Source organism: Anomalospiza imberbis, chromosome 6, assembly GCF_031753505.1.
Source record: "Anomalospiza imberbis isolate Cuckoo-Finch-1a 21T00152 chromosome 6, ASM3175350v1, whole genome shotgun sequence".
NCBI lineage: Eukaryota > Metazoa > Chordata > Aves > Passeriformes > Viduidae > Anomalospiza > Anomalospiza imberbis.
In genome coordinates, this window is record NC_089686.1 from 60245998 (window position 1) to 60316776 (window position 70779).

The window sequence follows — 70779 nt, forward strand, 5'->3', positions numbered from 1 at the left end:
ACTTGTTCTGAAGATGGTGATTTAGTTTTCCTCTATGGTACCTCACAATCCCAAGAGTTTATTAGAATATTGATATGTCTTTGGGGTTTCACTCTTATCTGTTACATTTTGAATTACTGAAATATAGGTTGAAAATAAGTTGTGTAAATAATTATTATTTCTGGTGTTTTCTGTGCCAATGCCTTGGAGCTGTGCTGCTGGCTCCCTCTCCATTGGTAGGGGCCGTGTACATGTAGGAGGAGGTGCTTCAGACAGAATGAAAATATATTTGTGTGTCATGCAGTGGAGGACAAATACCAGGAAGGCTGTCCTTTTGCTGAGTGCAGCTCTTTCAGAGTAACTTGCTTGGATGGACATTTTTGCTGAGAAGTTCCTCTAGCTCAGAACTGTGTGTGCAATGCTCCTGAGCTGAAATTCCATGCTGGAGACATCAGCATGTGCATGCAATGTTCCTGAACTAAAAATCCGTGCTGGGAATACCAGCATGTGCATGCAATGGTCCTGAACTAAAAATCCGTGCTGGAAATACCAGCATGTGCATGCAATGCTCCTGAACTAAAAATCCATGCTGGAGACATCAGCATGTGCATGCAATGTTCCTGAACTAAAAATCCGTGCTGGGAATACCAGCATGTGCATTCCATGCTCCTGAGATGAAATCCATGCTGGGAATACCAGCATGTGCATGCAATGCTCCTGAACTAAAAATCCATGCTGGAGACATCAGCATGTGCATGCAATGTTCCCGAACTAAAAATCCGTGCTGGGAATACCAGCATGTGCATTCCATGCTCCTGAGATGAAATCCATGCTGGGAATACCAGCATGTGCATGCAATGCTCCTGAACTAAAAATCCATGCTGGAGACATCAGCATGTGCATGCAATGGTCCTGAGCTGAAAATCCATGCTGGAAACACCAGTATGTACCTTGAGCACTTTTGGGCTCCAACTCAGCTGTTTCCTAGAGCTGAGAGTCCTCCTCTCAGAGCGCCTCAGGTCTGGATGTTCATGTTGAAAAGTGCATGTCCTCCTTCCTGCAGATGCAGGAGAGAACGAAGCACACTTTGACTGTGGCCATAGGAGCTGCTGCAGCAAGATCTGGGACCAAGACCTGCTGCCTGGTAACCTACTCACCTCTGCCTTATTCACAGAAGGGTGGGGATGAAATGAGTTTTCTTCAGATCGCCAAAAATGTCATCAGACTCCAGAGATCTCCAAGCCTAAACTGTCTCCAACGCCTTCTCATGAGTCCAGGGCCTCACCTCTTCCCCTCTGTGCAGCTGCCAAAACCTCTTGCTTCCTCTCACTGACAGCTTCACCAGTGCAGCTGTGTATTTTCAATGAGTAGCACTAGGAAAATTTGGGGATGGAATATAATTAAATTTTTAAAACCCACAGGAAAGTTTCTGGTTTGAACGTATTAGTCACTCAAGTTCAATTAAAGCTTTGTTTCCGAGGAAGTTACCTGACGCTACCACAGAAGATCCAGAGAGCTGCAGGATGATCTCTGCTTTGCTGAGATCACTGTCGTTCACATCCTGATTCTAATCCAAAGGAGAACCCTGGTGCTGACGGCCGGTGACAGATTCATGGAAGGATTTGTGTCAAAACCAATTTGGATCTTGGGAACCTTTGGTTACAGTTGCTGTGCAGGGAGCCACGGCGGCATTCCCTTTGTGAAGCACAGCAAAATTCCACCTCTCCTTGTCATCTGATGAAGGGAAGGTAAATCCTAAATGCACTTCAGTTGTGAGCTATTCGGAGCTAGGATTCATGCAAATCTTGTTCAGCAGAAAAAAAGTAATGTGTCAAATGCCTTGTAATCCCCTTTTTTTTTCTTTCAGGCAGCCCTGCGTGCTGCTGCATTGAGGTAGGTCTGCTGCTGAAGCACACTCCTGTGGAATCCTGCTTGCTTCCTAAACAAGGAATTCTTTAGTTCATATGGGGCATTTTCATAGCTGGGTTTCCTCCTGTATCTGTTTTGAACATATGGGAAGTCAGTGCTGCATTATGAGATATACTGATGTACTCTGAATTTATTTGCTGGCTGTGGAGTTGTTCAGTCCTGTCAGAGTCCTTGTCTGGACTAAAGGAAATCTGAGGACACAAGTGCCAGATGAACGGAGACAACAGAAAATGATCTGGGCCTACAGCTCTCCCACGTTCAGCTGTGGCTCTGTGAAAGTGTCAGCTCACAGGGAAGGCCAGCCATGGGAATGAATTGCATCCAGCTCTTTCCACCAGCAAAGCAGCTGTGCATGCTCTGGTGTGAAAGGTCATTCCTCCCCACCATGACCACCTCATGGTTTTATCTTTTTTCCTTCCACCACCCATTAGGTGGCACCTAGAGAATAGAGAAAAGGCTGGCATACTCTGGGCAGGAGAGTGAGTACAGCCATCTCCCACAGCTCTCTTTAACTTCCCCCCAGACCTCTTTGCACCCCTCCACACTCCTGGAACAACTCTGCTTCTCTTCAGCAAAGACTTTTGTCCTCACTGTTAGAGGTCCAGGCTGGCTCCATGAGAGAGTTTGCATGGTCCTTTCTGGCTCCTGCATCTTAGCTTTCCCTTAGCTCTGCAGAACACAGAACCCAAGTGATAATGCTGCTTGAGGGCAAATTCTGCTGCTTTTCTCTCTAGGAAGGTGCTGCATGTTACATCTGAACTCAATGATCAAGAGTTTGATCATTTTCCCCTCTGCAATGCAATGTGTTTTGGCCACTTATTCTGGGAGAGAACTGGGCACGTACCAGTGTTTTTCATTCTCTTCTATTCCCACATCTCAGTTGCAGTTAAGAAGGAACTCCCAGAGGTCCTCTGGAAGTCACATGGTAACTCAGGGCCGGGTTTTCAGGACAAGTTGTAGGAGATACCTTCAGATGCTTTGGGTAGACACAGCACTGGGATGGGAACATTTATCAGCAAGATTTAGGCCCTGGTGCTTCTAGTCCCACCCTGTGGCTGGCAAGGCATTGAGGAATGGTCCAAACTTCTCCCTCCCATGGGTATTGAACCTGTTTTTTGGGAACCTCAGCCACTACTGGTATTGGGAGCAAACCACGGGGGAGTTAAATTTCTGCACTTAAAAAAAAAAAAAAATTGTAAGCAGAAAAGGCTTTCCAAGAGTTTGTACCATTCCTTCAGGGATTCTTTTTTTAAAGAAATAACAACTGGAGTTTTAAGTGCCAGCTACTGATCTGATAGACACTGGAACTCATAATCTTGATAATTCTGTTTCTGTCCTTGTCAAGCACCCTGTTAGTGGCTGGGTCTCTGCCCTACCTGGAGCAAAACTGAAGCTGATTTTGGATATCACTCATGCTTAACGACATCCAGGAATGAAGGGTACCATAACAATGGAGCTGGTGTCACAGATCTTGTCACGTGGGAAAAACTGGGAAATTGTCCTTGTAAGACTTTGTGTTCTAGAGTGACCTGCCTACTTTTATATCATCTAGTCAGCTTTTGACAGAGCAAGGAATTGATGTATAGCTCACAAATACATTTGTCTGGAGTGGTTTCTGTCAACTGGGCTATTTCTTTTCTGGTGCCCTTTTGTGTATGTCACAGGACAACTTTTTATGGGATCCTTTATAGGAAAAGGAGGAGAATCGGTTTACATCCCACTTGGATAAAATGGCATCAAACAACTTCTTCAAAGTCTAGCACACTTCCCTAAGCACAAGTAAAAGCCTAAATGGTTAAATCAATCCCAGCTAATTCAGTATTTGGTAAACTCTGGCCTTACTCACACATTCTACTATTCCCAAGCAGAGTAAAACATAGGAGACAATGGTGCAGATGAAAAGAAACAGAAAATATCCCTCTTTGGAAGGAGACAAGTTCTCCTCTGGCATTTTTAAAGCAACCTGATATTTGCAACTCTAGATTGGTGTTATTATGCATCTTTTCCTTTCCCCATCCATGTAAATGTTTGGTTCTGCTTGCTGAGGATTGATCAAATCTTCTCCTTGCACAAGCCTCCATGGGTGGAGACAGGATCCAAAATGCCAGCACATAAAGGTTTAGAAAGTGCAGTATCAACAGAGCTGTGCAAGTAACTCCTTTTAGTGGTTTCTTGGCTGAACTGTAATACTGAGAAACAAGTTGTTCTGTGACAGTGGAACTAATGAATCCTGGCTGCCTGGATTTGAATCCTTGCCTCCCAGCTCTTTGCCCACCCCTCAACCCCTGCTCCCTCTGTGTCCCCTGTGGTTCCCTCCCCTCCAGCTACCTTTGCTTGCCTTCCTTCTCCCCAGATAACAGCTGGGCAATGGTAGCAGGGATTGCAGCTGGCTCTGATGAGGAACTGGCCAGGGGGAGCAAACTGCAAAGAACTGCTGAGCTCACTCGGCTGAGCTTCTTAGTGGGGGCACTGGTGTAGGTCCCTCTTCTCTTGAGCTGCCAGCTCCTTGAACTTTGTGCTTGCTCAGCTTTGCTGGGAATGTCATGTCTGTGCAGAATTTGGCTGAAACAGGTCCGAGGTTGAGAAGTTATTGGAGAGACAGATGGATTGGCAGTGCAATCACGCAAGCCTCATTTCCTAGGGGAACCTGCCTTCAAATGCTTTGCTTGAACCAAGATAAAGTGGTTTTGCTTTGTTTTCCAAGACTTGTTAACTGCTTGGATTAAACTAAATATGTGTATTAAATGATACTGGAAGCATGTGAGTACTCTTCTGCTAGTTTATGCTTTTTTTTTTTTTTTAATAGTAGTGGATTTATTTCTTTACATATTTTACAAGCAAAGCATGGCAGACCTAGCCCTGCCTAGTTTGTGTTGGTTTCATATAACTTTTTTGATGTCATGATGCTAGTTATTTTATATCCTTCTTCTCTTCCTCTGCCCTTGATTCATCACCCAAACATTGCTGTCTTTATGGGAGAAATACACCACGACTTTGGGCACTTTCTGCCCTCTTGAAAGGTTGTGCTATTAGTCCAAAGGTATTTTTCTCCCCCTCTTAGCATGGTTTCAAGTGTTTCAGCTTTACCTAATACAGAAGATCAAAAATTATAAGGAAATGGCTAAATACACCTTAAGTATTAATAAACTTTAGAAATGGCAAGGTCTAGTTTGCCACTTCCTTGAACAGGCATCGTGTCCAGTCACTCTGTTTGGACAGACACAAATGGGATAGAGTCTTTTTGCACATATTACCATATGTTATTTAATGATAAAGGTATTTAGTTTTCCTCCTTATGAGCATAGCAGATATCAGTATTAACAGATGGCTCATCTTCATTAAAAAAAAAAAAGGCTCTTAAATTCATATCTCGCTCACAAGTCCCATTTTGCATCAAATGTTTATCTTCTTTTTCTGAACTCATCCTACAGTAATGGCCAGCACTTTGTACTGCTATGCAGGGCAATAAGTACAGAGACACAACACAATTAGGGTTTATTTTCTGACCAAGGAGCTCTGTACTGTAATACAGAAAGAACAATAATAAAAAGATAACTTCAGAGGGCCATCAATGCTATCATAATCTATCTAACTTTAGTGTATAAATAGTTGTGCAAACTATAAAAAGGATGCAACTGGCAAAATTGATCAGTAATTCAGAATTGTGTTGAAATCCAGGCCTTAATTTCATAGTGTCAGAAGTTAAGCTAAGCTGTTAATGTTTTCTAATAATCACTTTTCATTTGCTGCTGTTTTTTATTTGTACCACTGAAGCATCTTGGAACCCTGGTGACAGACCAGTGCCATTCTATTCTAAACACTATATAAACACAGAACAGAGTGAAGGTTCTTATATTTAAGGATTGTGAATTCCCATAAAATAAGTCACTGCTTTGAAAAACCATCAGTCATGATTCTGTGAACTATTAATCTATTCAGTATACTGTATTCTGTCTTTTCATCTATTTTTATTTTTTAAATCTATTCACCTATTTTTTTTTCATCTATTCATTTCTAAACTTCATTCAGAAAAATTTTTCTACTGGTTATATATTTAATCTTTGGCCTGCCTTTAATTTAATGCAATGTGTAAATCTACTAAAAGAAGTTATACTTTAAGAGAGTGGTGTGATTGCTCCATTCAGCAGGCGAGTTTTAGTGCATTAGCTTTGCCATGCAAGAGCAAAGAAATGATTATTGAGGCAGTTAAAAAGGAAATCCAAATGTAGATTAGTAGGTTACAGTGTCTTTTATTGTTACTGTATTCAAATCCAGTCTTGACTGTGTTAAATGCATCATTGTGACACTGCTGGCTGCTTGGTGCCTGCTAAATGAAGTTCACAGGGTAAGGAATAGCCAAACTTGATGCTAATTGCCAACTTTGTTGCCATGGTTATGCAGAACTAACATGTCCCTAACCCCCTGGGCAGGAATCAGGCATAGCACAAAGGTAGCTAATTTAGTGCTCTGAATAGAAATGGGCTGAACAGAAAGCTGTGGTCAGCAAGGGTTTCTAATCCAGTTCCAGTCATTAAGCATCCCCGTGCAGAGAAGTGATCTTAGGGCTTGCAAGCTGTTAAAGCAGGCATGCAGTTCTGTTTGGAATGTCCCTGTTACAAATATCAAGCCCATTTCCATTTTCTGTTCTGAAATTTGACAAAGAAGAGACAAAGTTTGACCATGCATCGTTTCCACACATCCATCAGGTGCCCTTGTTAACGTACAGAGAGTGTTGGTTTAGGGAAAATGTGTTGCATTTTTATCCACCTGCTCAGCTCTATGCTTTCTCCCAGTGGTGCTGAATTTCCACAGTGAAAACATCAGAGTTTTGGTATGTCCTGGTGTCCCCAGCCAAGTCATGGCTAAACACTCGTGTCTGCTGGAGGCCCCTGTGTTGATAATAGCAAATGGAGCTCCCAAAAAAAGTGGCTGAGCCACAGAGGTAGGAGAGAGCTTGGCTGCTACTTCTGAAGGAAAGAGCGAGAGCAGAATGAAGGTCTGTATTGAGATGATCGAGACCAGGGCACACATGGAAGGCCAGAGAGGTTGGTGGGGGGCTGGGAAGCTCCTGGTGGGCTGCACCGAGGACCACTGTCCTTCAGGGAGATTGTCCCCTTCTCCCAGCTATAGCTACAATCCCTGCTTCTCCAGTTCTGCTGGCTGCAAGGGCAAGTTTGGTTGATGCAAAGGAGATGAAATTGAGATGATTTTGACATTTTGCCCCACGTGTTTGACAAGAACCTGTTTGGCCTGTGCTTGGAGGGAGTGCTGTGCACAGCCATTGGTGCTCACAGAAAGAAGGGGATACATAAACCTTGTGCCAACAGCTGATGAGGGCAAAACTGACTCCATCAACTGGCAGCTGTGCGTGTTCTTCCAGCAAATGGCACAAAAATATATTTTTAATTAACTTCTTCAGTTAAAAAGGCCATTTAAATGACGTATGACTTTCAAAACAAGATATTCTATGGGGCCCGTATATCTCTCCCCACTCCTATGTTTGCTTTTCCTGCTTTAGCATTTGACATTAATGTCTGTCATTGAACATCTCAACCTTTGTATCTTTCTCATGGGAGACACAGATCAGAGTGCTCAAGCTTTGGTAATTTGGTGTTGCTGGCATTTTTGTTTACCACAATGTTTCTGATGATTCTAATGGCATTTCAGCAAGTTTTGGAGGGAAAAAAAAATCATTAAGAGTAGTATTAAAAAAAAAAAAAAAAATCCCTTGTTGATCTGAAGTGCTGTCCGAGTTCTGGGAAGTTTAAATTCAGACATGGAATCCAACCTTTCCATTTGCACTAGAAGTGGGACAATTTGCAGTTACTGTTTAGGAGAAACCCAGTGTTGAAATCTTTAAACAAAAGGTTTCGGGTTTGTTCAGCGGAGGGATGACTATTGATCAAAAATACATTCTATGTGTTTCCAGTTTAGTGAGGCACACTCATTTCCAAGACCAAAACTGCTGTCTTTTTATTTTTCCAGTCTTTGTTTGAACTGAGATCTGCATTCATTGTTACTGAGCTTTAATAATCTAAGGGTCACTTGAAGGGCTTTTGTTTGAGAGACCTTTCAAGCCAAGCCAAGGCAGCAGTTTAGAGAACGTTTCTTGTTTGTAGACAAAAATATATTAAAACAACCAAGGGAGCTATTACTCTTCCACATAATTATTTTTAATGTCTCATTGGACATGTATGAAATGCCTTTCAGTTCCTGTGGGAGAATTACTTTTTTGCCTTTTGCTGCGTAGCTTTTGTTAAATTTCTGCGCTGCTTTTCCATTGAGCAATGTTCACCCCAGAAGACTTTATAAACACGAACAGTATCTCCAGGAATATGCTTCCAACATAATCCACTGAAGTACTTAGAGATTTGTCAGCAGTCATGGGCCTGATACCTTGCATACCTTGTGCCATCTATTTTTTTTTTTCTGGCTGCGGTCAGGAGAGAACGTGACCCCAGTTCACAGGGGGAGAAGTCAGAGAACAGATGAGAGTCCTGCAGGAAGTGAGGCAGAGCCATGTGCTGCAGGAGGGCTAAGACTCTCTTCACCCCCTTTTTCCTGGTAAATAAATGCCAGGGAATCAGACCACCTTGTGGCTTCGGAATAAAAATGATTGGTAAATGTTCCGTGCTATGTAGCTCCTTTCAGTTCCCTGGCAAAGACTGGAATGGTGTGCAGCCCTCTTTTTTGACTGGAATGCATTTGTGGGGAGGAGAACAAGCTTAGAAGCTGAGGAAAGAGTAGCTTTAGGGAAAGACAGAAACCATCCTGCAAAAATATAACTCTAGTAAAAATATTTGGGCTTGGCTTGGGAGGTGCATGTTTTGTGCCATTTGTGCTCCACAGAGGTCCAGGCTTAGCAGGCAGATGCAGGTGTTTCACTGGGATGCCTCCTCCTGTTGGCTATTCATGGTCCTTTAAATCTGCCTGTTGCTTTTTTCATTTTGAAAGATGCCCAGATGTTTCTTGCTCAGAGGTTGGGAGCTCCCACAGATAGCATAGTAGCTGTCTTATTTCTGCAGCCATCGCCCTTCTCCTGGGCATGGTGAAATTTTCAGTAATCGCAAATGGACCAAAAGACATCCCATTATCCATGTCTCATCATACAGCTCATAAATGGGTATCTAGATAATTGTGCTTGCGAACTGGATGTAAAACCAAGTCCAAGTGTATAGTGCTCCCAGGTTTCAAGGAGAGAAATTATTATATTCATTGTCTTCAGATGAATAAACGTGGAGTCTTTCAAACTAAGCTTATAAAATTATAAGTTATGTAGATGAAGTATGATTTGCAAAATGCTCTTGTTCATAGAATGATCTTGCCTTGTTTATGGATAAAACCCACATTTAGCAGTTTCTAGCAGGGAAAGGCTGTTGAAGCTGCATCTTTGAGCAGGATATGATGATAGGAGCAGATTGTTGTAACTCTGTAACACAGTGATGTTCTAAGGTCTGAAGCAGGAGTTGCTCATCAGTAAGTGATTTAATTGTGTAAAAAGTTGCCTTTACATGAACTGCAGTACACATCTTGGAACAATAATTTTGTTGTAGCTCAAGAATATATTCTAAGACTGTAAGGGTATAATGCACTTACCAGTATCTGCCTGATGTCACTGTAGCAGAACACTTCTAAAATATTTTGTGCGTAAAAATCACTGCAGATATGTACCTAACAACATATTCCTTGAGACAAGGACTGTAAAGCAAACTTGGAGTTATTTTCAATATATCATTATTCGAGGGCTTCCTGTGAAGTTGCTCTTTTAGTGTCATCCAAAGTTCCCTGTCCCGATTTGACAATTTTATGGCTTTGAACTCTCACTCAGTTGTTCAAGGTGATTTAATCATTGTTTTCCGTGTCTCTACATTTAGGGACTGCCAAATATAATTGTTTGTAGAATATCTGTTCAATTTGGAGGGCTTCTATTCAGCAGAGGTGCTGGAAAAATGGGAGGGATTAAGTATGTGTAGCCTGAACAAGGAGTAGGAAAAGCTTGGATGAAAGAATATAGTGGTCTATATGTAACTGAAGCATGAGGGAGAGACAGAAGAATTATGTGGAGTTTGGCAGGAGGATGTAATGAGTAATAGATGGAATGATGGAGGGGAAATAAAATGGGCTGGATGAAGAAAAGCTTCCTGACCACGAGATCTTGTTTGATTACTGAGGTTTCCCAGGGGACTTCTGTGATTTGGGAAAAGTTGTACAAGACTGTTCAGAGCCTCACAATGCACAGCTCTTAGCCACCGAATAACGTGGCATCCAGGAGTGGAGAGTGCTTCCCTCTTTTAACTGTGTTTGAGGTTCCTTGGATTCCTGGGATTTGCTGGGCAGCCCAGAGCATCTCTTGAGTTCTGTCTGGCCTCTGGCTTCTCTTTTAGTTAGGCTTGATAAATAATATTACAGATCTTGAAGAAAATCTACCTCCTCTGAGGTTGTGGGCTTGATCCTGGTTCTTTGATGCTAAAGGCAGGAGACTGCAGGGTTGGATTGAGCTGTCCAAAGTGACAGGATCTCTGAAGATGCATTAGGTGACAATTGCAAATTCCTTTGTGTATGTCCTCAGAACTCTGAGCCCAACCCTTTGCAATATCTGCATTGATATTACTGTTACACAGCGCTGGAGTGGAGCATGTTGCAAGTGTTAAATACTCTGAAATCCATATTTGGCCAGAGAACTTATCCAACTGATTCAAGAACTTTCATTGCATGATAAAGCAGATGTAGCTGTTATGGGGTGCTCATGTTACCCAATCATAGAATTATTTCATTATAGATCTTGTGTCTGGCTAAAGCTGACTCCAGGAGTTCCTCTGAGAGAAGTTTATCAGATGAAAAATTAAGTGTGTTTTTAGCTGATATCCAACCAATTTGCTGAACTTATTTTGACTTCTGCCCAGAGGTTCTGAGAGTGGGTTTATAACTGAGAGTCCATTTGGGTTTGAGCATTTAGGAAAGAAGCATTTAAAAAACCCAGAGGCAGTGAAGACCACACGGCTTCTATAAACTGGGGAGCTCAGATCATGAAGTCAGAAAAACTGGTTTACAGGCTGCTTTCCTGGTGGGTCTCTTCTGCTTGGCCTTTCAGTACATTCCTTGTTTTCAGGCAGCTTCTCAGAGCAATAGGACCCATTTCCTCAGAAGCACATAGAAACTGCACAGGCTGCTGCTGCTGCTCAGGGTGAAACGGAGATAAACTGGGATCAGTGACATGGGCAGTGGGATAGAAGGCACCCTCAGCAGGTTTGCCAGCACCACGCTCTGTGTGCAGCCTCTGGAGGGCAGGGATGCCATCCAGAGGGACACTGACAGCCTGGAGAGGCTCAGGAGAACCTCACAGAGCTCAGCAGGGCCAAGAGCAAGGTCCTGCACCTGGGCAGGGGCAATCCCCAGCACAAACACAGGCTGGGCTGAGAATGGATGGAGAGCAGCCCTGAGGAGAAGGGACGGGGGTGTTGGCTGCCAGGAAGCTCAACAGGAGCTGGCAGTGTGCAGTGACAGCCCAGAAAGCCAAATGTGCCCTGGGCTGCAGGCAGAGCACCAGGGGCAGCCGGGCAGGGGAGGGGATCCTGCCCCTCAGCTCTGCTCTGCTCTGCTCTGGGGAGATCCCACCTGGAGCTCTGCATCCAGCCCTGGGCTCCCCAGCAGTAGAAGGGCTCAGAGCTGCTGGACTGAGTCCAGAGGAGGCCAGGAGCTGCTCAGGACTGGAGCACCTCTCCTGTGAGGGCAGGCTGAGAACTGGGGCTATCCAGCCTGGAGAGGAGAAGGCTCTGGGGGGACCTTCCAACAGCTTTCCAGTGCCTAAAGGGGTTAGAAGAGAGCTGGAGAGGGACTTGTCACAAGGACATGGAGGAGCAGGACACGGGAGACAGCTTCACACTGACAGAGGGCAGGGTTAGATTGGTTATTAGAAGGAAATTCTTTACTGTGAGGGTGGTGAGCTGGCACATGTTGCCCAGAAAAGCTGTGGCTGCCCCATTCCAGGAAGTGTTCAAGGCCAGGGGCTTGGAGCAACCTCGTGGACTGGAAGGTGTCCCTGCCCAGGCCAGGAGGTTTGGAATGAGATGATCTTTGTGGCCATTTCCAACCCAAAGCATTCTATGATTCTAAATACTGCTAAGAACTCAGTTTTGAAACTGCACACAATCCGATGTCTACTTTGCTCCCAAGAACTTTGCTCCCGATGTCTACTTTGCTCCCAAGAGTTTTGAATAGTGGAAGGCCCTGAGTTTTGAAACAAATCACACAGAAATGTGAGATTTTTCATGTAAGTTCAGCCACAAATAAATAAAAAAAAAAATTGTGAAGATAGTCCTTCTTTAAAATATCTTCTTATTTAAATGTAGTATTTATTATCTCATGGGTGCATGATTAACTCTGTGTCAGTAGGTACATAACTTGTACATTCTGAGATCTATCTAATGTCTACCAAAGGAAAAAAAAATAAATCATTTAGATCTGGAACAGTGATCACAATGGAAGTTTCATTTGCAAAGGATTTATGGGGACTTGAAGTGAGTATTATGTTTTGAATAAATGCACCATTGACCAGTATCAGATTTCCATGGGCTTTATCTTGTTTTTCCTAAGCAACTGCTCATAAACTTTTTAATATCTTGACTAGCATGATGGTGCTACTTGCAAATCTGTTCATGGAGCTATTAATCTATGATATGCAATCTAGAGAAAGGAATCACACTTACTTGCTCATTCCTTTCACTATTTCATTTAAAAAACATAAATAACAAGTTGACAGGGTTCCTTTGTGCTTCTTTCTTTCTGACTAATATGTGATAAATATATCAGGAAAGGTTTGTCAAGACATCACAAAGCAGGTCTTAGTTCCGATGTGAACTTTATTGAACTCTGCTTTCATGTAATAGGAAGAAAAACAAGAGGTAGATGTGATCAGTCTGCACCCCTGACTCAACAGCTACACAAACCCTCGGTGCTTTTAATTCCTGTGTCATAGCAGTACTCAGATGAATTTAGTGCACTCAAACAGACATAAAATCTGAAGGGAAAGGAATGTCCTTCTCATGAAGAAGAAATTTGACTTCTAAGGCAAGTTCAACACGTGGGTTCCCTCCCTCCTCTCCTTTCTTGCCCCACCTCTCCCTGCAGCCTTGCCTGTAGCTGTCCCTGCATAGCCCATGCCAGCATGAGCTCTGTGGGACAGTGGCAGTGGGGGCAGCAGAGGCTGCAGCTGGGCAGTGACAGTCACAAATCTGAAAGCAGTGACAGCTGCAGCCCATCTGAATTGTGTCTGAAACTGAGGCTTCTGTCCCTGCTTGCAGCAGATCTCTCTTGGGCTGATGCCCTGAAACCATGGGCTTTTCACACTCGTGTCCAGACCAGATATCCCCCACCCACACAAGGGAGAGTTTGCCTGTAAACCTTCAGGTCTGACCAAAAACCACACTGAGCGGGAAGCCTTGGAATTAAGAATGGGGAAAACTCTTCTTTCAGCTGCGGGTACATTTTTGCTGTCTGTTGCTTCCAGCCACCCGGATGAGTAAAATGAGCTTCTCTAGCTCATGTGTATTGCTGCAACCCACACATATCACTACGTGCAGTCCAGGGAGAGGAGAGACACACACGCACCTTCATGGAGCTGTGGTTACAAAGGGCTGGGTTTGCTCCGTTTCTAAGGAAGCCAAAGGGCTGTGCTGGGGGCACTGAATGTCTGCCCAGGCTGTGAAGGAGCCGCGGGTGTTGGCTGTGCTGTGCTGTGCTGCTGGGGCTGGGAGGAGGGATTTGCCGTGTTGCAACAGCTCTCCAGCTCCAGCCCTGCCACCCCCTCACAGGTCACATCACTGACACATCACACAGAGCTGTGCTGCAAAATGCAACCATCTGCCTTTCTGTGCTTACCCAGGGTCTCCAAGCACTCCACAAATACTGCTGGAGTCCCCCATTGTTCTGGCAAAACTGCTGTCACCTCTTCCACTTCTCTGGGGCGTGCAGAAGGTATTGAACAGAACCCAGGAGCTTTTCTCTTGTGCTTTAGGCATTAGGCACATTGTCCCCGCTGCTCACCAAACATCCTCAGGCAGAGGATGTGCTTGGCCTCCTCCACTGCGTGGTACAACTCCTGGTGAGCTGACACCCTTAGGCACTGATTTCAGTGGCAGCACTTGCCCTACAGCACTTTCAGTTAGGGGTTTACATGGATGAATTCCTCTGAGATGTGTACAATGAACAAAACCCAGTGAAAAGGAGTTTAGACACTCAGCTAAGAGAGACCAGCTGCTGGAGCCCTCTTGGGTGCCACTGAGAACAAGTGATGAAGAGGGTATCTTCTCACAGGGCTGCAAAAGGGCTTTGCCAGAACAAAGGGAGATTTGGGCTTTGCTTTGCGTTGTTAAAGTGTGTTTGTTGAAGAATTAAGTTGATAGGTAAAAGGCGTGGATGGTTAGTGTTTAGGAAAACATGTTCATGGCCAGTCTGTGAAGAAACTGGCAAAGGACATTTCATCTTCCGTCCCTGTCTGGTAATACCCCACAGTTAGTGAGACCTGAGGCTGCGGGTGCCTTTCCTTACCCGTGAGGTAGCGAGGACACGGCAGTGTTTGTCCACTGCAGCCGGAGCCTTTCTAACTCTTGAATGCATAAATGTTTGCTTTACATTTCCAGTATGTACCCGTATTCAAAGTGGTGTCCCAGGTGGCTCAAAGAATTCTTTGAATTGGTGTCCGTGCCAGGTATTGTTTCTGATGTGTTTGTAGATGATTACATTTAGAGTTCAGTGTACCTTTACAGTGGGATATGCATGCTACAACCTGGGATTAATTGATTTCTTAAGTCTCAGTTACCAGAAATCCATTTATAATACACTGCATTTTAGAATATTTTTATTTTCTCCTGCTGAAATAATAATTTTATTACTTTCAAAGCCATTAGCTGTAATGCCAAGAACTCAGCATATTACCTAAGAGCTTTTTTCCCCAAAATTTCTTTTGTATCTAAGTACAAAATTCCTATAAAAATTCTATGTAATAGTTTTAGCTGCTCCATAAGTATATCCCATTGTATATCTAAAACTTTAAAAACGTCACATACTCCAGATCTGAAAGATGTTACTGATACCCAGCTTTCCATGAACTCCTTTTCCCCAGAACCCCGGCGAGGGCGGGACGCTCAGGGATGCTTTATGGCTCTATACAGCTCGGTGATTTATACCGAGCCTCGTCCTAGCAGCACGCTCATAAATTTCCCGGAGCCCGCGTGGTACCTCGCTCCTGGCCGCAGCCTCGGCGCTGCAGCGGGCACCGGGGGCGGGCTGGGCGCGGGGCCCCGCAGGTGCGGGAGAGGCGGAGCGGGGCCGCCCGCCGGGTTGAACGCGGGGTCAGGGCCGCCGTCCCGGCGGGGCTGGGCCGGGCCGGGCCCATCAATTTCCCGTGCTCGGTGCCTGCGTCCCGGCGCGGCACTAATGCGGAACAAATTGAGACATATCCTCTCCGTAATTAGTTCCAGCGTTCCCAAGATTTACGGTACAATAATGGCCCGAGCCCCGCCGGCCGGGCCCGGCCCGCCGCTCGCCGCCGCTGCACGGCGGGCTGGGCGCTGGGGAGGCTGCTCCGGCGGAGCGGGGGAAGAGCCGGGACCACGGGAGATGTCCAGCACCCCGCGGGGGCTGCTCGCCATCCCCGCAGCCGCCCGCGGGGTCCCCGCCTCGGCCCAGCAGCGCCCCGCTCCCGCCAGCTTCGGGGAGGGGTCGCGCATCTTTGCTTCTCCGTGCATCGAGAAAAACTCTTTTACCCTCAGGGGACAAACAAAATGTCCTCTAAGCAGCTCGAAAGCGTTCCAGTGCCCACGTCAGCCCGCGCACGGAAGGCTGGTCCCGCCTTGCAGGCGGCTCCCGTGGTGCTCGCAGCTCTCGGCCGCGAGAAATGAGAGATTGGGCCCGCCGCGATGAGTTCCTGCCCCTGTGCCCTCTGCGCTCCTGGAGATGCTTCACAGCTTTGTCTCTGCTGCTCTTAGCTCTTAAATAATCAAACTCTGATCAGCTCCCTGAGTGAAAGGAGACAGATCCCCCTGCGTGCTGTGAGCGGCGTGAGCAGGAGGGGAAGGGCTGGGGATTTATCTCTGTTTCAGTCAGTCTCGCCCACCTCCGAACCGTGGTGGGGGTCGTTTTAGGAGTTTAGTAAGAATTACCGGTCCCTTCCTTAGTTGGCTAGCATGGCAGAGGGAAAACTTCGGCTGGGGAGGTGCGGCAGCGGTGCTCAGGTTGAAGCAGGTTCCCGAGCCCGTTGTTCTCGGGATCGAGTGGGACTCGGTAGAATAATCCTCCTCCAGCTATTGTTTAACCTGGCAGAGTATGCCTTCGAGCACAATCGAAGGCTGAGCGTTATCAGGAGTTGCCGTAGCTATGGAGCAGCGGGCAATGAAGCCTGTCAGAGGTTTGGATCGGGCCGTGTTTGGAGGGGACAGGACAGAATGTTCCGGACCGCCTGGGTCTGGAAACGGACAAAGGAGATGCTGTCCCTGAACTGCCACCTCCTCGGCCATCGCGTTCAACTGGGCACCCAAACCCGCACGCGGGCGCCCGGTGTACGAGACCTGGAGCGATTTATGCCGGAATTTGTCTGGAATCGGGGTCGGGATCTCTGGGGAAGAGGCGGGCAAATGTCTCCTGCAAAGAGGGAGCAGCTCCTCTCGGCATGCCGTGCGGCCCCGGGGGGAGCTGCTCCCGGCCTGTGCTGGAGCAGAGCAGCGAGGCACGAGATTTCTCACTCTCCCTGGCGCTGGCTAGACGGGAGCAAGCGGGCAAAGTGGCGCTGGCCGTCTCCCAAAAGTCCTCAGCCCATCCCGAGACAGAAGGGTCCGGGCTTTCCTGGCCCGGGACGCCCCCGGACGCGTTCGAGGCGGGCGCGCTGCGCGCCCCGCAGGCTGAGGCGGCCCGGGAGCGCGCAGGTGCCGGCGCTGGGCGCAGCACAGGGCTCAGCTGAGCTGAGCTGAGCTGAGCTGGCAGCTCCTGACTCTCCCCCAGCCTCTCCAGCAGCCGCGGGGAGGAAGGATGCGCTAATGGCCAAGGGGTTGTCTTGTTTCACTGCTGGAAAGTGCTAGGGGAGAAGGTTTGGAAAGACTTCGGCAGCTCTTTCTCCCAGATGGAGTAATGCCGAGTTAAGCGATCAAGAAAACATTTTTTTCCCCTTTTTAAGATGATTTATCAAGCTAGGCTATTTCAAGAAAAGAGAAAACCCCCATGCTAGCTCGAAAAACACGGGAAACGCGTTTTCTGTTAGCTCCTAGAGAGCGCTAGTTTTCATGGGAAATCAAATACCCCACTTAGGCTGGCCAAAGAATTCCATTCCTATATGTACGGTGTCCATCGCAGAGCCGGAGATCATAGAATCAATCATAAAATCGTTTAGGTTTTGAAAGACCTTTAAGGTACCCAGTTCAACCAATCTCGTGCGTCTGTCCGTCACAGAAACGAGCAAAGCCAGCAGCAGCCCCTGTGCCGATCCCGCAGCTCCCCGCGGGTCCCGGGCAGGGGGTGACCGCGGTGTGCGGGAGCCCCGGTGCGGCCAGAGCGGGAGGCAGAGGGGGAGGCAGCGCCGGAGCCCGCGGGCAGCAAGGTCAGCGCGATTTCCCCGCACGGGCTGCATTCACAAGTGCCGTCCAGCGTGCTTTAGATTGCCGTGGGCTCTGAGGTGGAACGTCCTGTAAAATTAGAGGATATTTAATATCAGCAAAAATAATTAACAAATCTTTCGCACTTGCGTTACACGTCTTCACGTATTCTCTATTTTGTAATAAATAGGTGTATGCGCCGAAAGAGAGATTTTTAAAGGGAATTATCTGAAATAGTTTGTGAAAAAAAAAATCACTAATAACAAAAACCGACCGTTGTGACTAATTAGTTTTAAGACAAAATGAAATTATACTTGGCTGCTCCAATAACGACCTATTTTAATTTCTTTTGTTGTAGCCTTTACTCTTTGAACCTTAAAACATCTCTTCAACGCTGGCGATGCTTGCGGTAACCTTTGATGCCGCGAGGGCCAGGAAATCCCGAGGTGTACACTGTCACCGGGCAGACAAGGGGCTCGGCGTGTCCTGCGGCAGGTGAGCCTTCGCGGCGCCTCTGTCGCTGCTGTCGCCGCAAAGGAGGGTGAGGCTGCGGGCTGAGCGCCGCGGGGATGTCGCCGGGCGGTGACCCCGGTTTGCGGTGCCGCGGCTCTAACAGCGGCCGGTGACAAGGCGCAAGGGACAGGGCGGCGGGGCCGGTGCGACCCCGCGTGCTCCGCGAGTACCCTGAGCCGGCAGCTGCCCCACGGCTGCTCGTAGAAGCGGCACCCCCCACCCCCGGGTGGTTATCCGTCAGCAGTTCTGCGGGAGGGCGGCAGGATTCCCCTCCCCGCCTTCGGAGAGAGCGCGTCCTGCCCGCGGCAGGTACCGCCGCGTCCCGCGGGGCTCTGCCGCCCGCGCCGGCGCTTCTTGCCGGGGCAGTCGGTCTAGGTGGGCTCCCGCACCGCCAGAATCACGGCACCCCGCGCTGCCGGGGCCGACCCGAACCCTGCCGTGTCTCCCGGCAGGAAGGACAGTCCGGGGATAACGTGTCGGGTGCCCTCGGGGGCCCTCCGGCCGCCGCTCCCGGGATGGACGCTGAGGAGCCGCTGTCCAGGAGGCTGGAGAGGAGAGACTCCGGGCCCTCCCGGGAGCAGTGCCAGGTGAATCTCTCAAAAGCAGGTTACTCACAGCGCTGCTGTCCTCCCCCGCCCGCCTAGCTGCTTCCTTCCCCTCGCACACAGGCAGGTCCGAGGGACAGGGCTAGGGCCGGGCACACGCCGGCCCCGGGGCCGCTGCAAAGGGCGCCCAGCCCTCTCCTGGCCGGCAGAGCCCTCGGTACCCTGGCCCGGCCAGCCCTCGGCGACGTGTCGGGGACAGGGAGGGGTGCGGGGGTGGCGGGCAGGCAGCTCGCACCCCGCAGGAGCTCATGGAGACGCAGGTTCCTCCCGTAGGGGGAGAGGCACCTGGAAAGACACTTTCCCCTCTCAGGAACGGGGTCCGCCCGGCCCGGGTCGTGTCACTTCCCCTGGTTCCTGCAAGGGCGGAGGCTTCTCCGCGCGGTCCCCGGGGCCTGCGACCTCGCCGCCCTCGGGAAACCCCACGGACATGCACGGAGCTGGCGGGGGAAGTCAGCCAGCACGTACTTACTGGCCACCTGGATCCCTCTAACAGCCCCGCAAGTCTCTCCTAAAGCAGAGGAACGTTAGGGTGAGATTTAGTGGCGCTTGCACCAGAAGAAGGGTGGGAGTGATGTGTAGGGGAGATATATTCTCCCACAGTCACCTCTCCCCCTCCATCCCCGGCTCTCCTGTGTCTCCCCTCCCCCTGCGCGCCTGGTCCGGCTGGGTTCAGCAGAGCGGGCTGTGGGCAGCCCCTCGGCGGAGGTTGTGTGAATGGAGGATCGGCGTGGCTGACTCCTCCTCCCCTGCAAGCGCCTCTATTTGAGCTTTGCAAAGTTGAGGGTTGAGCAGGCATCCGAGGTGAGGCGTGCGCGGCGGCTGTGCCCCCCTAGCTCGGACAGGCGGACATTCGTACAGACAGACAGACACACGCGCGGACACGCAGACACACGCACACCGCACCCTGCCCTGCGCTGCGAGCGGGTGCAAGCCCGGAGGCGATCCTGGAGAACAACCTTTCCCTGTCGCTGCTGCCGGCTCCCGCAGGGCTGGACCCGGGGAGCTGCGTCGCGGAGCCAACTTCCCCCAAAGGGCTGAGCTCGCCGGCCTGGTGCCTGCAGCCGGAGCCGGCCTCCGGCTTGGCGGGCAGGGGCCAGGTGTCTTGGAACAAGTGCGGCCCGGGGGGAGACTGGCTGCCCGGCGGCAGGCAGAAGGTTTGCGAGCAGATGGGCTCCGACGTCCGAGACCTCAACGCGCTGCTGCCCTCCGTGCCCTCCCTGCCGGGCAACAGCAACTGCACCATGCCGGTGAGCAGCGCGGCGCAGTGGGCGCCCGTCCTGGACTTTCCCCCGGGGGCCTCCTACGGCTCGCTGGGGCCGCACTCCTTCATCAAGCAGGAGCCGAGCTGGAACGGATCGGACCCGCACGAGGAGCAGTACCTGAGCGCCTTCACCGTCCACTTCTCCGGCCAGTTCACGGGCACGGCCGGGGCTTGCCGCTACGGGCCCTTCGGCGCCCCGCCGCCCAGCCAGCCGCCCTCGGGCCAGGCTCGGATGTTCCCCAACGGGCCCTACCTGCCCAACTGCTTGGAGAGCCAGCAAGCCATCCGCAACCAGGGTAAGGGCCGCGCTGCCGGGCGCCCCGGGCTTGGGGGGCGGCCCCCGGAGACGCCCGCTCAGCCCCGCAGGGCCGCGCCCGATGTAAACACCGAGCCCGGTCTTTCTCCGCGGCAGCCGAGCCGCGTTAGGCGAGGCAGCCCTGCCGTGCCTCCCTTCCCTCCCTGTGCGGCAGCCACGTCGCTCCCGGGAGCTTTAGGAGCCACGAGTTGCTCGGCCCCCACCCCTCCTGTGGGGCAGCGGATGCAGCGGGCGGCTCTGCCAGGCGGGCTGGAGCCCCCCGGCCCCCTCCCCGGGTTGGAGCAGCCTCTCGCCTTCGCCAAGGTTTGTTCGGGCCGGAGACGGCACAAGTCCTGGAATGGAGCTGGGGCCCGTGGCCCGAGACAATTCCCTGTGCATATCTCGGGGGTGATGGGGTGGTGGCGGGGGTGAACCTCCAAACTTCCTCCTGAATCCGAAAAGCGCTGTCCGCACAGAGGTGTTTTCAAGCCCCTTTTCGAATTAACCTCGGGAGTGCTGAGTATTCCCGGGCTGGAATGCTCAAGCACGGGCGACTCGGCGTTTCTTGTCCGCATCGCCGTGGTCGGGACCGGCTGCCCCGTAACTCCCTGCGGTCCCCGGTGTTCGCACCGCCCTGAGAGGTTCCCGAGGGTTGAACGGCCGGGCAGTGGGTCATCCGCGTGTGGCACCGGGGTCAGCATCGAATCCTTTTCTTCCAGTGCCTGCAGTATAAACATTTGCGGGTGCGAACGCGAGGAAGAAAGGAAAAGGGGCCAGCGTGCGAAGAGATTGCATGAGACCCTTCGGGTCTCGTTCCCCCTCCTTCAGCTGGCCCCGGAGTGGCCGTGTGCCGGGGTTTGCCCCGTATTGCCCGGCCCCGGGCGAGGCACCGAGGGGAGTCAGGCAGCCAAGGCGCCGCGGCTCGGGGGACGGGGAATTGGCGGAGCGTGCGTGGCCCTGAAGGAGCGGGATGAGTGGCCGGGGTCTCTCTGCTTTTAGGATGGGGCTTCCCGCACCCAGCCGGCATCTCGGGATTGCTGTGCCCCCGCGGGGGCAATCGCGTACCCACAGAGGGTCTGGCACACACCGTCCCGGGAAGAGCCCGGGCGATTCGGGCTGCAGGGCGACGGGCAGAGCAGAGGCCGAGGACGGCGCCGGCGGGCGCGCTCGGTGCTGGCCGCCGAGGTGTGGCCCGAGGCCCGGGCGATGCTTGCAGCGAGGGGCAGGGGTTGTTCAGCGCGGACCTCCCCCGGGCAGTGCTGGGTCGCGGTCCCGGTGCCACCGCGCTGCTGCCTTCGACCCCCGGCCCCTGCCCCAGGGGCTCGCCCGGAGCCGGGCTCCGACGGAGGAAACGGCAGAGCGGGGCTCCTGGGCCGTGCTGCCGATCCCGGCTGGGAAAATGGGCAGCATCCCGGGAGCTGGGGCGATGCTCGGCCCTGCCGAGGCTCCGGAGCCGCTGCGTGCCCCGCGGGGTCCCAGCTCCAGCTGCGGGACGGGAGGGGAGCGGCCCGGAGCCCGCCGGGACAGGGACTCTGAAGGGGACTTTTGAAAGACATCTGAAAAGATTTTAGACATCGGAGGAGATTCATAATCTCTGGGCGGAAATAGGCGCAAGAGAGTGGAGAGAAGGACGAGGGAGATAAATTCGAGTTAGCGAGGGACAAAATAGCTGCGACCCCGTGCCATCCTGACGTCCTGGTTTCCCCACCCCGGGAAGAAACGGAGCCTTTAAGGCCCCAACACACGGAGCCCACGCTGGGCACCGCACACACCCCGCACCTGTGCGGGCCGAGGGCCGGGGCCGGCGCACGGAGCCCTCCGCACAGCCCCGAGCATCCCGGCCCGGCAGGAGCAGGGGCCGTGTCCCGGCTCCCTCCCGTGCTCCGCCAGGCCGGGCTGCCCTGCCTCGCCGCGGGCCGGGGGGGTCCCTTCGGCCCTGAGGCTTAGCCACAGCTGTTTTCGGTGGCACGCAGAGAGAAGGGTCCCGCGGCAAAGGGTGTTGGCTTGCCGCCTTTTTTTTTTTTTTAATTTTTTTTTTTTTTTTTTTGGTGGATGGATAAAATGTTCTTGCTTTGGCTCTCCTCAAGGTTGAACTCTTTTTTTTTTTTTTTTTTTTTTTAGAGGTTCCTCCGACCGTGGGAAAGATGCTACCTTGGGTCTGTGATGACATTTCTGCCAAGTCTGGGATGGGATGGGGGGGGGGGTAGGAAACTAAGGCTTTGAAACCTCTACCCAATTTTCCTCTTCTTGTTTGCCTGCCTCTTTCATCCAGCTGGGCTCCTCCAACAACTGGATGCCTCCAGCGGGCCCCGTTCTCCAGCAGATGTACAACTTTCAATTATTTTCAGCACATTTTAATCAGGCCTAGTTCTGATAACGCCCTAATTAAAGAGACCTCACTATCGGCAGCTCGGTTCAAAACTCAACTTTCTTATCGCATTCCTGAAGCTTTGGGTCAGGCAACACCGGAAAATGCGGCCAAAACCTCGTCCTGCTCCGAGCTGAGTTTTGAAGGTCACCGAAACTCTGTGGCGGGCCAAAAGTAACGTAGAAAGTGTCAGTGTTTTCTGAAAGCTAAAAAAGAGACCGAGAGAAACGGAGAAAAGGGAGTTGAAGGCTGAGCCTCTACCCTGAGGGCTGAGGGAGGAGATAAGGAGCGAGAAACAGCTGTGGGATGGGAGCCCGTTAGGTACCGGCCTGTCAACGCTGCCCGCGTCCCGGCCAAAGGAGCTCTGCTCCTGGGGTCAGGGGGATGTGAGGGACGTTTGGCCAGTCCCACTCCTATGCCAGCCCCGCAGTCTTAGGGCCGGCTTAAAATCACAGCGGAGGTGAAGGTTTGAAAGCCTGCTGGAATATTTTCATTCCCCCTGTGGCTCCCTCCATTTCTCCCGCTCAGCCGCGCAGGTTAATGAAGTCCTGTGGTGTCTCTGGACCCAGCCTGTCAGCAGAGAGAATAAAATGGAGAAGCAATATTCGAATCCCTTTGCTGCCTCTCCATTTTATTCTCTCTGAAACCCGCTGTGATTACGGACCGTTGGTGAAGCAGAGACCTGCCCAGCGCAGAGCGCCCGGCATCGAAAGGGAGCTGAGAGAGGCGGCCGAAAACAGCCTCGAGTGCTCCCTCTCGACTGACAACATCTCTCTCCAGCCACACGGCCCATCCACACGGCTCCGTGAGGGATGCCCGTGCTGGAATAAGCGGGTTAAGGGAGAGGAGTGTGAAGGAGAAAGCGCTCGTAGTCCCTTTGGTTTCTTTCCCCTGCCCGCGTCGGACTTTTTGTTTTGTTTTGTTGGGTTTTTGTTTTGGTTGGGGTTTTTTGTTTGGTTGTTGGGTTTTTTGTAGGTTTTTTTGGGGTTTTTTTTGTTGTTTTTTTTTTAAGAGTGGCTTTCGGAGGAGCTTGGTTCTCGGAGTAAATGCTGATGAGCCGAGAAGGCGCTGAGATAATATTACTTTGTAATTACTTTTTTAGCTGAAGTTGTTTAGCCAGCTCCAAGTCATTAATGAAAGTTGGTGTCCAAGCACCTGATTTACGATTCTGTGCCGTCCCGGGGTCAGCAGAGGTGGTCTCTTTCCATCTGAATCTGCTCGGTGTAGGAAACAAAATAGGCTGTTTATTATTTTGGAGAGGAATTTTCGCTGAAAGGAGGAGTTTTATTTTTGCACGTAATATTCCACCTCTTTATTGCAGACTCTTCAGAAAGCCGGTCTTAACAAAATAAAAAAAGCGCAAGATTAAAGGGTAACTTCTAAATTGGAAGCGCCAGATGAGTACACTGAGCAGATGGGAATCTTCCACTTTTAATATGAGCAACAATTAATGAAAACATCCTTTTTATTACCGGAGCCGATCTGTTCTCTTTAAACACGAGCGAGACTTCCGACTTTCCACGCCTGGGCGCGGGCTCGGCACGGCTCTCCCCGCAGAGAGAGATGTGCGAGTGCCGAGGGGCGGTGGCAGAGGGGACAGAGGGGCTCAGGCAGCCTGGCCCTGTCCTTGTCCCCAGCGTGGGCAGCCTCCCCGTGGTGGGGTCGGAGAGCTGCCGCAGACGCGGAGCGTTTGGAGCCCGCGGTGCGCGGCCGTGGGTCCCTCTGGGCGCTCGCAGGGACCCGGCGGCGGCTCCCGCTCACCCCGCTGTGCTCTCTCCGCCAGGTTACAGCACCGTGGCCTTTGACGGCACCCCCAGCTACGGCCACACGCCGTCCCACCCCGCCGCTCAGTTCACCAACCACTCCTTCAAACACGAGGACCCCATCAGCCAGCAGCCGTCCCTAGGTAATTTCTGCCTCCGCGGGGGCCGCTCCCAAGGGCTCTGTCGGGCGGCTGGCAAGCCGCAGGGACCCGGCCCAAGCCCCCGCAGGCCTGGCACAGAGCCGGAGCTGCCCGGTGCTGGGGGACGGGGCCCTGGAGACCCCTTCAAGCGGAGGGGTGGCCGCTCGCCCCAAGGGTTTTAACTCTGTGCTGCTCTCTCCGCAGGGGACCAGCAGTACTCGGTGCCTCCCCCGGTGTACGGCTGTCACACGCCGACGGACAGCTGCACGGGCAGCCAGGCGCTGCTCCTCCGGACGCCCTACAACAGGTACCTCGGCCGGCAGGGAGCTTTGCTTGCCCTCCTTGCGCTCGGGTTGTTGCTGGGATGCGCGCTCTCCCCCGCATGCCGTTCGAACAGCTTTTCCTTTATGCAAGAAAACAGATTTATTCTTTCTCTTCTCAAAAAAAAACCAAACCAAACCAAACCAAAACAACTTCAAAAAACCAAACAAAACACCCCACAACAAACCCAAAAAAAGCCATCAAACCCAAAACAAAACACCAAAAACCAAACCCCCCCAAAAAAAGAAAATTTACACGTAAAAACCAAACCATACAAAGGCAAAACCACCCCAACCCCCCCAAACAAACAAACAAGCAAAAAGCCAACAAAAACAAAGAAACCAACAAAAAAACCCCAAACGAAACGACATCTCCAAACCCCCACGAAACGAATAAAAGATGCCGCGCCTTCCGTCGCGGGCCGCGCTGTGTCTCGGAGGTTTCCCGGCCGGCTCGCCCTCCCGAGCCGGGGCTGGGGGGGCGGCGGCGCCGCTCGGCTCCGGCAGAGCATCCCGGCGGGGCCGCGCTCCGGCAGCAGGTGCGGCCGCCTCGGGGAAACGGGAGCCGGGCTCCCCGCACTCCTTGGGCCTGTCCCGTAGCCCGCCGGTGCAATGAATTTGGGGTTTGCCCTTAACGGCAGCGGGGGGAAGCGCCTGGGGCAGCCCGGCTGAGCCCCACGCCTCCTCTCCGGTCCTGGCTCTCGGAGTCCCCGCAGCCCCGGAGCTCTTGCCCGAGGCCGGGAAGGTGTGGGAGTGCTGGCTGGGGAGCAGCAGCCACGGGCAGAGCGTGGTACAGGCAACTAAAACTCAGCTCCGTCCAAGGGCTTCGTCTTGCAGGCCAAGAGCCGTTCCATGGCTCCCAGGAGCGATGGGAACTGGCCTGCAGGGAGGTTATTTATTGAAATCGGGGCAATAAACCTATCGGATTTCCTTGCTGGGAGAAAGGTGCGTCTGGAACTTTGCTGCAAGCAACGAAATCTCTTTGCCAACAGACGGGCCCGTGGCAAGCGCAGCTTCCCGGTTGTTTTTTTTTTTTTTTCGGTCTGACATGGGGGCTGGGCGTTGGAGTTTTACAACGTGTTTAGTGAGTAAAAGAAGTTCCCCAAAATTTATTCCTCAACTTTTTGTGAACTTGGAGCCAGTCCCGTATCTTGGAGTTGCTAAGTAACTCTCGCACACAAAACAATGTGCCTCTGCGAAGGAAGCCGCGAGCGGCTCCTCTTGTAGGCCAGTTATATCACCTCAGATTAATCGACACTGGACGTGAGACAACAAAATTCTGTCACTTCCAGAAGCCACTTCGTTAATGAACGTGAGTTGACGTCAAGGGAAGGAGGGAATGAGGTAATGAAGGAAGGAAAGAAGCCTATCCAGAGAGATTAGCTTGCAGAATAATTGGCGGGGCGAACTCCTGCGCTGAAGTGACAGAGATTGCTCGCCGCGCAGGGAAATCTATAAATATGGTTTGGAGGAGGCTTGGGGAGGGCGGCTCCGAGCGGCCGCGGGTAGCCGCCGCCTTCCCCAGTCCCCCGGGCCCCGGGGCTCGCCCTCGCCCCGCTCCTGGAAGCGGCAGCGCCTGCAGGTGTGAATCCGATAGGAGAATGCTGATAGTGTCGAGAGCTCTCTCTTCCATGTGCCTCCGCTGAGGCAGGGGTGAGGACAGAGGTCGCCTCCCTGACGCGGCCGCCTCCCGCCCAGCGCTTGGGGACCCGCACCCGGCGCGGGTGGGCAGCGCTGCGCCACGGGGAGCGATTTCCTCCCGACCTCAGCCATGATCCTGCCCTGCTCCCTGGGAGGTTTACGGCTCACTCCAGTAAGATAAGGATTTAAGCCTTTAAACCTCTCAGGAGCCAATACTGATGTGTGGGGGTGTGAGCGAGGCAGCGCTCGTTCCCCGTCGAGGGCAGCCCCAGCCGTACAAATCCTGCTCCCGCAGCGAGGCCCGCGCAGGTGGCGGAGCTCGGCGCGGCCTCTCCTTGTCCCTTGTTGAACACGTTCAAAACCTCCTGGAAAATGTGGTCAGGAAAGCGGATGAGTCGTTGCGGTACAGAAACGGGCGGGACTCATTTGCCACATCGCCAAGGCCCTGTAAACGACCGCACTCTCCTTATCCATTTATCTAGATTTGGCAAAACGGCGATTATTTTTTTTTTTCAAGACCGTATTTATTCCGCACCTCCTTCTTGAAGATTTCTTTTGCTTTTCGCAGTTGAGGTCAAGTTCGACAGCTCTGCTTCGTCAAGTGATTGCTCGGTCGCCACATCCGAGTCCCGGGGCAGGCGACCGTGCCCGCGCCCGCTGCACGCCCCGTTGAGCGGAGCTCTAGGGGATGGTGCTCAGCCCCGGAATGGGGGGTTTGTCGGTCCCCACACCGGTTGGGGACAACAGGCGCTCCCGTTCGCCTTTAGCAGTGGAGAGGGGAGGATGTGGCAGAGAAGACGAGGTGGGGAACGGGAGGTGGTGTTGCCCCTGTCCCCGGCGGGATGCGGCGGCCGTGTTTCCCTGCACCGCCTCCTCTGCGCGTCTCCCGGGACGCCTGAGCAGCGCTGGTTTGTGGTCCCTCGCCCTCTCACCGCAGCCGAGGCTGCGGGTCCTCTCCGCCTTGCAGCGCCTCGGAGGGACGGCCATCCCTCCGGACCCGCAGCGTTCAGCAGGACCCGAGGGGCGATGCTTCGGCGGGCGGAGGTAGAGGGAGAGAGGAGGCGGAGAGGATGCGGAGGGAGTCACCTCCACCTGATGCTCCCGCTTCCCCCTCATCGTCATCTCTCTAGCTGGGTGCGAGGGACTCTTCCGGCTCTCCCCGGAGCCCGGCCGCAGCCCGGGTCGCGAGTGGGCGTGGGCAGGAGGGTCCAGGCCGTCTGCAGCGCGGAGGCACTCGGGGCTCAAGCGCCTCGCCTTCTCTCCCGTACCGCGGCAAAGTCGGGAAAAAAGGAGTGGTTGAAAGATCGTAATTCTTAGGCTGGAGGCAAAGCTGTCTCTGAAATCTCTCGCCCCGGCCACTACTCGCTCTCTGTTTATGGCCCGGCCCGCTGCGCTGCCAAGGAGCCCCGCGCCTGTGGCTGCAGCTGGACACGGGTGACAAACCCGCGCAGATCGCAAGCATGGGTTTGTGGGTCCATTAAAATGGTGATGTGAACTTTTCTACCTCGCGCTGTTTAATGTAGTAAACATGCTCGATGCTGAAAATTTACTGTGACTCACACTTGCAAAGACTTTAAAAGTGGAGGAGTCTCGGTTCAGATTATAGCTCTTTCTGTGCAGAGGTCAAGAACTCGGTAATACTGCAGTACAGGCCAAAACAAACTCTATATGATCTACTACTGGTTTCCTTTTAAGTTCCCTTTTTGCTCAGCGTTGACTTCCTTTTATTCCACTCCAACTTACATTAATCCCCGTTGTAGAAATGTTTCCCCCCCCTTCCTCTCGTTTCTCTTTAAAAGCATCTCTGTAATGAAAATAAGTTATTTTTAGTGTCTTCTTTGTGGCCGCTCGAAGGGCCAAGGATTCAGATTGGAATCAGGGCAGGCAAATCCCTGGAGACCTCGCTTTCCTCCTCCTCATTCAAACCCCATCCAAAGCCGAGATTTTGAGCGGAGCTGTTTGGTTCCATGAGATCATCTCACGGTACCGTCAATAATAAACCATGGCGAGGCGTAAATGGCGTTAAGGACGTCCTGTTCTCTGTCACTTGTCAGATGTGAGATGTTTAATCCGAGCCACTGCCCGGTGGCCCCCGGGCAAGCGGCGACCGGACGGGCCGTTCTTATCTCCGGGCTTAAGGGGCGCGAAGCCCGACGGTGCCCACCTGCATCCCGCCCAGGGCCGATTTAGCCAAAGCTCCGGCAATTCCCTCCGGCTTTTTCGAGATGAGAACCTCGCAGCTCCGTGGCTCAGCACAGAAATGTCTCCCTTGGCCGCTGCCGGCTGCAGAGATGGCTCAGACCCCGCGTGTAGCCCGTGGCAGGGGGTGCGGGTGCCGCTCCGTGGGCACCCCGGTGCCCGGGTGTGGCTCACCCGGGACGTGCCCAGAGTCCGCAACGCGGCTCGGCTCCGGCGATGCCCGGGCTGCTGTGGTGTCCGGGCCGAGCCGGGCACCTGCTCCCCCCGCACCCAGTCCCCGGCTCCAGCCCCCCGCAGCAGGAGGACAAAGAGGGGCGAGGGCTGAGGGTCTCTCCCCGCTCAGGAGACACCAAACGGGGCAGACCGAGCGGGGTTTAGCGCAAATAGCGGAGCTCTGCTCCCATCCCTCTCCTAGCGCTTCCCACGACGCCCAGCCTGCCCCAAAGCTGCTCCGGGCTCCCTTCGGAGGCTGAAGCCAGCTCGGGCTCCGCCGGGGAGCCGCGGCCGGCGCCGCAGAACCGGGAGCGGGCGCGGCCGGAGCGCGGGGCGCGTTTGGCCGGGCGGGCACCCGGAGAGCGGCGGCGGCGCCGGGGCGCCTCGTCCCGGACACTGTCACCCAAGGGCGGCACGGAATACAGTGGCTGCGAGCTGTGACAAGATGAATAAGTGTATTGCTTTATGAAAAAGCAAAGGGGGGAAAAAAGTGGATATTGTGGGGGAGGCTCTTATAAATGAACTGTCAAGAGAAAGAAAGTTAAAGGGAAATCTCCTGCTGTAAATGCATCGGGCGGGCACTTCTAATAAAAATCAGGGTCCTGGAGGAATTAATTACAGCAGCATTACAGGAAGAATTCGTGGAATTGCAAAACGTAGTTGGCACAGACCAGCACGGACTGCTATTGCAAATGGGGAAACTGCAGGAGAGTTTAACAATTCCTGAGCTGATATGCAGGACATTGTAGTAGCATAATAGCACTTCAGACACACTAATGAATAATAGCGTCCAGTGATACTGACAAATGATATTACGCATACTTCGAGATTGAAGTCACTTAATTTATTTTTATATGCAAAAGCTTCCCACTGGATTCTGGCTTTTTTAGGTCGCTTCTACCTGCCACGAAGAAAAAAAAAAAAAAAAAAAAAAGAAAAAAATGCCATCCCCTAGTAACAAAGTGATATAAATTCACCGCGTAAATCCAGCGAATTTCGGTGTAATTAATCAACGGGGAGACTTGCGTTTATTGTGAGCGGCTGTTCCCCGGCATCAATCACACCGCCCGCCTGAGGGGCCGGGGCTCGCACCGCGCCCCCGCTCGCCGGGAGCTGCGCTGCGGGCAGAGCCCGGCCCGGGGGAGCCTGCCCGGACCGCGGCACCTCCTCGGCCCCGTGGGGACGTGTCCTGCCGGGAGAGCGCTCCCGGGGCTCGGCGGGGCTCCGTGCCCGCCTCCCGCCGCCCTCAGCGCTGCCCGCGTTCGCCGCTGCGAGCGGAGAGCGGAGCCGGGCAAGCCGCGGCTGCAGCCGGGCTGCCCGCGGTGTGTACCGGCGGGGAAAGAGCCTGCTCCAGCGGTGAGCTTCGTTTATCGCTCAGCCACTCCATTTTTCTCCTGCTTGTCAAGCCCCTCTGTGTAGCAACATCCATCACGAGTCACGATAGCTGTTTCACTCCATTACCCACGTGGTGTCTCACACTCCTGGTTAAAACAGTTAACAGATTTGACTTTTTAAAACAAATAATCCTTTGCGTTACCCCGCCGGGCTGCTTGTATTCGTTTCATTCATTCCAACGTGTCAATATCGGATATTATTTTTCGGGAAGGAAAAAGTTTTATGTTTCTATTTCCAGCTCTTTACAAATCGTCATGCTTTCACATTCAAAGTGTCTTTTTGAGCGACAGCTTTTCTTTTCTTTTATTTCATTTTATTTTAAAAAATTCATAATGCATCGAAAAAAGGGATTATATAAAATAAATACACTTTCTACTGTTATATATTTAAAACAAATCACAAAGAAATTGTTGACATTCTGATTTTTAGTTTTTATTTGATAGCTGCAATTTTAGTCCTAATCCTACGTCTTTTCACAACAGTGACAATTTATACCAGATGACCTCACAGCTTGAATGCATGACATGGAATCAAATGAACTTGGGATCCACACTGAAAGGGTAAGGAGCTTTGTTCTCTTCTAACCTGTTGCCCTAGTGAAGCTGCATTACTGGGCTAACTTTTTCTTGGATTTTTGAATCCGGTCACTTGCACGAAAAAGAACACCGTCCGGTCCCGAGAGTGGCTCATCACCTGGCTGTAGCTTGCCGTGTTTCTGATGATCCTGGTCCCAGCCTGAGCGGAGGGTCGGGCTGCTGGCTGGCCGTGCCCGCGGAGCCCAGCGCTGGGTGTGTCGGGGCTCCGGTGGCACCGGGCAGGGCAGGGCTGGGCTGTGCCCGCTCCCGGTGCCCGCGCCCCTCCCGCAGGAGCGGCCGTGGCCACTTCGCTCTCTGCTCCTCGAGCCGTCGCCCCTTCCCACCATCCCTCTTCCCTTTCCCTGCCTTCGCCAGGCGCTGCGTCCTGTGTCCCGGCTCGGCCGCCTCCCGGCTTCCTTCCTCCCGGCCATTGTCGCCCTCCCACCTGCCGGGAAGAGGCTCCGGCCCGCCTCCCCCGCGGGGCTTCCTGCGGCCGGCCGGGCAGGAAGGCTCCGAGGCGCCGCGGGGCCCCGCCGGGGTGGCGGCCGCTGCCGGGCGGGCAGCGCTCCGGGGCCGCTGCCTCCATCTCCACACCCACCGTGCCCGCCGCCTCCCCCGGCTCTGCCGGGGCTGGGGATCCCCGATGCACCCGGGGCCGGAGCGGGGCTGGAGCATCCTCACCTCGGCGCATCCGCGGTCGCTGCCGTGAGCGGCAGAGACACCTTTTGATCTCAGCCAAGGGAAAGCCACAGATTGCCTGCTCTGCTCAGAGCAGATAATTCATTGCTCTGAGGAGATAACTGGCTCTGAAAACTCCTCCACTGAAGGCAGGTATTGCCAGTTTTGAGATGTTCTCAGTGTCCAAGAGTGTGCAGTCTCAAGGGAACAGCAGGAGAGAGGCTGATAAAAGCCTGCACAGATCTGTGCTTTCATTCAGTTGTCCATAGATGTGAAAATCTTGTTCAAGATGGACTTTGTGTACACTACTGTACTGTGATAAAGGAAAAAAAAATATTATGGGTCTCCTTGTAGCTCATAAACCAATGGTGTTTGAAGGTTACAGGGAGTAGTGTAGTAAACTATCTGTATTGAAGTGAGCAAGCGAGCTGAGCTTGAAGAAATCCGTCAAGGAGGGTTTTTTCTGGTTAGAGAAGATCCCCAAATCCTACAGTTGTGTACACTTCACTGTCTTTGCTGCCTATTCCCTCTTTTTAAAAGACTACTTCCTACTTTTCTTTCATAAGTCTTTTTGATTTCCTCTTGAAACTTTAAAGATCAGTCATTGCAATATTAGACACTGTTTTGTCTCTTCTGAAGAAAATATCCTGCAAAATGGAGAAACACATCAACCTTGACTGAGGTCCAAGTTATTAAAGCAAGGAAGAGGTTATTCTTTGGGGAACTCAGCGAAAAAAAAAAAAAGTCACAATAGAAATATTAAAGGAGTACTGAACAAAATAAATGGCTCCTTACTTGTCCAGGAGTCAGACTGTTAACAGTGTAAAGTATGTGACCTAGGATGCATGAAAAGGGGGAAAGAATCAAGATGAATGATCTATGGTAAAACAAAGCTGAAAGTTTTGGTATAGGCCAAGATTGTAGAATCTGTGGAAAATCAGTGCTAGACATAGCCTCATCACTGGTAATATGAGCCAAAATAGTTATCTGTCTTTTCTGGCTGAGAGTTACAATACACAGTACCTCCAATCTCAGTTGCCATGAACATTAGGTATTCTTCCCAAGATTTACATCTTTAAAATATATGAACTGTTCATAAGTGATTCCCAGGCGTTTAGTGTTTCAGATGCTTTTCTCAATCTCGTAGTTGTAATTTAAGAATTTTGGAGTCAATCTTCCTGTTGAAATATGGAGCTCCTAGATTCTGTCCAATGATGACAGTCCTGTTTAGCTCCTTGCCTTCAGTTCTCCCCAGCACTTCTTCCTGGCTTCAGCGAGGCTTTTGCACATTGTAAGGAGGAGGAAAATGTTGCCAGTAAGTTCTGCAAATAGTTAGAGAGCTCTACAGTTATATAAAGTTTATGGGTCACACACTTTATACTTGACAGCAGACCAGGTCAGTAGCTTGCTTTTCTGGGTTCCTGCTCAATGCAAGTTTAGCAGACTGAAATGAAGCTTTTGCAGTGCAATTTAGGTAGAGTTAGCTGGCAGTTTCTGTGCTGGAGCTGTCTGGCAGTTTATCTGAGAGCATCCTGGTTCTAGCTCTTGCAAAGAGCCAGTATTTGAGTGATCAGCTCCAGAATCCACTCAACCCAGGTTAAAAGTTTGAAATCGGGCAAAGAATGCTGTCAGGTGGCCAAAGCTGTGTCCTTTCCAGCCACTGTGAAAATCATTCCTGCTGAGTGCAAGCTTATGAACTTGTGTGTCAGCAGCAGCAAGAGCCTGGCATCTGAATCCTGAGTGATTTTATCTGCTCAGAGCCTGCTCCAGCCTGTGGCTTTAAGGCCACAGAAGACTATTTTCCCCGAATGCTTTTTCATTCATGGATATTTTAATATTGGATGTTGGAACTGAGAGGAAAAAGTTTCTATGTATCAGTGGAGTTTGGTCTGAGTGCTTTCAGTAGGTGTAAGCATCAGGAGTTTGTGGAAGGCACAGCCTGAGAGAAAGGCAGAGGTGGGCAGTGAAAGGTGTGGAGCAGAGATCCTGGCCAGCCGTTGCTGAATGGTGAAGAGAGACATCTGAAGTGAACTGAGATGTTGTCTTCTGCCAGAGTACAGCACTGTGATGGGCTGGCAGGGGAAGGGGAGACTGGTGCCAAAAGGGAAGCAGATAGAAAAGGCTGCAGCCATGAGTTCTGGAGGTTTCTACTCGCTGGCAAACCAAAAGGATGTCTGGTGGCCCAAGATGACCAAGAGCTGCCCCTCGAGAAGAAGACAACCCCCTACTGCTACCATACAGTGCAAATGACCTGAATCTGCATTTTAGATTTTCACTTGGGTCCTGAATTCCAAATTGATTGTGCTCTGATTGACCTCAAGTTGCTCTTACAACTCACATGAGGGAACAGGAGTACTTTGTGAGGCTGTGTGTGTTAACTGTGTTTCTTGTTTGTCCAGGCATCCCGCTGTCACCTTCTGAACTTTGGGTGGACCAGAGGGAGGGCTGGCTTGTCTGCAAGCTGTCTCACAAACTGGCAACTTTTAGAATCTGAAGGGAAAGCTTCATTGTTAAGGCAGTGAACCTCACTGTGGGACTGGATTTTATCTCCTCAGACTGTTTGCTGATGATTTGTTCCTCATTTGTGGTATTTTGTTTGGAGCTGCTAGGATCAGATTTATTCCATTGCAGGAAAGTCAGTGGGTCCCAGACATCTCAAAATTAATGTTCCACATTAGTGGACACTTTTGCTATTGGTTTCTCCTTCATATTTTTGTGTTGCTTTTTAATTTGTCCAATATGAAAAGCTTCTGTCCAATATGAACTGCTTCCTTCCATAGCGGTTCTAGAGGAAGATCTCAGGGCTAAAAACCCCTTCTTCATATTTTGATGAGTTAAGTGCAAAAGTGACATGGAAATAACTGATACCAAGCAGGAAGTGATACAGCATGGTAGAGAAGAAGTGTGGCTACATTCCCAACAGCAAGACTCAATGTAGCTTTCTCTTCAGCTGCTTGACTGAAAAGCTTTGATCCGTATTTCTAACAGTTGTCTGAAATCAGGCATAGAACCAGACAACATTTTGGTTTTCCTCTTTTGGTTTTGCTTGGATGTTAAACGCTCAGCATGTTCCATGGAAATTGGTATTTATTGCTGTTTTCTCAGGCTCACTGTAAGGAATATTGGGTATGATCTCTGTAGAACACTATTAAAACCACATCTTAAACAAGGCAGGGAACACCTTTTTTGTTTAGGTGTGGTTTGTAAAGGTTTTTCTCTTTATCTTTCATGGCATTATTAGTAAAATTTGGAGGTGTGAAACTTGGGTTCAGTACTGCAATCAAAATGAGCTGGAAATGGGCAATAACCTCCAGTCTCTAATATGGAATTTATCCTTTCCCACTGATAGCTGACAGTCTCGTTCTGAAGGGAAGAGTTTGGTGAAATCCTGATTCCACTCAGGTCGATGGTAAAAAATCTCAAACCAAAGAAAGACTATTGAAGCCAGAAACACAAAGGTCCCCTAAAAGTTTAGAGCCTTCCTTTCATTAGCCATCTGATTCTCCCATCGAGGATGGCAGAAGAGCTCAAATCTGTGAAATTGCAATTTTTAATATTCCTTTGCCTTGGAAAGGCAGATAAAAATGCAGCTTCATACTCCACCCTCCATAATAGTATTAGACAAAAACCAGGCAGAAACAGGATCTTCTATATAACTAATCAGGATCCTTTTCTGTCTCCATACATATTTTTTCCCAGGGTGCTAGGATGGTAAATATTTTAGCAGAGGGAATTAACTCTACTTCTCTTCCTTTATGTTCTGTTATCAACGGGACTAGCCCACACCCTCACTTTGCCTCATTTTTGGCTCTGTTTCTAAACCCTAAAATTCCTGTTCCTGCAGTGAAACACAATTAAATTGAACCTTAATGTGGTGCCTGTTTTATGTAATCTTGCTTTCTGCCTTTTTTTATTCTTCCAAGGCTGAATCTCATGAATCAATGTGTATTCACGTTTCATCTGAAATTTTCTAGCTCTCCTCAGTGTGTCCTAAAGCTTCCCTTTTTTGGTTTATGAAATAATAATAAAAAGCTTAACTCTTCAGATTAAGTTGTAGGTGCTTTATACATTGGACAGGCAATTTCAGTTTTACAAAGTAAAAATGGTGTGAGAGAGAAATTGCAGCTTGATTAGTTTTTTGAAATATTCAGATTAGAATGTCATCTTTTATGAGGTTTTTTTTTATAACCACTTAGATTGATACAACTCTCTAAAGCTGCTCTGTTTTTCATCACACATTCTCATCTGTAAACCCTTCATTTTTATTAATCTCTGTACAATCTGTACAACTCCGAGATTAATCATTTTAAAAGAGCTACTCTGCGAGTGTTAAGGATTTGCTGGGCTAATGGCAAATGCAAGTGCTTCTAAATACTCTACAGCACAGAGATCTTCCTTTGTGAGTATCAGCCTTTGTTTCCCAGTTATCTAGAATTACATTTTATGGCTGTGTTTCCAGCTCTGGCTGTCTAGATCCAAAGAACAAAATACACTGAGTCCTTTTTTTCACCAACTAACCCAAACTCTAAATATTTACAGTCCATTTCTGGCTTTGAGCAGTTCTGATTGAAGTTAAAGGGAGTTGTGTATTTACAAATAATGGCAGAGCTGGACTGTGAGGCCAAATCCTTCAGGCCTTGCTCAGCCAAAGATTTGTGTTGGATCCTGGCAGGGCAGTTTGGCTGCATCTGGTCTTGCTTAGTTTTGAGTCCTTTTAGGACCTGTGAAGGGATCAGTCTAGTGTCACTCCTAAGTGTGACTCTGGGCCTTACTGGGGATTTTTTTCTGGCTTTTTTTTTTTTTTTTTCTTCTTTGGTTAATTCAGCTGAGTTTATAAGGCATTTTCTCTTTGCCCACTTTAACACAGAGTGCCTGGCTAGAAAAGATGAAAGTTAAGGACTGTGCTACCCTCTGGAGATTTCTGTTCAGTTAACGTACTGCAGGTGTAAATTCACCAGTCACTTGTATTCCTCGTGTATGTGGCATTGCATTATCTCTTGCATGCAATAAAGCAGGTGTTTGACTTTAATAATGGATTTAGATTTGTATCTGTTCTTCTACCCCCGCCTTTACTGTAGCATATAAACTGCAGCCATATGAAACAAGCCAACTGTGCCAACTGTGATGTACACTTTGTGGCATAAATCATGGCTAAAGCATGGAGTAAAGAGGCTGGAAGGGAAAGAACTCTATTTCCTCAGGAGGTTACCATGGATGCAGAGTGAAGGCTGAACTTCAAGAGAGCAGCAGTGGTAGGGACAGTTTGTGAAAACTCCTCCTTCAGTGTTCCAAATTCCCACTGACTGGAAGGAGTATCCACCTGCTAATTTCTACCTCCCCAAAGGTCAGATTATTCCACAGTGCTCCATAATGAGTAAACAGTGTTTTAACCAAGAAATCTCTCATGATCCATTTTGCTGTCAGCAGCCATATGGCCATGCTGAGTACCAGCCAATGCTGATGGAAATGTGCCCAACCTAAAATGGGAAATAGGGCTCCTGGTCATTAAACCATCTCTCCTAGGGAGATGGTTAAGGACTTAGAATATTATGGGTCAAGGGGCTCAGAAAGCAGGTTTTAATCTTCATGGCTTTGCAGTTGTATGTGCAGTTTTGAGGCAGTATAGCTAGAAATAAGGGGAGGAAATATGTAAAAGGCTGGTTGTTGAGGAAGGCTTCCTAACTGTTCAATAAAAGCTGAGATGGAGATCATCTGGAGGATACCTCTCATTCTTAGAGCCATTCCTTAGGGCACAGACAGGGTCTTTGTTCTGCCTCTTATTCCTGGGAGGAATTATTTCAGAACTGACTGGTCCTTACAGAAAATGTTATCACTGAAAGATGAAAACCATGAGAATTTGGAGGGAAAGTGGGGCTGTGTTTTATGGTATGAGATTTTACTACATATTGCTGCTTCTCCTTACAAAGTTTCTGTCCTGGGAATTCTTATCAGCCTTTGTGCCTGTTCATTGTGGTGTTTAAGGTTGTTAGGACAGGCGTGAAGGAGAGGTTACACTCAGGGTGACCAGTGCTGAAGTTCACATTTACCCTTGATTTACTGCTGTGCTACAAGTCACGGCTCCTGCTGCAGAGTTTCCTCCTTATCAACGGTGGTTCCCATTCCATTCCATTCCATTCCTGTTTCAAAGTGCACTGTGTAATTTGTGATCAACATGGGTATCACCATGGGTTGGGGGATTTCAGCACCCCCCTTCCCAGCCTTTTTATCTTTTTTTTTTTTTTTTTTTGGCATGTACGGACTTGCTGCCTTTAAACAGAGAGGAAAATTTTAATTTGATGTTGGTGGGGAAACTATCCTGATCAAATGGTGATAGCAAATGGCAATTTGTTACTTGAATTAGGCTGCAAAAGGCCATTTGTGGGCTCTGGGCAGAGAGGAGACCCTATTTATTTGGGCATGATGCATATCTACAGCATAGTTTAATCCATTTAAATCAGCTAATGGTATCTTCTTTATCTATTATTACAGATATTACTACAGAACAGAGATCCTTTCTTGCCACCCCCCATAACTTACTTCATTACGATCACCCTAAAACTGAATTAAAGTTGAAATAAGCACAGCATACCTTCCTAAAAGATGCAGCCTTTGATTTGAACAGGCAGGTGGAGCCGGGATTTGAAATTACCACTGTAGAGCAGTGAAGGAGCTGACCTCAGAGAACACCTCAGCCAGGGGGCAGTCTGCCAGTCGTGCCAGTGGTGAGGAGTGCAGCCCACCCTGTGCAGGCAGAGCTGCTCTCAGACCCTGCTCCCCTCCTCTGCAGCCAGGCTCACAAACCCTTTAGACATGTCCCGCATTCCAGCTCCACTGCCTGCTCTGCAAATCACTTAAGAGGTTTAAAACTTCCTTGAAATTCTACTCTGCACATGAACTTTGAGTGAAGGGAAAGGAAGGACCAGTGAAATGAGAGTCTGGACCTCAGGGACCCCTTCAAATTGCTATTGCAAGCATTTGGCAAAGACTGGGATAACATCCTACATATCCATCTTTCTCCCTAGCTGTGTGCCCTGGGGCTTTGTTCTGGGCTTTCTAATTTCTGATGCTGTGCAAAACATGTACACTTACCATTGCCAATGTGTACTTCTACGAGTGATAATGTAACATACTTGCTCAAAAATTAAACCTAAAATGTATTTACGTGGTTCTGGCATTAGGAAGGCTGCAAACAGGACACACAGCAGTGTCCCAACATTCAGGACAGGAGGAGAACATAGGATTTTGAAGAACATAATTAGACAAAACATATGGCTGTGTCAACCCCAAAACACACCAAAAGTATCAAATTCATATTGTGAATTCATTATTGTGAAAATTTATACCTAGAAGGGATAGGATGTTTTTTTTTTTAATTTTATTTTTATAAAGGGTTAATTTGTAGTGTATCCTGCAAGCTGATATGTGGGATAAATAGTTTAGACACTGATTTGTAATCTCTGTTTATGAGTACATGACTGCTATTCTTATAAATGTCATCACTTGCTTGGTAGTATCGGGTAATATCTGAGTCATGAGGTGTTGACAAAAATCCACTGCACTTAATGTGAAATTTGAGGCATTTTGCTCATTCCAAAAGATATTAGCAATAGCCAGCCCCACGTTTGACTGATAAATAACGTGAACATGTGCACATGACACCCTTGTGCTGCTATGTGAATTTTTCCCTCTTACCTAAAATCTTTGTGGAAATACATCAGAGTTCAAATCATGAGAATTTCTTTTTTTTTTTTTTTTTCTTTTTCCCCTGGATGCCTTAATGGATACTAATAGATGTATGTATGGAGTCAGTGCATTGTGCCAGTGGGAGCAGATCCATGTGAATGAAGGCAGAGCAGGTTTCCTTTGGTGAATTTCACTTGAACTTGGATATCACGGCTGTGAAAGCAAACTCTGCATATGTTACCACTGACTTAAGGAAAGAAACCTCTCACATGGAGCTGAGTACTGAAAAATATTTAATTTTTTCGTTATTGCCCTCTTTGCTTACAGACACACAGCGGGATATGAAAATGAGAACCACAGCGCTCCCATGTTGTACAGCTGTGGGGCCCAGTACAGAATACACACCCACGGGGTCTTTAGAGGCATACAAGTGAGTATTGTGGGGCATTCTTCACAGGGAAGCAAAACTGCTGCCTGTTTACAGTGTTCACTCACTACTTCACTGGTGTTTGCAAACCCATCCCTGATTTGTGGCTTCCCCGTGTTGTCCAGAGACGTTTTACAAAAGCGTCCTGACCTCACCGAAGCCATTGCACTCTAACATAAGATTTCTTTCTGACACAGTCATTTAAAATTGCTAGTCTCTTCTTCTGAAATACGTCTGCAAGGCAGTATTCCTTTCTGTGCTGACTTACCTTACCAGCTTCTCAGGATGGTCCAAAATGCGTGGGCCAGTTTCCAGCTTCCAGCTCCAATCACTCTGGCCATGTGGAGCCTCTGTGGTCATATCTAATATAACCACATATCTAGGTCGATAGGACTATATCTAATAACTACATATATGAAAGTGTCAGATGACATTTTGCTTTTACATGTTTCTGAAACTTTACTGATTCAAATGTATTTCCTTAAAACGAAATATGCGATTGTTTCCTAATAACTAAGTAATTAGTGAATATTTGGGAGGAACTTTTCATTCACGGGAGTTCATTTCCTCCCTTTCTGAGACAGTCATATCATTATTAAATGCCCCTGTAAAAGATATACCTTGTTAAAACTGATGGCAAAGTCATTACAGAGTATCTGTCTCTTCTATGTTGCTCTGTGTTGTCAACTTACATCTGTGTTTTTAGACCACATCTTTTCTCCTTTTCCTTTTCTGTGTAGTTTAGCAAGTCATTATTCAGTGGCAAGCTTTCAGAAACAGGGTCCTGAGCCGGCTTTTGTTGGGTGAATAAAAGTAAATGGTTGACATTGTTTAAGGAAGTCAATCATCCCAGAAGGAGGAGATCATCTTTGATGGAACATTGTGGCAGTGGCCAAAACGCATTAAGGCTGAACTATTCACCAGCTCCACCTAGACAGTTGTTTTTGTTTTGCTGTTAATCAGTTTGTGTTAATCCAAGACATCCATTTCCTTGTCCTGTAGCTTTATATGAGTATTTAAAATAAAAGGGACAGTACTCCTCTGGCTCACGCTCTTTCCTCTCACCCTGGTACAAACTTAAAACTATTTTCTGTGGCAATGGGAGTTCTGCCAGGATTGTGTGGTTATACATGAGGTCAGTGTGGGCCATTCAGCCTCTCATACAAACACTGGTGAGAGAATTCACTAAGCAGAGCTCACTGTGCTTCACCTTTGGATAATTTTAACACTCTGCTAAGAACCAAATAAGGCACACTAAGGTTGTTGCTGTAGAATGAAGCAAAATTTCCTGTGTCCAGTCCGATCTATCCAAGTATCTCTTTGTCCTGGGGAGCTGCTGGGTGACCTGAGTGTGTGAAGCCAAAGCTGAGGACACCCAGGTGGCCTCAGCAGGTCTCTGTCTCTGCAGGACGTCCGGCGCGTGCCCGGGGTGGCTCCCACCATCGTGCGGTCGGCGAGCGAGACGAACGAGAAGCGTCCCTTCATGTGTGCCTACCCTGGCTGCAACAAGAGATACTTCAAGCTGTCCCACTTGCAGATGCACAGCAGAAAGCACACTGGTGGGTATAAATCATGGCACAGCAGAGTGTGCAGGGGGGGCTTTGGGATGGCAGAAGGGGCAAGAAATGCTCTGCCAGGTCAGGGAGCGTGAGAATCCATCAGATGAGTGAGCGTGTGCTCTGTCAGCTGGGCAACCCCTCTTTGTCACTTGGGCACACCCTCTTTGTCTCCTGGCACCCCCTCTTTGTCACCTGGCAACCCCTCTTTTGGAGCTGAAGGCTCTCTGGATCTAGCTAAGAAAAGCACACAGCAAGCAGATCGCCTCCCTCCCTCTCTTACTGTTACAGGGCTGTGAGTTTTTTTCGCTTTTAATTTTTTTTTTCTTCTTTCCCCCCTCATTTGGGACCATTGAATCTCACTCCAAATCTCATCTAATGCTATTTATGAAGAAGTTTCCTCTGCAAGAGGAACCTAGACATTCAGCATCCTCTGGTTGTCCTGTGTAAACCCTTTCTGGCTGGGGGTGTAGGCAGGGATTGGTAAATGGGGTGTAGGCAGATAGGTTCCCTGCTATGGGATCTTTCCATGAAGAATTGAGCCTGAAACCAGTCATTTGCAGGCTAATGTCTGGATTTCTCTGAGTTCAGGAAAGAAGACCTCAAAATGTGGAAATCAAATACTCTGCTGCACTTCGCCAAAGAGTAGCCAGAGTTATTTCCCCTGTTGGGAGATTGATGGTGTTGGATGTGTAAAATTATGATATATCTTTATGGGTTTTTAAATTTTTTTTTGATTGCCTGTCATATTTTTATTTAGAAAGTTCTTTCTGTGCAGGTAACCTGTAAATATGGATGTTCAGCTAGCCATTGATGTGATGGAAGAGCAAAGGGATGAAAGGGAGCAGGAAGGCAGCCCATGCTGGGTGACCTAGCAGATTGTCTAACATCTCATAAAAAGATGGTTGCAACCTTCTCCATTTGGAGACCATTCAGTCCGTTAATTGTGTAAACTGTGAGAAATGCACACAAAGCACTTTTAATTAATGAATGGGCAAGTCAGAAAATATTGAGACAGCTGTCTTCAGAGCTGCTGAAATTAAAAATTTAAAATGCTTTAGACTGTAAGTGTAAGTTCATCTTTAGAAGGGAAGGTCTACAGAAATGCTTTCTATTTTCTATAAATAAATTGAAACCAAAAACATTTGGAAATCTTTTGAAGGCCATTAAATTCAGTATTTTTCTCCATTATGCCTAAACAGTTCTGAATTTTTCTCATAGTCATTATTTCCTTCATTCCTAAATTGATTTACTCCGTGTTTCAGCAGTCATTATTTGCTTGCTCCAGTCCTGTATTTTATTCCATTTAGTTGCTTGGCTTTCCCAGTGTTATTTCTGGATCAATCACAAGGACTTCAGCTTACATGTTATGTTTTTTCCTTAGCTGGAGAAGATTTTTCAATATTATATCGTATAGAATGTAGGCTTGTAGAGTCAGAAAGCCCCCAAAAGACATGGGGGGGTAGGCCTATGTCTGTCTAACACCCCAGAGAGGGGTTAGAGGGGTCCCATTGTCTCTAGGGCCATAGAGGCCTCTCCTCTGGTTCAGGCTGAAGTGGAACTGGGTAGAGAAAAACCACTTTTTTCCCCTCAAACACCTTTTCTGTACAGGCGGGCACAGATCCTCCTGCACACACATTTTGACGTGTTGACAGCAGAAATTATTTATTTCTCAAACCTTTGGAAGTTTCTTTCCACAAGAGGCCAGCTTGTTTCCCAAAGCTCGTGTTTGCTGATGGCAGCATTGCTCTGTAAGGTTTTGAGGCTGAAGAGAGGAAGCAAGGGGTGGTGCACTGCTGGAATGAAAATTGCTGGGGCAGCTTGCCTGGCTGAGGAGCTCAGATTTAGGATCAGAAGGGATTTTTTCCCTGTATGATCTGGCAGGGTCTTGTCCTCAGCCTGTTGAATGGGTACTGGACATTTCCTGTTATTATGGTCTGGGAATTCTACTTACCAAATTCCCAGCTGCAGTAGAGGCTTAGAATATGATGCTCTTCATTTCCTGTGTCCTCCTGTGGTCTGCCAGTCCTAGATTTTGGGGGTGTTTGGTGGGAGCATCTTGGGGGGGATAACTTCCCAGTTATCATATTTTCCTGGCTGCTGGATTTGTGGATGGCCTGGATTTAGTCTGGCCATGAAGGTTTTCCACTGCCATGCTCTTCAGGAGTCCTGGGCAGCCAAGCCCACTGTTGTGATGCAGATCCATTTCCTTTGCACCTTCATGTGTTTGTCTAACCCTGACTTGTTTCTCCTGCATGTCAAAAACAAAATTTGGAACCAGTTTTCTCCAAAAAATCATGTGGCTGTGTTTGTCACACCTCTCCTAATCAAACAAAGATAATTTATTAATCTTCCTGTAAGGTGGTTCTGGACTCACTCATGGGTTGGGGCTCTTCCACCTTATGCTGTCTTAGGGTAGTGGTAGGTCAAAGATTTTGGTCATTTTTTAAATGATGAACACATGATTTGAAAACAAGCTGTTACATATATATGATATTAAACCAACAGACTGTATCTTTGCAGGATATTGTTGGCTCTAGATGATATTTTTTTATTTTTTTATGATATTGGCTCTAGATGATATCTAGGTTGGCTCTAGATGATACTTTTTATTTCTGTAATAGATACATACAAAAGACTGGCTCATCAGATCTTCCATCCTTCTTTCCCAGTTGCTGTATTGCAAAACCAAGCAAGGCCCTGAAACACAAAGTTGGATTCTGTAATCAGTTTTTACCAGTGTTTCAAATCGCCTCAGTTGAAAATATGTTAACACTTTGTACCCTCCGAGGCTGCTCGTCTGTTCTAACAATGCCTTCATTGAAACATGTACAGCCAAAAAAGCTTGTTTCTTATCTTGGTGTATTTTGGTGCAGCAGATAGGTCTCTGAAAGGAGATGCAGAAATACATCTGACTTTTCAACTTTGCAGCAAATAATGTGAGTTGTCATTCTGTGGCAGGCTTCAGGCACTTCCTTGCAGAAACAAATTGATGTCTAGACCTCCATAAATTTCACTTCTGGTGGGAGCATCAGCATTCTTGCCAGAGACCCTTTGGGTTCAGTGCCACTCATTGGGAAAACTGGACTTATTCTAACACAAAGCTGAGCAGGTTTGCAGAGAGAAAAATCTTCTGCCTGTTTGCCAGGGATATTCTTTAGCCTAAATTGGCTCAGCTGCAGGTATGATCTGTGCTGGAATATGAGAATCTGTAGATCAGGAAGGTTGTCCTTTATGGTAGGGTGCCAGGCTGTATCCTTTCAGGCTGATATTTCTACAGTGTAAAATAAAAATTCTTAGGGATCTAAAATACAAGATTAATTTCAGAATGGTAATGACATGTCACAGGTGAGCTACGGTGTGAAGATGACAGAAAATGTTAGCTATAAAGGCTCCCTAGTAAATAAGTCAACATGCATTTTGTGTGAGTTTGCAAAGGCAAATGATATTAAATAAAAATGCAGGATTAGCAAGGAAAAGTTGTGATCGTGGGACTTGTTTGATTTACTGAGTACACTTATTTAAGAAAAGGGGTTTAAATTGGTGAAGGATGTATAGACCAGCCTTCAGATTCTCATTCCCACTTGCAGCCTGTGGTTTCAGAATCAGCCTCCTTTTCTCATCTGTTTTTGTTAGCAACAGGCTTTTACTCTTGAAGAACTCCTTAATTAAAAGCTATGACTGTGACTATTTTGTGCAACTGCTACAGCAGTAGAATTTTCTGTTTTCCCATGCACCTGAGCAAATGAATTTGCTCCAGAAAAAACATGCACACTTCCCTTAGTTTAAGTTAACTGCTTTTGACAAAATCAGTTTTATTAGAAATATTTATTGCAATAGGTGCAAAGGCAGATTCATGCTTGTTTTACAATTCTGGACCTTTTATTTCAAAAATTACTTCCCTAAATATTCAAGACATGCCATTCCCTCTACCCTGTCTCATCTTCATTATTTCATTATGCCCTTTTTTTGCGTGCCCTCTTTCAGTAGTGTAAGTAATCACGTCTCAGTGTTTTGGGACTGTGTGTGCTCCCATAAGGAGGTGACAGCATTACTGGATATTTTCATACACAAAGAGACTTTAGCCTTTCTCCGAAGGGGCTTTGGTAGGGCTGGGGAAGTGAGGCACTCTCACTGTGGGAATTTCATGGGGTACTAACAGACTTTTTCTGATCTGGGATGTTTCTGTCGTCCTGTTCTGAGGAAATTTAGGGGAGCTCACAGGCATGTGACAGTCAGCTTTGCAGCTGACACAGAAGATGTAGAAGGAAAGGGAAATTAGGATTTCTGTCTGATGTTGTGCCTCTTTTTGTTTATTTGCTTTTCAGTTTCTTCCTAGTGCCATCATATCCCTATGTAAACATTTTGGATTGCTTCCTTTAATATCTGCATGGGTTAAAGCTGACTTTAATCAAGATAGTTTTCCAAAGTAATTAAAGAAATACTTTCATGTGCATGCCATCAGATCCTTTATGCTGTTTTATTCCAATGCCTCCTTAGCCATCTTCTAAGTTTATATTGCAATTAGCAGACAATCATCCTGTCACTGCATTCTGCTCTGCTGACATTGCCCCTCTTAAATCTGCCAAAGGGCTGAATTCCTGGGAAGTAAGTGGTTTGTGAAAAGCAGGCACCCCCCAGGGAGTCCTTGCGGTCAAAGTGTATGGAACTATTTCAAACACCTGTGGCAACTTTAATCTCCTATGCTAATAAATTAAGCACAGCAGACACAGAAATTGTCCACACCTAGGTTTGAGAATCAGTAAACTCCTTGGGGTGACTGTCACAGGAAGTTAGCTTGTTCTTGCAGATTTAGTTGCTTTTGTAAAATTTTTTGTTTTGGCTACACCAGGATGAATTTTGGAACGCTCTCCTTAACGTGCTGCTTGTTCTCTGTCACCTGGATCAAAAGGCAGCTGCTTTAAAATAAACTGGTTTGCTCTGGTGCCTCAGAATACCAGTGCAAGCAGAATGTATTTCCTCAGCGCATTAGAATCAGACATGCAGACACCTGCAATGGGGGTTAAAATGAAACAGAGAGAAACCAAACCCCCTGCCCACTGCAGGTGGTGTTTGCCTGCAGGACAAGGTCCCACAGGACCTTTGGTTTGCATCTCAGTGTCCCACAGCAGGCAGAGCTGCTCCCTGTGTCCCTCCCAGACAGAGCCCAGGATCCTCCCAGCTTTGCAGTTCCACTCCTGCTCCTGCTGAGGCTCTGTGCTGTGCCACTGGAGCCGCACTTTCTGTGGGCATAAATGTCATTTAATGGGATTTAGAGTTATTAAGACATTTATTAAATGTAATAAGTGTCTGAGGCTTCAGCAGGATTCCGGGGTTGTGCAAAGGGACCTTAGGTTAGGAGTTAGCCAGACTTGGAAGATCATGGAGCTCCTCCTGTAACAGCATAAGGATCGTTTTGGCTTAACTTGCCCAAATTTCACCACCCCTGTGCTCTGCTGGCAGTATTTCCCTCCTTCCTCTGTTGCTGCATTTCTTTTTGCATCTTTATGTGAAGTCCTTTGCATTGAAATCCATGCTCATTTGAGACACTGGCTTGTGGGGATTTCTTTTTCTAAAAAACTCAGGATCTTTTCATCCCAGAGAAATCCCACCCTGAGGATCTCTGCTGAACTGCATGGGAGGAGGGGAAGAGTTTATATTTACATGAGGCTTTGCAATAATTCATGGCTTTGCCTGTGGGAGCTGTGCAGCTACGTGAGAAATTCTATTTAATAGCGCTTTATGGAAGAAACCTAATTTATGTTTTGGGGAAGATTATGTATTTTTCTGAGGTTGAATTTTTTGCTCAGTTTTGTTCTAATTAATTTAATGTGGTTAAAACTGTCACCTGGGTGGATGGAGCTTATTTAGTTTTTGCTTTAAACCCAATTTAGTTCAAACTGGTAGTTGTTCCTCTGTACTGTGAGTTGTTCCTATATGCTTCTGAAACAGGTGCTACTGAAAGGGTTTAATGGGGTTTTTAGAGAAATATAAGCCAAGACATTCCTGTTCTTTTCCAGCAGAGAAAAAAAAATATCGCTTAACCGGAAATTTTTTGCGGCTTTAACCTCTAATTTTCTGAGAGTGAGCAAATTCAGTGCCAGTGTCAATGCAGCAGGATTTTGCCAGCCTTTCCAAGAGAGTGGATGGCTTTATGACAAATCAGTCCTGGTGTGCCACTGGACTGCTTCAGACTGCAGAGAAGTCTTTCAGAGCTTGAGGTGTTCCCTCATTTTGCCACATTTTCTAACAAGCTGTTTCTCCTCTCCAGGTGAAAAGCCTTATCAGTGTGACTTTAAAGACTGTGAACGAAGATTTTCTCGTTCAGACCAACTCAAAAGGCACCAAAGACGACACACAGGTTTGTGGACAAGACCTGCCTGCTAATTAGAGTGCATCTGTTTATGGGAATTGTGATCCTGAAACTGTACTCCCCAACTTGCTATTTTTCTGATGTTGTCTGCTCATAACACCAAATTCTTGAAATTAATTTTAGGAGAAGGCCATGGCTAGGTTTTTTTTAACTGGCCTTTTAGCACTACTGTGGTTGTTTAGGTGACTTTTACATCCTGACACCATCTTTTGAAACAACTTTCATAATGAAGCAGTTTGCTCTGTACTCTACGCCCAATTTTAAGAATATCTTGTGTTTAAAACGAAACAGTTCTGCAAGAAAAATTTGCCAAAGTGTAAAATTTCCCCTAGACCTATGTGTCATGTGTAAATTAGTAATGTGAAGTAAGTTAAATCTACTGGGAGCACATGAACATAGATTTCTTCACCTTGATTTTTCTTATGTCCTGTTTGCTGCTGCAGGACACCCTCAGTGCAAGCCTCAGGTCAGGATTAACCATGTTTGCAGATGATTTCAGTGGGGTTTGTTTAGGGAGGAGCTGTTCAGATGCTTCAGACCCAGGCACTGGAAGAGGAGGTTACGAGGGGTGGTGGCCTCATTAATGACTAACTTTCTGTAATGTGCAGGCACAGGGATGGGAGGAGCAATTACAGGAACTAGAACAAAAAAAAAAGAAGAAGAAAAAAAAATATCCAGGCTTTTGGAACTTCAGAAATATCTGATTTCATTCGCACTTCCAAAAATGTTGGGACATGAGAATGGATTTTTTTTTTTTTTTTTTTTGTCTCTTAGGTGTGAAGCCCTTTCAGTGTAAAACCTGTCAGAGAAAATTCTCCAGATCTGATCATCTGAAGACTCATACCAGGACTCATACAGGTAAAACAAGTGCGTAAACTTTTCTTCACATTTATATTTCTTTTTTTTTTTTAATTGAATTTTAAATCGATGTTGTTGTAAATTACATGATTAGAAAGTGTCTTAACCAAGATTTAAATATTCAAAACAGCAGAAACAATTTCAGTGTGCTGATTTTTCAGTGTGGCTGCTTTCCCCAAGCATGATAGTCACTTTTCACAAAGGGATTTAGGTGATTTTAGAAACTATGCTTTCTTCCTTCGTGTTTAAAGAAATTTCAGCTTGGCAAAATAAATGTTGTCAGCTCTTATGAAACGAGCATCGTGGTCTCAGCCCACAAATGTCAAGTTGATCTACTGCCTTTACTGAAAGAGCCCTACAAGATAGAAATTTTAATTCTAGCTTTAGCCAAAGGTCTGTAATCTAAAGTATTCGTGCCTACTCATGCTTCTCCCAAGTGTCAGCTGAGCCTAATGCAGGATAGCACAGCAAAGCCCTTGCTGTTGCTGCTTGGGCTGTAATCTCTCCAGCAGATAAAAGCAGTGCCTTTTGCAAACTCACACTGACAGACACTAAAGTAAAAGCTTACTCAAATATTCAAGGACCTTTTATTTATTTATTTTTTTTTTGGTAGAAACCATAGTATTTCATCCAAATACAGGGGGGAAGAAAAAGGGAGGCCATTTTAGTCTACTCTGCCCTCACATAAATGTAAACACCATTAAGGAGCAGCTGCAGCAACCTCTGTATTTTAGTTTTAAGCTTTAGAATTAGTCCTGTGTACTGACATCTGCTGTTCCTTCTGCTGTGTATGCAGTGTTTTTACCAAGTAATTGTTTACCAAGCACTTTGGCATGTTGTTGGATGTCACGGCGTTTTCCATACTGGTGTTAACCTTTTAAATTCAGTCTCTGTACAGATGGACAAGGAGCCTGAAAATCTTTTTCTCCCTGCTAAGAATTCTTTTTTCTCTTCTGGACCATAAAAACACACATTTCAGACTTCCAAAAATAAAAGAGAAATTTTAATAAAGGAAATGATTCACCTGAGAACAGTGGCATTTTCTGTGGCTCTGGCCAAATAAATGCTTCACCCAATGGCCATATCTACACTTGCAATCTGCAAATGGCAAAGGCTGTGCTCCTGGGTTGTCCCCATGGTCCTGTTGAGCTGCAGGGCCTGGGTCTCTGTGCATTTGCATGAAGAAAGATGTTTTCTTAACCAGCAAGAGGTAATGTTCTGGGAGAGACAAAATGGCAAGTGGTTGTAACTCGCTGGCAAGCTGGGATAAACTACATTCTACATCACATTTCACTGCCAACTGCTCTGCTAATTCAGGACTTGCATGACTCCAGTCATTTTTTATAGCCCAGATTAGCTACAGTGAAGGACTTGCTCTCTTTTGTGCTGGTGAAGCTCCTCTCCCTGTCCTAGCTCCCCGTGGCTCCCTGGGATCTGCCTGCTGTGGGTTTGCTGCCTGCCACTGGCACAGCATCTGGGCTGGTGCTGTGGAGCCACTCCTGACAGCACTTTTGGATGTGTCAGCTCCTGAGGGGCATGAGCACGAGTGGTGGGTGGGGATTTTTCATCCTCACCTTGCTTCACTCTTCTTTCTTTCTCATAGCCCCTGAATTATGTGACAAAGCACCGAGCTCAAGTTAACTTGCTCCATGTTAAATCTTGAGGAATCAAAGCAAAGGTGGCTTCCATGCAATTCTATCCTAATTTTAGTCAACTACCAAGCTATTTGTTAGGATTCAGGGATTTTTTTCTTCATAAGCAATTTCACTGTGACAGCAATCTTTGCTGTTGAAAGAAAAAAAAATCAAAGGAAGTTTTATCCATCCACAGACACATTTAGCAATGGAAATGTGATCCCTGATATCTGCACCATTTTCCCCCAACATTTTATGCACTCATAGGAGATAGCTGATGCATTTGCCATCATCTTTGCTAAGTGGATAAAGTAGATTTTAGGAATTCCCTTTCACCTAAAATACCTCACATAGGAGTTTGCAGACAGAAATACACATTTATGCAAATCTCCTTTTGTCTGAATTTGGATTGGGTTTGTGAAATGCCCAAAGTGTGAGGTAAATAAGAAGAGAAGATGCCTGGGTGAGGTTGAACCATGCCAGCATGTCTGGAGTGTGTTAGAGAGGATGAGGTGTGTAGACAGCACTGAAGAGCCCAGCCCCAGAGCTGAACATACTTTAAAATATTGCATTTATTTTGTGGAAAAAAAAAAAAAAAAAAGAAGAAGAAGCATGAGTCACCGGGCACTGCTCTGAGCTAATGAAAGCATTCCATCAGCATTCCTGTGGCATCACAAGCACAGCCTGAAATTCCACTTACACACTGTAGGAAAGCAAGAGACCAGGTGAAACAGTTAAAAAGTGGTGGCACTTCTTGTTAAATTTGAATGTGCTTTGCTTGGAGTTATTTGTAGTGAATATTATGCTCATGAAAATGTTAGAAAAATGCTATTTTGAGCATTTGGTATCTCCCATAGATGTGAATCCGCTTTATTTAGATAGGAGTGGAAAACTTGGAGTCTGGCTCAGCAGACTCCATGCTGAACTCTGTTGCTTCTACCATATTCACTTACACTCACCAGTTTCAAAGAACTTCAGCCAAAAGTCGTTGAATTAGCTGGAAAAAACTCCCCTTGACTGGAGGTCAAGCTCTAGAAAGTCACTGACAGTTTCCACGGTGACTAACAGTGTGTCTGCACCGCCGCCCGAGCTGTGACTGAAGCTTGTGTGCGCGCCAGGGTGACTTTGAAACTTGGTCCCTTGAGAGCTAAGAGCAGCATAATCACGGCAGCACGGTGCTCAGCAAGGGCCTGTCCCCAGGAATGAACCGCTGCAAGGTTCTCTACATCCCCTGGAAAGGCACTTGGTAAACATCAGCTGAGGCAGAGGTAGGAAGGCGAGCGCTGATGCGAGCAGGAGCTGGGGGCACTCCCATGCCCTCTCAGGACAGCCCGGGGTGCCTTTCCTCCTGACAGGGGCTCTGCCAGCTCCTCACAGCCCCGCAGAAAGAAAACAAAGAGCAGCGTCTCAGATGAGCTGCATGCTCAGCTAATAACAGGGTGTTTTGTTAACAGGTGAAAAGCCTTTCAGTTGCCGGTGGCCCAGCTGTCAAAAAAAATTTGCCAGGTCTGATGAATTAGTTCGTCATCACAACATGCACCAGAGGAACATGACTAAACTGCAGTTGGCCCTTTAGACAGTTCAAACAAGTGAAAAAACCAGATGGGACATTATAAGCTACTGCAAACTTTCTCAGCCATCCTCGATCACCTCTGTCAGAGAGCTGCAGCTGTCTTCGCATCCTATTTGACACAAGTTAACTAAAACGTAGGATTCTGCTCAGCCTGCCCTTCCATCTGGAGCTGCACAAGTTCCTAGTCAATAAGTTCAAGAGATTTTTACTTGTGGTTTTGTACAAAAGTAGGCAAGACCGCCACAGTTTCAAGATGACCATAAACTGTGCTCAGCTTTCATGTCTGTCTCCAGCTCTTTTGTGTTATTTTCACTCGAACTTTTCTGGGTACAAATTGCTGTGCCTTTTTAATTCCTGCAGTGGGTAGGATGATTCCTCCCTGTTGAAGGTCAGCTCTACACTTACATCACCCCTGCATATGCTGAGGCTCCCGAGTGCTAGCACTGCTTTCCTCACAAAACGAAGGAACAGTCACCTGAGATACTTCTGGTAACCTTTGTACTACCAAAGGGCAGACTTTTCGAGTTGGAAGCTCTGCTTTTGAATTTCACAAATCAAACCTTTTCTAAATGGTTATCTTCCTAGAGCAGCTAAATCCAGATGAACCAGAGCCTCTCTGTACAGAAAATAAGAATCTTACCATTAAGTTAACTTGGTTTTTAAAGAATTGCATAACTGAACCCTTAAAACTGTTTTGTTTGTCAATTAGCTCTCTCCTTTTCTCTCTCTCTTTTTAATGTATTGGTTTAAATTTATTCTATCATGAGATGCATAGATGTCCTTTACACAAAACTAATTTCAAGCATTGTAGACATTTGGGATTTGTTTACAATGTAAAGCCACACTGGTTATGTGGCTAGCAAGCTGTATAAACTTAAAACTGAACTTCTAATGGGGCTGGTCCAGGATCTCCATTAACAGATTACTCTTAAGATAAGTAACTTAAAAAAGACTCTTTGTCAAGTATATGTGAAAAAGACATTATTAGTGTAAGGAAATATATTATTTCAGGGGTTTGGGAGGAGGGGTTTATTATTTACTTTTAATTGCTTGAAATTGTGTGTATATATATATCTGATAATGTATTGCTCTTAGACATCTCCAATTAGAAAATGTATAAATATTAGAAGCATCACTGTTCTGATGTCGTTGCTGTTACAAACTATTGATAACACTAAGAATGTAACCTGCATTTTTCACTGAGCTTTCAATTAAAGCCCATTCAAAGAGAAACAAATGAGAGTCCAACAGATGTCTTGTTTCATGTCTGGTATTAAATTTCAAATGCCCTGTCCAATAGTATCCTTTTTTTTTTTTTTTTTTTTTTTGTATATAAAGGTACCACCAGCACTGATGACCACTAGTTAACCTGTCCAGGTCCTGACCACAATTTATCCATCTCACTTGGGAATCATACTGGCAGCAGAAAACAGTGTCAAGTTTCATATTGTGCTATAAAGCAGTTGCTTCAATCCTTTGTCTTCTTACCCAACCATTCCTTCTCTTTCGACCCGTGAGATTTGTGTAAGGACTTTATAGAACAAGTAAAATCCCATTTATAAATAGCAGAACTGGCCTTCTGTGGAACTGGGCTGAAACCATAAGCACAGATAACTTCTTAGATTAGGATGTCATAGACTGACTTTTAAGTAAAAGTTAATTTAGAGTTGGGGTGGCTTAAATCAGTTCAGCAGGTTGAAAAAGACAGTCTTTCATAGATGATGAAGTGTGAAAACGAAGATAAAGAAATATTACTGTTTCTTTGTCATACTGCCTACTTTTCTTTGGAAGTAAGTACAGCCTGCCTCAGTGCCCTTTGCCCTTGCAAAATATTTGTATCTCTTTAGCAAAAATCTTTAATGTATCTTGCCAAGCTTTTTTCTCTAATGTACACAATGGAGTTCTATGATGGGTTGAGCTTTCTCTCTTAAAGTGCAGCTGCATCGTCAGGAAAACTCAACAGTTAATTCTTCAAGTCCTCTTTTTCGCCTGGGTATTGCATCACTGTTAATTACTGTTGGGGTACTGCGACTCATTTGTATCAGTCAACTTTATCTTTTGCTGCCAAAAGACAGCATCTCTCTGGAGAAACTCATAACAAGTGTGGCAAACATCAAATATTTGGAGCGAACGGTGCACATCAAGCTGCACAGAATTAAAAAATAAAGCAACTCCTCCTGCTCTCTTGAAAGAAAAGCTCAGCTGCAATAACAATGTCCTCTGATTTACCCAGCAGTTCTCGGCAACTACAAAACAATCTGTTTTTCAGTCTGCACCCAAAATAGAGAGCTGCCATGAGTGTTTATACGAAAAGCCAAAAAAAGAAAAAGCAGCCTCCGGTTTTTGCCTGCATCAGTCAAACATAAATAAAACTATCTTCTGTGAAATACAACCAAAACTCCACTGCAGCACAGGCCAGACTTCCAGTGACCTGTAAATAGCTCCAGCCATGGCTCGCTGCTTGGGGAATCACATGCCGAATAATAATAGTAGATGGCTACAAAAAATGAAGCGTGGGTTGATGAGTGACAGAGCATGTCCTTTTGCTTTTGCTGTCACCACTTTTTCAGTGGAAGACTTACTGCTACTCTGCTGTTTGATGATCATTACGGCCCCCAGCCTGCCAAGCACAGAGAGGACAATATTAAATGCTTACAAGATTTTAAACATTTTAATTCCCAGTTATTTTACAGTGTTTGTTAAGAGAGGCATTTCATGCCTCCGCCTTTCATTTCCCTGGTTTTGGGATTCTATCAGCAAGGTAAGCCACCTTTATGGAAGTGCTTTACTGCATGAGTTTCTCAGAAGCAGCCCCCAGATGCTGGCTCTTGCAGCATGCAATTCCTCTTTTTGGACACGCAGAGATTGATCAGCAGGCCGAGTTTCTCTGAGCTTGACCTCCACACGAGAGATGAGGGGGCTGCGCTCTATTATATCTTACAAGTATCCTCAGCTCTCTGGAAAATTTTCAATCCCACAATGAATTGAGCACATCTTTTATGGCTCTGCCCTGTGCTCTTAAACTGAAAATGGTGACTGATGTTGTTTTGGCTGATGGTTGATGTCTCAGTGGGATTGGCACACTCTTCCTGTCCCATGGCTCCTGTAGCCCCCCCAGATGGAGAATGTTCATTATATAGGTAACACTTCTCCTTCTTCTTGCCGCTTCATGAGATACAATATGTTGAGTAGGAAAGGGAATGTGATCTCCCCCCTCTCTGATGGTGTCAACTGGAATTCAAGAGCTGACTTGGATGAATATTTTTGAGGTAAGTGAATCCAGCAAAGTGTCTGTCTGCTTTAGGAAGGCATGAGAGTGAACCTGCCTGGCCTGTAGCCACAGGATCTGCTTCTGGGGCATGTCTTCATGGCTATGGACTGTGCTGACCAAGCAGGAGGTTGCTTCAGGTAGAGAACCCACCTGGAGGCAACCCATCCTTCAGACAGGTGATGGTTCCTGTAAGGGAAGGGGGAAGGTGTAAAGAAGTAGCTCTTTCCTTCTCTTTCCTTCTCTTTCCTTCTCTTTCCTTCTCTTTCCTTCTCTTTCCTTCTCTTTCTGTGGTGGGTTAAGCAAGTTGCTTGTTTCAGAAGCCACTCCAACCAGGCCTATCTGTTTCAGGATGTCAGTAGGATTCATTTCACTGCTCCAGCATCCCACCTTACAGCAGCTGGGAACAGTTCCTGGAGGTGCAGGTAGGTGCCTTAAACCAGTGTTTCTTCCTCCTCTCTGCTCCCCAGAAAAGGGGTTTTTCTGAGAAAAGCCTGCTGTGTGCAGCCTGTTTTTGTCGTCCATAGGACCTGACAGCAAATCCAGCATGGTGAGCAAGGGGCTCCCTGCACTTTGTCAAAAAGCCCAAGAAAAAAACTCTGGAGCAGTTTGAGAGGCTCCAGGAAGGCCCCAGGTCCTCCTCCTAGCATGAGATGGGCACCCAAAGGCCACCAGCAGGCACAGGTGGCACCAGCTGCCAGAGGAACTGGGAAGGTTCTACTGCTCAGTCCTGCTTGAGCCCTGCTTGTAACTTCCCCCTGGAGGGAAGAGCACTGGGATTTTCCTTACTTGGGGAAGATCCTCATTCCCCTCCCTGCCCTCCAATTAACAAAAAAAAGTAATTAAAGGCAGTGCATGCAGTTCAGAATGGCACTAATGGACACGAAAGTCCAGCTGCAATATTTGGGAAGATCCAGTAAAAGGTTCATTAGGATTCTTTGAGTTATTGGAAGTCCCGATGACACAAGGGAGCCTAATGAAACAGAAGACCTGGTCACAAGAGTGATGAGTTAAAAAAAGCCCAAACCCAAACCCCAACCCCACTGACACCATTCTAAAAATTAGACAATTAAGAGTAAAACCAGGAATGTAGCCAGAACTATTCCACCTCAAATAATAAACACAAGGATAAGTTGCCAAGCGAGGTCAAAGAAGCAAATGGTAAAGTGAGTTTAAGAGACAGCTAGACACTTTTATGGGGAGAGAGGGGATTGAAGGATACAGTGACAAAACTGGGGGTAGAGTTGAGATAAACCCAGAGGACAGTGGTGGGCCAATAGCCTCAGAGAGTGCTCGGAGCCCCAGCTGCTCAGCAGGGATGTGGAGCAGCTCTTGGCGTTCAGGGGAGACTTACCAGGGCTCTGGCAGGTCCTGGGAGGGGTGAAGGGAAGCTGCCAGGGCAGTTTGAGAGGAAGGGGAGCCTGGCAGACAGCAGTGGGTGTGCTCTCAGTGGGTGTGCTTCCAGTGCACTGATCCAAAGTGCTGCCCTTGCTTTCGCTAGCGAGATTCCCTGACAAACTTGCTGAAAAGCAGATTTTTGAAGAAATCCTACCCAAGCAGCTTGTCTTGTTGCAAGTTGCCAATGCAAAGCACAGAAAGAGATGCCAAAAAAAAAAAATCCCAGGAAGAAAACTCCCTTTTTTTTTCTTTTTGTTTTTCATGAAAGTCTACTTGTAACATAGGAAAGAAAAGGGTTGACTGGAATATGATTCAAATGAGGCAAAAAAACCAAAATATACAGAGGTTATGTTCTCTGCTTGTATGGAGCTTTGCATAATTTCACATTGTCAGCACAGCTTGGGTCGATTCCCACAAAAAAAAAGCTGGCAGAACTTCTGTGGCTTCACACTGCAGCATGATGAAGCCTGGTTTGAGGTGCTTGGCTTGGCCATCTCTGCACTGACAAGCAGGTGTTGGTTCCACCAGCACAGCAAGCTGGTTAAATGAGGGTGGGGGAGAACACACAGCCAGTGGAAGTAAGGCAGAGAATCAAATAAACAAAGTGCAGTTTTCTATATAGATTGCAATCCAAAGACAGCTGCCAGCTCCTGGGGCTAAAAGAAGTTAGCTGTGACACCCCAAAGGGCTTTGAGTAGTGAGGGTGGTCTGAAATATGGTATTCTCCTAGAAGACACAGGTAACATGGACAGAGCTTTGCTGAGTGCTGTAGGAATGGAGCAGCAGGAAGGCTCTGTCCCAAAGAGGCTGTAGGGCACAGATAGGACTTCAAAAGAAAAATGTTTAGAGCCATGGAAAATCCTGAATGAGAAAGTCTTGTTGCAGGCAGGACTTTCCCGCTCCTGATAACTAAATAACTATCCCATAGGTATAAATATAATTTAATTGCATCACTGTTTTTTTCAATGACAAATAGACCTGTTATGTTCTGATGAACTCTGGCAGAGTATCTGCAAAAATAGGCTGAGCAGAAACAGAAAGACCTGGCTGACCATCCTGACTTGAATGGCTAGATAAACAAAACTAACTGTTCTTCCCCAGCATCAAAAGTAAAAGCCCTTTTAATGCAAAGGAATTGTAAGAAAACCCAGGGGGCACTGAGACACCTTAGTATGGACGTGCAGGGGAGAAATACAACTGTATTTGTTCTCAGGCTGTTTCTTTTTATGGCTCATTCTCATCTGAGTCATGCCCCAGAACTCCCATTCACTTAAATGAAATGTTGAAAAACATAACCACAAAATAAAAGAAAAACCCAAAAAAGTAACCTCACTGCCCGGAAAATCCTGCCCCAGAATTTCTTGGGAAGTGGCGTGTCCTCTTCCACGTGCTCTGTTGGTTCAATAATCACATCTGCCTAATGTTTCCTCCCAGGAAGGTCTCTGACACTTTTAACTCTGTCACTGAAGCCTTGAGGTTCAGTTATGGCGTGGCTGCAAGGCAAAGGTGCAGTGTAAAGGCAAATAAAGGGTTTTTTATCAGCTGCATGGCCACCAGCACAGCCCTGCTCAGAGCAGGAGGGTGGTTTTGCTCCCAGCCACAAGACAGCCTGGCCCAGTGGGATTGCTGGCCCTTGGGACAGCTGCCTTCCCGGGAATGTGGGGCCACCAAGCCCTCGCTGCAGCTGGAGGAGTTTCCAAACTTGCAACAGAAAGTTACAGCCCTGTCAAAGCAGCAGGCAGAGCTGGAGGCTCTCGTGTGATGTGACTCCAAATGCAGCTCAGAGCCCACGTGTGCTGCGTGCTGCTGTTCCAGTCGCAGACTGACAATTAAAAAACTTCAAATCTGGTTGCCCAGGGTGTTCTTCAAAGGCCAAATCCTCTGCTGTCCTTGAGGCTACCTGGGGTGGTGCTTCAAGCTCTGAAGGGTGTGTGCTCCCCAGCACTCCCTGCTCGTACCTCAGAGCTGTGGGGATGGGCGCTTCTGCTCCTAGAAGGAAAAATTAAAGAGCATGGAGGGGAGGAAAGGTCCCAGGGCACTGGTGTGGCTCTGGGGTGGATGAAGCCCTGAGTGAGCTGCAGGAGCTCGGCCTGGCTCCCCTCCTGTGCTGGTCTGGGAAGGGAGAGCTGCAGTTTGCAACGCTGAAGGTCACGGCACGGCCCAAACAGCCAAACAACAGCCCAGTATTTCTGAGCTGCATAAATTCCTGGTGTCTGCTGCAGGCAGAATCCAAACACTTGTGTCAATTCTGTACCATGCCCCAGACTGCCAAAAAACATTAATATAAGCATATTTATCTGGGCTGCAGTGTGTTACAAGAATTCATTAGGACAATATGTGATATGGTGCTGAAACAGAAGGCTGGGTTTCTCTGGCCAGAGATGAGGAAGTCTAGTCCCTGCTGAACTTTTACTACTGATAAAGACAATGTCTGCTGGCAGCATTCATTTTTTACTAGGCCATCTGCATCTAGTCAAGGATAACTTGACTTTCTGAAAAAGTCATTCATCAGAATCAACCCCGCACAACTTTCTCTTGATGAGTAAAGCAACACAAAGAAAGACCAAGATGGTTAATAAACTTCTTTGGGAGCAAAAGGTCAATGCTGCTGTAAACAAAGCAGTGTCATAGTACTATACAGAAGCATTGAAGTTCCCTGTGTGTTTATATGGCTGATGCCCCATTTATTTTTTTATCTGTGTTTGTTATCGTTTATTTTGCTCTGCTTTAGCTGATCTATAAATCTTTATAACAGTGCTCTTTATTTTCTTAATTTTTTCATCTCTCTTATCGCCTTTTATCACCTGTTTGTGTCCAGTGTTTGCTTGATGGCTGCTTTTTAACCCTTTAGTTCTCATCTACCACACACAAGTATAATACTTTCAGAACTTCCCTGTTCTTCCTAGAGCTGAATCAAACCCTGAAGAAATTCCCACTATCTCCTTAAAGAGTCATTAACTGTTGAAGGAAAAGAAAAAGGAATGAGTGCATTGATGGGGAGATATTCCTGCCCCAGGTGACAGAGCCTTCTTTTAGCTACACAACACAGAGAGCAGGCAATGGCCAGGTATTTTTCACTTCAGGCATTTACTGCATTTCACTGTACTTCAGACCCACGTTGGAGAATCCTAGACTTGCACCCTGTGGGGAGGTAACAGATTGCTTTTCCTGCCCTCCCAGTTGTGGAGTTTTTTCCTTTGGCTTTTGTGCTTCATGGCTGCACATATGGAGTTTCAGCCACTAGAAGCTGAAACACAGTCCCAGGCTCCTTTCACATCAGCCACTGGTCCTCCAGCCAAATATTTTATCAGGAGCTTGGTCCAAATTAAAGGCAGTCAGCTAAAAGGAGAAGATTCCAGATCCACAATGACAAACATGAAGCAGCTGACACCTTGCTATTCAGCTGTTCAGTGGTGATTGCTGTAGAGCCATAGCATTTAAAACCTCACAGATACACAGGTGAATTTTGCCTAGGGAACAAATATTCTCTTGTACATTTCAGACAGAACTAAAACTCTGCATGAGATAACCTCAAAGAAATAAAGAAAGTGAATTTTTCATAGTGGAGAGCCTCTAGACTTCACCTTCCTTCATTTGGTGTGCTATTTTGTTCTATCTAATTAGATTATGAAAAGTTTTGTATGGACTAAATATCCAAAGTCATATAAAAAATTGTGTGATTGAAATCAATTTTTGAGGAATAGCCTCAGTAAAGCATATACTGCTCTTTTAAGGGTTTACATCTTGAAACATTTTACTTAGTAGACTCTTGTGCAATGTAATTACTAATAGCACTGGAGTATTTGTTGAAACTGGGTCTTATAGGGAACAAAAACATGCTAAAGACCCTGATTTAACCATGACTTTTGAGATAGCTAGTTAGAAGATCAATCTCCCTTGTTAATAAATGCAATATAATGTAATGCACTTCTAATAGTATGATTAATTAATTAATTAATACACATAAGACTTTTTTGTTGCTTTTTTTTTTCTTTTTAACCTCCCCTCTCTGCCTGGAAGGACTATTAAATATTAGGAGATAGGGGTGAGCTAATCTTCAGACCCATACTGTCCCAAACCATGAAGTCACTTTAGAAGCAATGTAGTGAATAATCATGAAAAATATAACCTTGTTCTCAGTCAGAGGATATTTTATCAATTTGTATTGTTTAACTTGGCCATTTGCTGGAAATAACTTCGTGCATTCCTGGCGCTTTTTGGCGTCATCTTTAGATGCAGTGTAGTTGGTTTAGATTTTAAATGTTTTTATTAAGACATATACAAAAGTAAAAAAAAAAAAACAAAACCACCCAGAAACTTAAGTAACCCAACAGTATTTTTCTATTATACATTTAAATCAAAAATTATTGTGATTGAATTTTAAAATCTGTCTTATATCAGTGCATTTGGAATGCTGACCTCCTCTGAAAATGTTAATAACTGGTGAAAGCCATTTTGCCTTCTATTGGAGACTCTTCTGCCTACTGCACAGATTGCTTGAGCTGAGTGGCATAAAATTTAATTTGCATTAATTAGCCACAGACAAGGGCAAAATAAAATGAGTGTGACCCATAAGAGTGGGATTTTAGAGTGAGATGGGCTGCAGAAATGCTGTCTGTGACATGGCTGGGACCCTTGAGTTGATTTGGACACAAAGTTTCCCACCAAATGCTAAATCCAGCCAATATTTACACTGCAGGTGTAAGCACCTGCCCGACTGAGCTGCTCCTTGGGTGCTTTTTCAACCACTCTTGGTTTCATTTCTGCACCTTGCTTAGGGTCTGCAGCAGCCATGAAGTAACAAGTGGAGGATAAAGAGTGTTCTAAAGTCACAGAATGTAACTGTGCACTGACAAAACCATGCCTTTTGTTATTTAACATTTATTTCCAGCTCTGTGAACACTTCACGTAGCTCAAGGTTATGATGATTGTTTTTTGCATGTGATCCCACTCAGTGTGAACATGCAAGGAAAAATATCACCACTCTGTTTCCACAAGGAGGTACTAATTTCCTCCATAACATGAATTCCTCTTGGCTTCTGGTGTGCAATAAATGCATTGCTGTGGTATTGATATGGCTATGAACTCTGAAACATTGCACATTTCTAAGTTAATTACGGTTATGAATTAATTTTTCAGATGGGCATCCAATTCTTAGCACCTATCCCAAATTTCACACTAATTGGGCCAAATTTACATTTAATCTTTTGGGGTCTTTTTTATTTTTTAGAAATAAAATGCTGGAAACATTTATGCCCAGTTGAACAATGTGTTTCTCTCAAACCCCAAACAAAATGTTTTCTTTCAGTATCTTGAGAAAAAAAGCAAAGGGTTTGAAGGGTACAGATCTGCCTAACAAAGAAGTCTTGTATTCAGAAATATGGAATGAGAGCATTTGGGCTGCAAGTTCAATTTTCTCCCTTCTCTGGTGCAATTCCAGTGAATCATTTTCCTAACAAACAAGTACAGCATGGAGATTTCCACCAGGCAAAGCAAATCACATTTTTTATCTACAGATACAGGAATGCTGGTTGGGTGTTTTTTTTTTTTTTTTTTTTTTTTTTTTTTCATTACACCAGATAAATCAGAAAAACTGATACTGCTGGTGCTGGGACAGCTTGGTTAGTGGCCACCTACTACAGACCTAGCAGGCACTGAATCTGTCAGGTAACAAGACTGCAGACACTCAGGGCATCATTAGTGAATCATACCTTAAATCACTTTACTTTTGATTTACTAGTTGAGGTCTCCGTCAGCACAAAGATGAACAAAAACTGCTGCTCTCTGCAGGATGCCTGAAATGAGGCTTTTAGTCTGTGCTCTGTTCTGCAAGTTGAGTTCTGGTGGACAGCACAATGAAAACTCCATAACTAAACTGTAGAAGCCACCAGAATCTCAGTCCACAGATACCTGTAGTTAAGAAACTGCCTTGAAGTTAAAAATATAAGAGGTGCAAAATTTACAGCCGTGGAATAGGCACATTTAATGTTTCAGAGACCTCCTGTTTCCTACCATAAACCTACAAAAGCAGGTCCTGGTAAAACATGGATACAATGGGAGAAGTATCTGCTACAGAAAACTTTGGCCAGGGGTCACTAACTTGAGAAAAGTGCTTATCTCCTTTATTTGTTTCCATTATGTAATGAGCAGTCAAAATAGCACTCCAGCATCTCATTGTGCCTCAATTTTTTTCCAGAATAAGGCTCTACGACAGTTCTCTTCAGCAAACAGATTTTTCTTCTTTAGGAAATATCCTAGCGTATCTCAACATTTTAATAAAAACTAGAGAATGATATGAAAGGCTATTTCCCTTTACAATTAAAAAAAAAAGTCATGGAAGCAAACAAAATTTTTGTAAATGACATCTCTCATTGCACTCTGCTCTGTTAACTTAAGGCTCACAGTCATTATTATTTCAAAAGATTAATTCTGTTTAAATAATCAATTGAGCAGAACAAGATGTTAGTGGGATAGTTAGCTATGTGTCATAATATACTAGATAAAGGATTATACCCCACTTAAGAATTAATAACATTTTAAACCTCTGCATAAACTATTTTTTTATCAATAAACATGTCTCTGACAGAGGGCCAGATGCACTCACAGGTCTTAATTGTTCAATCCAGTGACTAATCCCCACTTGATCAAGATTTTACTGACTTAGCAGCTGTCAGGAGAGCGACAAATTTATGATTCAATTGCAATTTCATCTTAAACTTGAAACTGCGTGATCATTTGTGGGAATTAGCTACTTGATAAGATAAGGAGGGTGGAAGAAGTGCACATAATTCTGTGCAGCAGAATCAGAGTGTTGCAGAACTCCTTAGGATGCACTGGGAAGACACAAATGGCCATTAAGGGATTAGCCCATCACTGATTGAGTGGCTGCACAGAGTTGAGGTTTGCTAAATCACTGGAGTCCTGGGTCATTATCCTTGGATGCAGGAGACAGTTGAATCTGTGTCCAAACACACGAGCAGTAAATTGGAGTGAATGGATTGTGCCAAAAACGAGCAACAAAAAAACGCTGAACCCTTGTTCTTCAAGTGTTCAAATTTCCAGGTCATACCCCAAGTTTTTTCTTTCTTGGCATAAAAGATATTTTATATTTTTTCACTGCCTTTAGTATCAGCATATTCTTGTCTCTGTAATCTCTTTTGAGTGTATTGCTTACCCTCACTATCAAATTTGTGCTTAGTTAACAAATGCTGAAACTCAGATAACATTTCAGAAATGGATTAGGAAAGCAACGTTAGGAGTTTCCCTCTCCGCTTTTGATGGCTCGTGCACAGTTCCTACTAAAAATGTAATTAAAATAAATGAGTTTCCCTCATTTGGGTTTTGTGATGATAACATTTTGGTAAGCCTCTCAACTGTTTTGTGTGCCATTGACATGTGAATCAATAGTGCTGTAATAGCTCTGTTTATTTTCAAAAGTTTATGACAAAAGTAGTGCTCTGGTTAAAAAGAAATACAAATCCAATTGTTTTTTTCTGAGGAAAGAAATACTAAAATTATCTGCAGGAATAGCACAACTTTCCTGCCTTTCTTGAACACGTGTTGATGCAGCTGATGAGCAAAATGGACCAATGAGCAATTCCACTTCAGGGCTCTGTAACAGTATGCCTAAAGACTATTTGGCAATTCAAATTAATAGCTTAAATATGTCAAATTTTGGATTTTTTGCAGTGCTGGCTGTGGCCTTTGGCTAGCCTGAATAAGCCCAGTGTCCCCTGGGGCTATTTCTCTGTGAGTTGAACTTAGTGATCTCTATTCCCAGTGTGTAGATGCATCTAATATTGTTCAACTTATCTCAGTCTAGAGGGACACATAAGTTTAGAGGGGCTCATTTCCTGGAGCATTTCACTAGAAATTTGTGAGCTGGTAGATTGGAAAACTCACCTTCGCAGAAATATACTTAATTTTCATCATGCAATGAGCAATTTTCACTTAACATGGCAGCAAAATAGGCAGTATGGAACAGAGATGGAGCTGGAGGCCAAAACTGAATATTAACAGAGAAGGAAGGTGAATGTGTTCAGCAATAAAAGTGTTAGGCCAGGTAAACTTGCTTACCTGAGCCCAAAAATGTCCTTTTTGACCCAATATTCATCAGGTGGACAATGTTTCTTTTTTATTTTCCAGTTCTTTTGCCCTTTACCAGCCTCAGTTTAAATGTCAAAAAACTACCAAGGTGCCTGGGTCTTTGGGAACATGCTAATACCTTAAATAGAAATTAGGAGAATCCAGTCCAACTGACTTTAGTGGGAATAGGAAGAAGATAAAACTGAGGCTAACATAAGTTTGGGGGAAATAAATTAAAAAGAAAAAATAACATGAAAAAAAACCAAACCAAAACAAAGGAAGTTACTGTTTGGTAGATTTGCCCATCAGTCTAATGGCAAGCCTGAAGGTTTAAACTAGATGAAAATCTTTATCCACATTTTAAATGTTGAAATCCTTGGCCAGCTCTGCTTTCTAAGATTCAACTGATGACCAGAAAATTTGGATGGTCTCAGTAGGTCTCAGAGAACAAGCTAAAAGGAAGGAAAGTGCAAGAAGAAAATCAATCTGCCAAATTAGACAGAGCAAAGGAACAGGAAGAAAAACAGGAAATAACCTAATAAAATATAGTGGAAAATAAATAACTTCCAGTGCCCCAACAATTTCCTCTTACAAAAAGTATTGGCAGTACAAAGCAAATTACAGGCACATTTCTGTCTGGCTGTGGAAAGTCAGCTATTTAGGGACAACATATGGCATTTCCTCCCCATGCACCACCAAATGCAGATAACAGTGTCCAGCCTGAGTCTGGGAGTCCCTCAGGTGAAGATCAGAGCACAACTGCGACCCAAGCAGAGCAAGCTGGAGAAAGAGCCAGATGGCTCGTGAAGGTGAACGTTTCGAGGTGCAGCCATGGAAATCTCCACCTATTTTGATGATCCCTGCATCAGGGGCTGGTGTCACAGAAAAGATGGGAAAACTGAAGGAATGAAGGCAACACCTCTATGCCCCAGCGTCCTGAGCTTCTGGAGATCTCCTGGGCAGCCAGGCACGGTGGCTTCTTGGCACTAGAGCAGAGAAGGGGACGTATAATACAGATTTATGAGCATACTAGGTACTGGTCTCTACTCTGTTAGCTGGCAAAGAGGCCAGGGGCTCTCAATGATAGCATTTATTTAGGAGTGGTGCCACAGCACAGCTGCACAGTGCCACCAGGTCTTTGAAGCAGTTTCCCCAGCAGTGACGTATGAAGATACCTGACTGAGAACAGCAGTCCTCCCCCAGCTGCAGGAGGTTTGGCAAATCAGTAATGAGGCTGTTTTCAAGTGGAATCCCGGTTCTGCAGTGTTTACAGCTTTTGCACTCCACAGAGTGTGATTTTAAAGAGGCTCAGCGCTTACTTCAAATTATTAAAGTAAACACTGTAGCATTAGTTTTTAGCCAAAACCAACAGAAGTGTAATTAACTTGAGTAACTCCGTGCTGAGCAGCAACATACATCATTTACTGATTTCCCTGGCTTTGACTGATCCTCCATGGGAGCAGAAAGCACATTGGAAGTGCAGCTCAGTCTCGTGAAAGTTAGACTGTGTCTTTTAAATGAGCCAGTAATTCCCGTGAAGGATTCCACAGGTGAATGAAAACAGTTGTAATGGTGTGGTTTATTTACATTTGTTTCATCCTATCCAGAGATACTGGGGGATATGGAAGGAAACAAGCGAAGCACAAAGTGAATACAGACTGTGGAATGTCCTTCATAAAATCAGAATCCTTAAAAATGCACATGCATTTTCAGCTTTGAGTTTAAGTGGAATAAAATTACTGTCTTTCACAATACTAAAGAAAGAAAGGAAAAAAAAACCCCAAAAAACCGAAAGAGCTGCTTTTTAATTTACATCATTTCTAGCTTTAGAATGACAAAATGAACCAGGGCGTACCATGCTACGATTTCACCCGTTGACACAAAGGAAAAGGATAGAACAGACATAATACATCTGGTTTACGACTTTTAATTGCCTTTGTGACCCAGTTCATACCAAATCCTCTCAAGGCAAAGTCTCTTTCTCTGTATGCATCACGGGGCTAAATCTCTATCTGAAATATGTTGCTTAAAAAAACATCACCATGTTAAAAAGTAACAATATTTCTTGCTCACATAAATCTCTAGTGCTTGCAGGTGACCTGAGAAAGTGAGAAGTGGAGAGTTCAGTTGTCTGGTGAATGAGTATGTTAAACTTTCCAAATAAAAGCTACTCTTAAAGCACCAGATTCTCTCAGCAATTAATCACTATACTGTTGTTTATTAGGAAGACACGCCTGGAATTTTTTAGTAACTCAGGTAACCTTTCATGCTTTGATGGATACAAAAGATAATTGTGTCTGCAGTGATTTAATGAGGCTCTCTGATGTAATATAGCAGTCTGTGACTACTGAGTTGGTATCTCTGTCCTGGGAATAGGGAAGGGATATTGGAGGAGGGCATGTGTACAGAAACACACCGTTATAAAAACAATCTATTGCTAATCAGTTACCAGAAATGTTTTCTGTGTCATGCGGCTCGCCAGAACAGGCTGCTGGGGCAACTGCTCTGAACTTCACTAGCAGAGTGGAAATCCTGTGGCAATGTTGAGCAACTGCAACAAAGAGGTTTGGTTGAATCAAGAAATGAACAGCGTGCTCAGTACAAGATCCTGTGGCCACAAAATACCTGAACTCAGAGTACTGGTGTTCTTTGAAGGGAAGGCAGCATGGATCCTCCAAAATTTTGCTGTAATCAGGAGGAATCACTGCATGTACTACAGGGTTGGCATCAGATGGTGGTGATGATAGTTATTTTTGTAAAAATACAAAAGCTTCTGAAACGTAAACAATACTGTCCTCGATTGTGGCCATCCTCTCTCTGAGCCAGGCACTGAATCTCTCCCTCACACACAGCAGAGATGGATTTAACCCTGCCCTGTGTCCAGCAGTGCTGGCTTCCTAACAACAGTGCCACTCCCTGCTGCTACTCAGGCTAGCAGAGCATCAAGAGTGATTTAGCAGAATCCATCTCCTTGAAGCAGACTCTTTAAGCTTCCTTCTTAGCTCCCAGTTTTGTAAAGTCTGCATTCAGGTAACTGAATGAGTGAACTGTCTTTCACTCAACTGCTCAATTTCTGTCTGACTGTGAAACGGCAATGTAAAATTTAAAATGGCAATGTAAAATTTAAAACAGCAATGTCAAATTTCTCATCCAAGGAACCTGTTCCTTCAGTTGTATCTAGCAACTTTATTTCTAAACAATATCTTTCCTCCAGGGTTTTGGTTTTTTGTTTGTTTTGTGTGCATGTGCTCTTTCTAGAACAGCTAACCCTTGTAATTCTGGGATGTAATTCTTTCTTGTGCTGTGTGGCAGTGAGTATTTAGTAGGTTCCAGCTGTATGGTTTGTAAGAAAACATTCCCATTCACAAAATTGCTGAATAAGTCTGTAGTCTACCCACTGCTCAGAATGATGGATTTGCTGAAGTGCATTCCTGAATTAGAAGCAGAGAGGTTGAAATGAAGGTGGTGAGCTCTCACAAATGTACCTGAACAATTCCTGTCTGCAATAATGTGAAAAGGGTGAAAAGTCTCCTCTTCAAACAAGGAGATCCAAATGAACTTGGAAAGCTGTCAGTAGAGAAAGATCGGGTTCTCCTTTCCAAACTGAGCACTCCTGGATGTGGAACAAGAAGCTGTAAGCATAAGAATCCACAGTGGTTTTGGACATGCACAACTTATTAGTGGTAGCTACAAACTTTGAATGCTTCCATTTTTAAGCAGCCAAGTGGAGACACACCAAAGATATATTGTTTTCTAAAAGAAAGTTATCTGAAACTACTCATCTGTCCTCTGAAAAATCCCAACCTTCATTTCATGCCGTAGAACCAAAATCATGACCAGCACTAGGAACTTTGGCACCATCAACATCAAGGCAGTCCATGCTGTTCATATGTGCTCTGAATTTCCTTTACTTTACCAGTAATTACTTTATTTTACTTTACCAGTACTTTAACCAGTGAAATACTTTCACCAGTACTTTCTTCAGATAATTCAGTGTTTCCAAATATTTATATGCATATTCAGAAGCAAAAACTTGAACAGTGTGCAGAATCCCCAAATCCACAGTGATGGTAATTCCAAGAAACGTGACACACATCAAAGCATTGACATTTTAGAGAAAGCAGGGAGTGTAAAACCCATTTGGATGAAGGAATTCTGCAGATTCCTCAGCTTCTCTGCCTTTGCAATACACCTGTCCCCACTTGCAAAGGCATTATCTGCCAGTGCTTTCTCAACTTTGTCATTTTAGAGCATTCCTAAAGCCAAAAATACTAGTTTTAGATCTTGGTAGGCTAAGAATGAGTCTAAATATTTTGTAGGGGATAAATGTCTGAAAAAAATAATTTGGTTTGAGAGCAAAATTGACAAAAACATGTGCCCTGAAGGAAAAAAAAAACAACTAAACAGCAACAACGACAAAAGAATAAAACTTTGAATACAGTAGAAAATGAAATACATCCATCTAAACTTATGTCAGAATAGCAACTGCTGCCCACTGTACTTTCTGGGAAATACGGGAGAATTTGAAGGATTTTGCAGGAATTCCAGGTATGATTTTACCATACTCCAAATCTGATAGCTAATATAATTACATATTAAACAACTAATCATTGCTATATTTCCTTTTTCTTGTCTCATTTAGTTATTAGCCATAGATTATCAGTGCTCAAGTAAGATTTTTATTTTGATTTCAAACAAATGTGAATTTATCCCACAAGATTCTGGGCACCATCCATTTCCATTCACTGCTTCCCAAGTTTTGCTTCTTTCTTGTGGGAATAAAGCCTTTGCAGGCCTGAAGGTGATCTCAGGATCTATTGTTGGTGTCTTTCACAGAGCATCAATATACACTGAAGGTGCAGAGGTATTTTCCAGAGGTGCTCTTTGCTTCGTAGTTACAACCTGTTCAAACTCTTTGCCCTCTGCCAGGATTTTATTTGCTGATGTTAAGGGAGCATCCTGCATCCCGTGGATCAGGAAAATGAAGTGAACCCCCAGGCTCCTGTAAGCTATGCGTTGTAATTTCTCTTTTACACAGGGAAGTTAACCTAATTCAACAGTCTGAGCAAATGAAACTCCACTTTCCACTTGAGCTGTACAAGTGTTACAGTAGTTGGGAACTTGGCACCAGTGGCTGAGCTATTTGTACACAGGTCACCTTCCATGTCTTCTCCAGCATACTGTTATGTGACAAAATGGTTTATATCTCAATGCAAGAAATTTGGTTTTTTACTGTAAAACAAATGATAATAAGTAGCTCTTTAAACTAATGTTTCATTTCCAGTGAGTCAAAGTTTTGGCATTAGTTTCATGGAAAAAGCATTAATCTTCACCATTGAAATAGAGAGCTGGTTGACTAAATATGACCTGACAAAATTAGTTTTGAAAACCATTAACAGATCTTTCTCATCAAATTTTAAATGGCCCTCATTTGCTATTGACTTTTAAGGACTAATAATTTTTTTTCTATTATTTCTAATTCTATTTTTATTTCTATTATTTCTATTATATTATTCTATTATTATTTTTTTTTGTTAAATTCAGTTTCAGTTGCCATGTCATTTGAAATTGGCTTCCAGAACCAAGAAGGAAGACATGTTTAAGTGTCTGCTGAGATGTTTGTGTATGTGTAAGGAACTGTCGGATGCAATAGAAACAAACATTTGTTACTTCCATTTAACCTTTGGTTAACTAATAATGCTGTGAGCTGTAGTTCACAGGAGCAAAAAATGTTTGTTCCCAGCTGTGTAATACAGACAAGCCTTGAGGGCTGTGGGGAAGTTCTTTGAATTATTTTTTCTCCTCTGTCCTGCTGGGAAATGTACAGGAATTGATAGAAGAGCCCGCTATCATTCATGTGGCAGCAGACTAGGAACGACTGCTAGAATGTCCGGGACATGCTTTATGTTCAGTGCTGACAAACTGAGCAGGACAAATATGATTTATGGCACAATAGTTCAGATGGGGAATGAATGGAGATGTCTTGGTGAAAATATCAGCCTAAGTAGGCTATGAGAAGGAAGTGGTTTTAAGGAAGGATCTAAAGGAGATTTGGCATGTGGCAGATGGGAAGTTATTTAAACTATAAGAGGCAGCATGGAAAAAGAAGTGAAGCTGGGAGTGGGAGAAAAATATGAAAGGAACAGTAGGACAGAAGGGCACTGGAAAAGTCTGCAGTTCCTTTCCACATATGCCTAATCAAAATACATCTTCATGACCTGGAATAGTGACTGATGGACTTCTGGTGAATTCTGGTGTATCCCCTTGGGCAATAATTAATAATATTTTCAAATACCATCAAACCTTTCAAACCTGGATATACCTCCTTAATTAACCATGAATTTACTGAAATATGAAAAAAAAATCTCAGGAATCAGTATTTTTATTATTGTAGCACTTTTATGCAAGAGCCTATTCTTGTTTGGAAGAGTTTGTTGTCTGCTTGGACAAAGGGAAATATTACCAACAG

General features: G+C 46.2%; 1 protein-coding gene and 1 long non-coding RNA gene across 13 annotated transcripts; both read left to right on the plus strand.

The window, feature by feature from the left end:
* Positions 1-2177: 2177 nt before the first annotated feature.
* Positions 2178-4046, plus strand: LOC137476451 (uncharacterized). The gene is made up of 2 exons (XR_011000381.1): positions 2178-2507; positions 2643-4046. It is a non-coding gene; the product is annotated as an uncharacterized lncRNA (long non-coding RNA).
* A 13847-nt stretch (positions 4047-17893) lies between these two features.
* On the plus strand, positions 17894-53755 carry WT1 (WT1 transcription factor). Of its 12 annotated transcripts, none has more exons than XM_068194802.1 (9): positions 17894-17984; positions 24315-24437; positions 24639-24741; positions 30685-30762; positions 39466-39568; positions 40974-41124; positions 47393-47482; positions 48269-48361; positions 51441-52796. In XM_068194802.1, the coding sequence occupies exons 1-9, from the start codon at positions 17909-17911 to the stop codon at positions 51560-51562; spliced, it is 939 nt and encodes a 312-aa protein (XP_068050903.1). In that variant the 5' UTR covers positions 17894-17908; the 3' UTR covers positions 51563-52796. The 12 variants fall into 12 exon arrangements, with proteins under 12 accessions (XP_068050903.1, XP_068050895.1, XP_068050896.1 ...); XM_068194794.1 differs by lacking the exon at positions 17894-17984 and adding an exon at positions 19331-20164; XM_068194795.1 differs by lacking the exon at positions 17894-17984 and adding an exon at positions 19331-20164 and having other exon boundaries at positions 48269-48352.
* The last annotated feature ends 17024 nt before the right edge of the window (positions 53756-70779 follow it).

Coding starts and splice junctions, on each gene's coding strand:
- WT1 (XM_068194794.1), top strand. CDS start 19,774: ATGGGCTCCGACGTCCGAGACCTCAACGCGCTGCTGCCCTCCGTGCCC. Junction 20,165..24,314: donor GCAAGCCATCCGCAACCAGG/GTAAGGGCCGCG, acceptor TCTCTCCGCCAG/GTTACAGCACCGTGGCCTTT. Junction 47,483..48,268: donor GCACCAAAGACGACACACAG/GTTTGTGGACAA, acceptor TTTGTCTCTTAG/GTGTGAAGCCCTTTCAGTGT.